The sequence below is a fragment of the Amblyomma americanum genome, chromosome 9 (assembly GCF_052857255.1).
Source record: "Amblyomma americanum isolate KBUSLIRL-KWMA chromosome 9, ASM5285725v1, whole genome shotgun sequence".
Taxonomy (NCBI): domain Eukaryota; kingdom Metazoa; phylum Arthropoda; class Arachnida; order Ixodida; family Ixodidae; genus Amblyomma; species Amblyomma americanum.
Genome location: NC_135505.1, coordinates 93,859,687 through 93,931,775, shown reverse-complemented (window position 1 = coordinate 93,931,775; position 72,089 = coordinate 93,859,687). Strand labels below are relative to the sequence as shown.

The 72,089-nt window shown below is 46.3% G+C and overlaps 1 protein-coding gene across 1 annotated transcript; it reads right to left on the bottom strand.

Annotated features, from left to right (window-relative positions):
- Positions 1-46,644: 46,644 nt before the first annotated feature.
- On the bottom strand, positions 46,645-53,661 carry LOC144105109 (uncharacterized). Its single transcript, XM_077638292.1, has 2 exons — positions 53,349-53,661; positions 46,645-47,869 (listed from the first exon to the last, which is right to left on the bottom strand). The coding sequence occupies exons 1-2, from the start codon at positions 53,634-53,636 to the stop codon at positions 46,760-46,762; spliced, it is 1,398 nt and encodes a 465-aa protein (XP_077494418.1). The 5' UTR covers positions 53,637-53,661; the 3' UTR covers positions 46,645-46,759.
- Positions 53,662-72,089: the final 18,428 nt, after the last annotated feature.

Below are 72,089 nucleotides of genomic sequence, written 5' to 3'. Positions count from 1 at the left end.
GCAAATATTTTATAGTCAAGAGCTGAGCAATTAAATATAAGCAGACGAGAACACAGGCTGAAGCAGATCCCAAATTTTCTTATTAATACACTGCTATCAAGCGACAAATGTTTCCGATAAATTAAACTTGCGTATTTCTATCTCGTAGGTCGCATAAATGTTGGTCTTACATTTGTGGTTCAAATTTCCAGTCGCATAATTTTAGAAGAAGCCTCATGAAAATGACTTTTAGGACTGCTTCGGGAGGGTGAGCCTATTCAACTTTCCAGAATTTTCACTGATAATTTATAATTTCGTTGCTGTGGTCGACTCAGTAATCTGCTATTCTTGCGCGAGTTTGTTGACTTAGGGTTGTACATTTTAGATACATTTATAATCTACAGTACACTTATAACCTTGTTGCTTAGTTGAAAGCCCTCTAGTTGTCGACAGCTGTGCAATGCCCCTGAAGTACAGAAAGCGATAAGCCAAACAGATAACTACGACCGTTTAATCATTTGTAGACAAGCTGACAAAACAGTTAGTTAGATTTTACGTGAAAGGTAAACCAGCACGTCGATTGCTGGGTCACTCTGGGGTAAACCAACAATGCGGTAAACGAGCACGTCGGATGCAAATACTGAAAGCATATATGTCTCGTAGTAGAAGAAAAAAGTTTTTCTCAATTAGCATTTCTTTAAGAAAAGACAACTGCAGACCGACACGAATTTTTCTCTAAACTCGCCTTTTTAGAAAGCGTCATTGTGGACCTTTCAAGAATCACGAGGTCCTTTACACTGACATTTTTCATACTCTTGTTACTATATGCAAGAAACCTTGAGTCCAGTGAACGCATTTGTTTTGTAAAAGGTTGATTAAAATTTTTTTCAAAGGTCTAGAACGACACTTGTATGGTTCCGCCATGCTTTCCGTATAACACATATATGCCATATTTACATCAGCATTTTTCCTTGAGAGGTGGATCCATCACAACAAACGGTCAAATTCCTGATGATACAGGTGGCACGTTTGCACTTGCTGATGCAGCACGCGCCTGCCGTGCCGCCATTGTCAGAGACACGAGTGCATGATTTCATGTGGAAAGCCCTTTTTAAATGATCGTCGCTTTAGTGCAGTGTGAGAAGAGGTGCTTAGGTTCTGATTACCAAGAAAAGAATTTTATTTTCTACATCTCAACATAAAATGTCACGATGTCTTACTTGTCTACTACCAAATTTGGTATTATATATGTACCTACATTGCTGAATCTAAGTGACGTCACGAGGACTGCCGCACCGCGTGTGGGCTGTGATATGCAGCAGCATGTGTCCGCCACTTATAAAAGGATTCTATGAGTGATCGACATTACTGCTGTTTTAAAGAAGCCTTTCTTACTCTTATCTTTACCAATTTCCTACTCCCCCCATTAACATGGTTACCTTTTCTACTGAAAAGAAGTTATCTTAATTATGAACCGCTCGCACTGCCAGACCACTCACGCTACATGCTCAGCCGCAGTCTATATGTAGGTGCGGTTGGAGAAAAATCAAGAAAGCAGTAAAAGAACGCCTGGTAGAGCTGGGGCTTCTAGTATACTTGGTGACCTCTTTTATAACCAGCATCTGATTACGTACTTGGGGCATATTCGTAAACAGCAACTCAACGTCTCTAGGCCACAGAAGAAGAACACGAAAAGAAAATTGGAAAGGGCGAACACAGCGCTATCTCTCAACTGTTTAATCAGGGGCAAAACACACAGGTTTTATAAGCTCTCAGAACAGCGCAGGCTCAAAACCATGCAAGTACACTTACAGGCACTGCAACGTCAGCGCAAATCCCGCGAGAAAAACATTATTTCCGCTTTACACATTGCAATAAAGGTATCGCTAACACAACGTGGCCCATCATTATTGATAGAGTATGCCTTTATTGTCTCTTTAGTGGTATTCAACCTGCTTCTGCTCATTACCTCCACTTCCTGAAAATTCGCTGCACGGCCTAATTGCACGAAATTCAAGATAACATATACTATACAAAATATGGCATGCATTTATTTATGAAAGAGGAAGTAAAAAAAGCCTTAGGAGCAATGCAAAGGCGAAAAGCAGCTGGTGAGGATCGGGTAAGAGCAGATCTGTTGAAGGACGGAGGGGAGATTGTACTAGAAAAACCAACCACACCGTATACGCAGTGCCTTATGGCCTCGACTGTACCAGAAGTTTCGGAGAACGCAAATATAATATTAATTTATAAGAAAGGAGACCCCAAGGACTTGAAAAATTACAGACCTATCAGCTTACTATTCGTTGCCTACAAAGTATTTACTAAGGTAATCGCTAATAGAGTCAGGGCAACGTTAGCCTTTTATCAACGAAATCATCAGGCAGGCTTTCATAAAGGATATTCCACAATAGATCATTTTCACACTATCAATCAGGTCATAGAGAAATGCGCAATTATAACCAACGCCTATATACAGCCTTCATTGGTTACGAGAAAGCATTTGACTCAGTGGAAACCTTAACAGTCATACAGGCATTGCGGAATCATGCTGTAGACACCCTTATGTCGACATATTTGAAGATATATATGAACCGCACAGCAACCGTAGTCCTCCATGAAGTCAGTAATAAAATTCCAATAAGGAGGGGCGTCAGGGAAGGAGACACAATGTCACCAATTTTATTCACCGCCTGCTTACAGGAGGTATTCCGAGGACCGAAATGAGAACAGCTAGAGATAACAGTTAGTGGAGAATAACTAAATAATCTGCGATAGGATGGTGGAATTGCATTGCTGAGTCACGCGGGAGATAAACTGCAAATCATGATCAGTGAGTTAGACATGCAGAGCGGTGGGTCAAAAAATTTACATGCAGAAAACCGAAGTAATGTTCAACACTCAGGCAACGGAAAAGAAATTCACAAGTGGCAGCGAGGTGATGGAAGTGGTAAAGGAATCTACTTAGGGCAGGTAGTGACCGCTGATCAGGATCATGAGAGGGAAATAACTAGAATGATAAGAATGGGGTTGAGCGCATATGGCAGGTTCTCTCAGATCAAGAATAGCAGTTAACCAATATTCCTCAAGAGAAGAGTGTACAACAGCTGTATCTTACCGGTACTCACTTCAGGGGCAGAAACGTGGAGGCTAATGAAAAGGGTTAAACTTACGTTAAGGACAACGAATCGAGCCGTGGAAAGAAATATGATAGGTGTTACGTTTAGAGAACGGAAGCGGGCAGAGTGGGTGAGGAAACAAGCGTGTGTTAATGGCATCCTTGTCGAAATCAATAGGAAGAAATGGGCTTGGGTAAGGCATATAATGCGAAGGCAAGATAACCGCTGGTCCTTAAAGGTAACGGAGTGGATTCCAAGAGAAAGTAAGCGTAGCAGGGGGCGGCAGAAGGTTAGGTTGGCGGATGAGATTAAGAATTTTGCAGGCAAAGGGTGGATGCAGCTGGCAAAGGACCGTTAATTGGAGAGACATGGGAGAGGCCTTCGCGCTGCAGTGGATGTAGTAAAGATGATGATGATGAGGATGTGGTCGGCTGCACGTGCACCGTCGAGCTGCGCGGGACAACAGGGCTACGGCAATTTGGGGTCGTCGCCATGAGACACCCTTCATTGCCGTCGGTGGTCCGAAGCGTTGCGGTCAGCGTGCGGCCCATCATAGTGGCGCCCGTTACCGCCTCGTTGCAAGACTGGTCTGGCCGCAGGAAACCACTGCGGAACGCATCCCCCCAACTAATGCCGTATTAGACGAGGGAAGGCCCACGAGATGTGTCAGGCTTCGGCTCCCACGGGGTAGCTCAAGGTCATAAGTTGTGTCGATAGGAGACGGTGCTTTGAAGAGCAAAACAGCACGGGTTGAAGAACGGCTTTTCCCGTGTCATCCTGCAGACCATTGTGAATGAATGAATGAATGAATGAATGAATGAATGAATGAATGAATGAATGAATGAATGAATGAATGAATGAATGAATGAATGAATGAATGAATGAATGAATGAAACGGCTTTCGACAAGCGGGTTCCAGGGGTTCAAATTTTCGTCTCCTGACCGGCAACCGCGGCGCCTTCACCGACCTCTTCTTTGACAGAGACGACTTCGCTAACAGTGTTCTGCACATAAACATACATTTCCCCGATCACACACCGCTTAATCTCAGGACTAAATGAGCAATTCCAGTGCAGCTCACCTTATAATCTGTGATTTCCCGAGAGATGTAAGCACTACTGAATTTTTTTAGCTTATTGTAGTTCCGCGCAGAATACGTGCCTATCGAAAGTTTCGATATCAGGTTCAGTGCGTTTTCTACTTGTGCTTTATAATGGGAGTCGCAAGGCACCCACCCCTACATGAGCATACAGCCATTTGAACCATGCTGCTGAAAAAGATCTTGAGTCCATAACTCCAAGCAGAAGCATTACCGTGTTCCAAAGAGCTGACCGCCGTCAGTCGCATGAAGCACGCAGAGAGGAAAACTCACATGTGCAGCCACATCGGAATCGGGTCGTCTTCGGCAGTGCTTGGTTTTACGGCGTCTTGATTTACTCTCTCTGCCGCCGTTTTCATCTTAACTAACCAAACCTCTCGTAATAGAACATCAAATGAACAATGATCGAGCAGGAGCCTCAGGCCACCAACCGCAATTGCCTGTTTTCATGGCGCTTGAGAGGATATCATCTCTCTAGGCTCGTTTGCCTTGGCATATCGAGCGCAGCATAATTTAAAAGCTTCTTTGCTTCCTTTATTAAAGTCTATCTCTGTCTCTCTCTCTCTCTCTCTTACTATACTCACATCGGCGCAAGCACTGTAACCTAGGAGAGCAGAAAGTTGGGCTAGTTGGTTGAAATTCATACTGAAGAAGTTGGCGCGGAAAAACGAGGACAAGCGAGACAAACAAAGACGAGCGCTCGTCTTTGTCTCGCTTGTCCTCGTTTTTCCGCGCCGACTTCTTCAGTATGCACTGTAACCTAGCGTCGTCGAACAATGTCAAAAGAAATGAGTGGAGCATGGAGACGAATTTACTATAGCTACCAAATTAAAATGAAATAAACTAAGCTATAAAAGAGTACAAATAATTGATGAGAGCCATCGTGTTGTTGTAGTTGCTGCCTTCAAGGGACAAACCGCGTGCACCCCCTGAGGAGGAGGAGGAGGAGGAGGAGGAGGAAAAAAACTCAGGAAAACTCACCTTCAGCTGTTTTTTAAAAAAAAACCACTTAGAGGATTGTCCATGTAAAGGCTGGCGACTGACAGTTGCTCAGAAACGCTTTCCGCCAAAGAATGCAAAATGGGAGATTCAAAATTTAGAACAAATTGGTTGCTGTGTGATGGGGGTCTCCAAATTGAGAGATGGCTAAAGACGCAAAATTTTGGATGGTGTGACTACGACGGAATTTTATGTATGAGCAGCCTGAAGTTGGAATTCTGAAAGATATCAGTATGGGAGCCATTTCGTTTCTAAAAGAAAGATTTCAATGGCGAAGAACTCATTTCTGTTGCGGTGCCCAAGCATGGGAAAACGAAGTGAAAGAAGTACCCCAGTAGACAAACGCAGACAGAGCCCCTTGTTCTCTGGTAGCGTGAACTACAAGCTGCAGTCATTAGCCTTACTGGAAAGATGTGCCCTACGGCTATGCCTCGGGCTCCCAAAATCAGCTTCCAACGCTGTCCTTTATCTGGAAGCCCGTATCCCCAACCTCTATTCCCGCTTCCAACTTCTAACAGTGCGTACTTTCCTCAAGTCTTTTGACCCGGCCCCAGGCGTTAGTATTCCAATTTTTGTATCCCAACCACACCTTTTTTTGACTAATCACTGGCCACGTTATCAGCTTCCGCAAGTTAGGTTCACACAGAATCTGTTAGCTCCGCTTCAGGTTGATCTGATCTCCTTGCAACGAGTTGCTGACACGCAGGCTGATCCCGTCTACTATTACGACTTTATTTTCCCGTCCCATGCGAAGCATATGCCCGCACATACCCTAAATGGTCTTCTTTCTGAACACCTACAGAATTTTCCACATCATACTGTTCTCTCCACTGATGCCTCCGGCAGCTGTGAGAAGGCGGCGATTGGCATATATTCGCAGGATCTAGCTTGGAGCTACTCCGTTCGTATCCCTGATTATACTCCTATATTCTTCGCAGAGTTTTTGGCCATTGGTTTGGCTCTTCTCAAAACTCCCAGACATGTCGCACGGGTTCTTATTCTTACAGACTGCCTTTCAGTTATTGTCTCTCTCCAAAATTCGGAAAAATCTTTCTTGTCTCGTGCACTTAGGTTTTTTGTTCCGAGCACAGTGCGCGAGATCCGTTTGGTCTGGGTACCTGGGCATTCAGGCGTCTATTTTAACGAGGTGGCTGATTTATTGGCAAGGTCAGCTCTCAGCGCACCTGTAATATATCCCGTCCCTCACCTCATTCTGTTAGCAGCTTCACGTTTCCAGCGGTTCCAACATATTTCAGCCACTTTGAGTGATTCGTTGCTCAATACCGTGGACTTTCAACACCTAAAGTACCCATGGAATATCCGGTGGTGTAAGTCAAGGCTTTGTGAAGTGTCCATGACACTCCTGCGATGTAGAAGCCCTCACTTAAACTTGTACTTATGCAGGTGCGGGTTCGCTGCGACAAACCTTTGTGTATCATGTGGGCAAGTTGAATCAATCGATCATTTTCTCCTCTCTTGCCGGCGGTTCGCGGTTCAGAGAAAGCAATATCTGGAGGTTCCTCTTTCGAGACTAGGACTGCCTCTGTCTCTTACAGTTCTTCTATCGTTCGGTGCGAGTGCCAAGGGATTCCCGTTAAGCAGTGTATGCGGCTACCTTCACGATTACATAAGTGCAACTAATCGATTATCTTGTTAGCTATATACAAAATTCTTTCGCATGTCCAAAAAAGGCTAGATTGATTCTATTCTGGATGACTCATACCTCTTGAATTCATTTTATTTTTCCCAATTTTATTATTTTTTTATCTCGATTCAGTCTTCTGACGTTTCCGTCCCCGCGCAAATGCTTCATTGGCATTCTACTCTATACCTTGGCCAATCCCCCCACGTGGGTATGTGCCATATTACTTGAGGAGAAGAAGAAGAAGACAGAGCTGTTGAAAGCGGTGGTTAAGCCGGCGCCTCCATAAATAGGAGAAGCGGTGGCAGGACAACCAGAAACCATCTATCTCTTAGGTTCAGCCCGCACCGGGCACAAAGGGGAGACGACTAGATCAGACCTATGGAGGGAGAAGTTATCCGACAACGCAGACGTCTGCCAGAAATCTCAAGCTTGCGCGATTGCTACTCCTTACTGTACCAGGAGAAAAGATGGCTCTGGTTGTCGGTAGAGGGAGCAAGCGCTGAGGCTCCAAATTCTTTCAATTACATATGCCTGAAAATTATGGCCGCTGTACTACTGGCGCCGCGAGAGAGAAGAGCGGTTATTTGGCATTGGAAAGGTGTCTTCGCCAGGGTATCTACAACCTCAATTGAATTGATTCCTCGGTGACCAGGCATCCAATCTAGCCCCAATAAACACACGTGTCACGAGTAGCGCCAAACATTGAGTAGGGGTAGTGCCTGCGATTCAGCAGACGGGGTTAGAGGCGAACATATGGATAATGAGTCAGTCATACTTGCTGCATAAGTAGAAGAGTTGTGTAACTTCCGCAAGGCCAGAAAATTTGACCAAATTCCTCTGCCTACTACGGCGTCATCCTTTTTTTTCTGCTTTCTCTTTTTCTTGTGCCAGTGTGTGAAAAACACTTAATGGACAGAATAAATCGAGCTAACTTTGGTGACCCCTCATTCCATCTATTATTTTCATTCGTCTATCAGTTTTTTCTTTGTCTCTTCTTGGTTGGCAGCTGTCACATAAAAAGGCGCAGCCTTCTCCAGCAAGTCATCTTTTTTAAGCATTTGATAATGTTAATTCATTAGTAAAAAATATGGCGGTGCCGGCTGCTGCACAGACCGCGGCCGGGTGCCCGCCGTGTGGTGTGCGCCCCAGCTCGCCGCAACACACTGGCTGCACACACTGATCCAGCCAATCGGCACCCAGTACCTGTCTCACCACTCAGCACCTCTCGAATACGACGCAGATGTTCCAAGGCCTCCACTACGGCGGCAGAGCGGTTATAATATTTGATTTTTGGGCAAAGGAAATGGCGCAGTATCTGTCTCGTATATCGGCGGACACCTGAACTGCCCGCAAGGGAAGGGATAAAGGAGGGACTGAACGAAGAAAGGAAGAGGTGTCGGGAATAATTTCGTAACTTGCGCAAGGTTAGACAATTTGGCCCAATTCCTCTGCCCAAGACGGCGTCATCCCTGTCTTCTGCTTTCTCTCTTCTTCCTGTGCCTGTGTGTGAAAAACACTTCATGGACAGAATAAAGCTAACTTTGGTGAGCCACCATTAAATCTATCAATTTCATTCGTCTATCAGTTTTTTTTGTCTATTCTTGGTTGGCAGCGGTTAGAGTATTCAAAATAATCTATAGTCTGTAATATCTCCCGATTTCTTAGAGATTATTGGATCGATGACAATAAAGATAACCTTTGAGCGTTGGCGACGGTGATAAAGGTGACCTCCGGTGGTTGTCGCTGCAATGTCATACCAGAGCGGCAATCCCTGGGAGCGTGCCGTCCGCTTAAACCATCAGCGTAAATCCACTTCCTGGCACTCGCCGATAAAAAATTCTTGTTCCACCTACAAGCCCAGCACACACAACTGAAACCGTACCTTCAGACACCCGTCCGTAAAACTGAAAATTCACCTCCAGCATTTGAGCCAACCACCTTCACGCCAGCGCCTCCTAAATACGACGCTGATTCCCTCAACACTAGACCATCGCTGCGATGCCATATTAGAGAAACCACTCTAATAAGACATGTTTAATCTGTCTAGAATTCTTCACTATTGCAAGCCAGCTAACACCGGGAATTAATGAGAGCAAAATAACAGAAAAAAATCAGATCAGGCTGGAGCGCATTTGACAGGCTTTGTCAGATAATGAATGTAAGTTAACCAATATCCCTTAAGAAAAGGTAAGTAGCAGGTTTGTCTTACCGGTACTCCCTTAAGGGGGCAGAAACATGGAAGATAACGAAAAAGTTCAATATAAACTAAGGATCATGCAGAGAGCTATGGAAAAAAAGATGATAGCTGTAACGTATATGAGACAGGAAGACGGCATAGTGGGTCAGGGAACAGATGCGGGTTAATGGCATTCGAGTCGAAATCAACAGGAAGAAATATGCGTGAGTAGGGCATGTAAGGCGAAGGCAAGATAACCACTGTTCCTTCAGGGTAACGGTATGGATCGCAAGAGAAGCCAAGCGTAGCAGGGAGTGGCAGAAAATAAGTGGGCGTGTGAGATTGAGAAGTTTCCACGGAAAGGTTGGCCGCAGCTGCCAAATGACAGGGTTAACTAGATAGTTATAGAGGAAGTCTTCTCCTGGCAATGGGCAGAGTCAGGCTGAAGATGATGGTGAATTACTATAAACATTTCATTTTATTATTACGTGCTCTACAACAGCGTTCCTCCATTTTCTTCATTTCTTGTTCTCTTACTCTTTCTTCGTGTACTTCTCTGTTCTTTTCTTCTCTCATTTTCTTCCTCTCTTCGCTTCGCTTTTCGTTTGGCTTGCATTTGCCTGGCGTCGATCCGCTTGGGCGCCGAGACAAGCTAAATCAAGCTAAGCCACGCAGGAGCAGCCACTTTAGCACGAGGCTAAGGGTGTGCTCGGCGAGCACTAACGGGTCTCGTGATAAATGTACTAGCAACATTTTAGTTATCGACTCCGTTTCGTTTACTGAAGAAGGGTAACCCGTGAGTTGAGTAGACGACCAAGCCGACGGTAGTAATGGTCGGTGCAATGATTATGACACAGCCGGCAACATCTCATGAACGTGCTGGCAGCCTCATTCTCCGCAATATGCGATTCCGTTCAAGCAAAGCGGACGACTGCCTCAGTTTGCTGCCTTAAAGTGGAGCACTCTTCTTCCGGATATAAGCATAACATTACTGGCATATTCTCGTCTCTCTCATCCCCATCGTACTAATAGCAAGGAACCCGCAACTCGAGCTTTTTTTTTTTTCAAAAATGTATACTTTAAATTGGTAAAGTCAGGTCAGAGCCGACAGATGCACCGTGCTGTGGTGAAGCCTCGCAGCTCTTATCTAGTTATGCGGCGTCGCATAGAGTGGATATACAAAATTTTATGAATAGGACTGAGCGCAGTGCAGAGAGTAGTTTTTACTGCAAGAAGCTCCCGGCGCCCTAATATCTCCCTTTCAACTTGTCCCTGTTTATTCCAAGGCTTAGCGCTGTTTGGTCATCACGCGTTTTATTGTTTTCAAAAACACACTTCCATTATTCTGAAACTGGCGCTGTCATCGGTACCACTGCTATCGGCCGAAAGCGGTGGCAGATATATGGGATATAGATCACTAGTATTTTTTAATTTAACGCCTACTGATTGCTCTCAGGAATAGGCTTTATGAAACCTATGCACTTGAGTTGACGCCACGCTCAATATAGCCACTGCTAGGCGGGTAAGCAGCCGTCGTGTCCTTGATGTGAGGGTCTGTAGTAGATGACTACGACTGGAGTTGTTTTTAATCGTTGTACCTCGTTCATCAGTGCCATAGCCGGACATTCAATTATTTAGGCTAGGACTTTCTCTTTCTCACCAAAAATTTCCTTTCCCACCGGTAAGCACGTCACAAGGTTCATTCACAGAGATTTGGCCCCACGCTAAGAGTTCATAATGTGCCTATTCAAAGATTTCGTATATTTGCAGCGAATGGATGCATGAACTTTGATTGGATATTTTTTTATTTATTTATTTATTCATACTGTTAACCCTCTGCATGAGGGTCATATCAGGGAGGGAAACATATACAGACACAAGTGCAATTCTCTTCGCTAAAAAAAAAGAAACACTCAAATGCACAGAATTACAGATTTGCACAGCAATCTTCCAGGAATGCGTTCACACCTATCACAAATTTTTCTACATCTGTTTGGTCCACAACGTCACTTGGTAGTTGATTGCAAATTTCTATGGATATGATGCGCAAATATTACATTCGAGATATTTATTTTCACTATACTCTTTAATACTGAGCTCAGCAGAAACATGCAATGCTCGCAATGACCAAAAAACTAGACTATTTTTATTACAAAGCTGTATTTTTTCAGAAGGGTATATGCTTGGGCTTGTTGGTTCATAACTTCAAGGTGAAAAACGTAGCGCAAAAAAACGAGGACACAGGAAGACGGACAACACACGGCGCTTGTTGTGTTGTCCGTCTTCCTGTGTCCTCGTTTCTTTGCGCTACGTTTTTCACCTGTATTTTTTATTTACACATTGCTAAATAATTTGCTCATTGCACCCGCCAAGAAGATAGATATTGCCGTCATGCCCCATCAAAGAGATTAGGCACAAATGTGTGCTCGTATCCTATACCGTACTCGCATCATGGTCTCGGTAAAAAGGTTATTTTTCATCTTACTATAAGAATGGGCTGCCGTGCAACACAATGCAAAAACCCACCGGCGCTAGCCAAAACCGACAGGTATTTCAAGTCAAACTGAGTTGTTACGCAAACACCAACAGAAGAAGCAGAAAACACTCTTATTTTTTGAAAAGGAAAATGAAATGGATGTAGAAGCACACATAGAAACAAGTTGCAGAAGGAGCGCCGACGCAAACTGTTGGGATAAAAGACACAAGGCATATCGAACAAGTCTTGCCTCATAGTAGTCCTGCACCATAATGTCATCATTCCGTCTCTGATTGATGTGCAGATAACGACAGTAGCTCCCAATTAACGAAAAGTTTGTCATTCTCCACGTAACCCGCAGCGAAAAGACCGCCCAGGTAAAGCGACTCTGTACCAAAATAGAAATAGTCGTTGTGCGACTGTCTTGGTCTGTGAAAATCTTCTCCAAAATAGCGAGCCGTCACATCAAACTGCAGTTTCGAACCGTTTCTTTGGTGATTTACGCTTAGCCGGACTTTGTTCTTCAATGGCCATTGAACAATATCGTCCATGTCACCTTTGTACAACGTCATGCCAGCATGAACTTTCACAGATCCTCCTTCCCCTACTAGCCAGACGGCAGGTAACACGCAATACCCGCGCAGGTACACCACCTTGTGTTCATAACGAGCAGAGCCTTCTTTTAGAGCTTTCTTTTTTAGACTTTTAACATGTGGTACCGAAAAATTGCACACTGTCGCCTGCAGTTGACCACATCGCATGACCTCTGTGATCTTTTCCAGTGGCCTCTGAACACTCTCCTTCACTTCAGCTTTGATGTTACTTGCATTCTGCGTCACATGCTCTTTCGTTCCACTCGCCGCGTTACTAATTTCATCTTTCAGTTTTTTTTCTAACCCGCCTATGGTTTCAGGGAGATTATTAATTGTAGCGCTCTGCGCGATCAAAGACTGTTTGACTTCCTCGTTAAGTACGTTCAGGTCTCGCATACCCTTAGTCAAAATGTCATGCATCTTCCGCCTTTCAGCGGCCAGTTGTTCTATCATCGTTTCTTTTAATGTGTTGAACCCTTGAGAAAGATCGTTGAGCCTATCATCATGCATTGCAGTACCAACAGCTATGTGCTCAAGAGATGTACGAATGTCCGCCGCCTGCTTTTCGAATGCTCCACCGAAAGATGTAAATAAGGACTTGTCGTCATTGCTTGTCGCTTGTACATTGTAGCCGGACTGAGGAGAGTTACCTTCTGCATCGCAGTCTGACCGTATGTGCGAGCACATATCACTCCTAAGAACCTGCACTGAGCACCTGAGGCAGCAAACGGAGTGATGTCCACATTCGCGTTGGAAATGGCGGGAGATCTCCGAAGCGGCAATCACCGTCTCGCAGCCACGTTCTTTGTTCCAGCAAGCGACCTGCAATTACAAGGGAATTAGCATTTCGCAGCGGCTACAAGCATACGAAGCTTTGTTGTTTCCCCATCCTAAGCAGTATAAGCTGTGTTACGTCTCCCCACTGGAGATGCAAACTTCGTTGTAATTTTAAAGGCCGGAAAACAACTACCGAAGGAACAAGATATTTAAGCTATTGGAAACATGAGCAAAATACTCGAAGCACTATATCTCAGATATTGCTTTTTTCTGGTGTGTAGTATTTATAGGGGGGGGGGGGGGGGGGGGGGGGGTATGATAGTCTGCATTCACAGCCATTCTGACTTCAATTATGCGCCGTCGGATGAACACTGCTAGGTGCGATTAGCGCTCAACAAGCAATGGCTCATCTTCTTTGCTTTACAAACCGCAGATCTAAGATTTGGTGTCGTTGCAGCTGCTCGAACAGCCAACCTAGTCAGGTTTTATGATACCCAGGTGTATCGAAAGCTGGCAACCAAAAATATAAAATCAGTATACTTCTATAGAAATCTTTCTTCGGCAAACTGCATTATTGTGCCCGAGCCTGTTTGATGAGGCGCTGCCGGAAACAAAATATACTAGTGAAACAGATTTGTCGCTTAGAACCTACAAGAGCCCAAAGCATTCAAGCTTGCAAGGCTCGCATGCATGTCACCATCAAGGCAAACTTACGCAGCTTCCACGTTTCTTTTGCTTCGGGCATAAATGGGATTCTGCGAGTCATAACACGAGAATCCATGCCAAGTGCACTCGGCTGCACTTTTAGTTTCCTCTTGTTGCACCGCGTTTGATTCTAAAGTAGCGTTTGCCGTTTCGGTGTCATCGAGTGTTTCCTTTTTCTTTTTTTATCATTTTTACACCTCGCCCAACAATACACAGTTCGCAATTAATTGTGTGTCGCTGTGCACACAACGCGAGCCCGCGGTAATTGAATCGTGGATGAAATACTGGAAATTTTATTACCGACAGCGCTGATGATGACCGCGTTTTCGATATCAGAACGCTGAATGTCAATTGCTAATGTTTCGCCGCAAATCTAAATGCAACCAGGCTCCGGTCTCTAGCAGATTAAGCTTAAGGATTACAATTCAGTTGAGCATTTTACTAGTTAACGTGATTGATCCTTTTATCTGACGTCCCCCAGCACTGATGCTGCTTCAGTGAAAAAGTGGTGTTTGCACTTCAAAACTACGTTTTAAAAATCGATGTGGTCTTCGCCGAAACCTTCTATTTATTTAATTTCATTGGAAAGACTAAATATTGAATGTCTTTCTTCACAAAAGCTTTTTCTTTATCACTGGTTATTTCTAACACTAGCAACATGCGTGATTTTTAATATCAAATATCACCTAGGCCGTCGGATTTTCAACGGCCATTTTTGTCCCTTACCTTCCATTTAAGGTATAAAAAAGGCCAAACTATTTTGGTAATAAAGAGAAAACTTTTATATACATAATTAGCTAAAGTTCACATATCTAACGCGCATATCAACACCAGGTACAATGTTGAGTGCAAAAGATTATCTCAAGCGACTCAAGATCGGAGCGGCGGATTCATGCCACGTGGCAACACGCTTGGCGATCGAGCAGATAGCTAAAGTGCCGAGCATTTTTCATGTTAACAGTCCGAAGGCCGCAAGGTTTGTCAAGCGTGCCCTTCATAAGCGCCGAAGGTCTACTGTGAGGCGTTGGAAAAGGCTATGCGTCTGCAGAACTTCCTACAAGCGATAAATATAGCGTTCGTAATGCAGGGCCAAAGAAAGTAGATACCACAAGCGCTATGGGAACACAACATATGTGGTGCCGCTTCATTTGGTCCTCTCTTACGAGCACTACATTCATACTCATGAGCAACGAGCTTGTCCAGACAGCTACTCTTGTCCGTTTCAACCGAAAAATGGGAACGGCCCGGCACTCTGTCCCCTTGTTCCTGAACCTCAGTTCTTGGCCATTGTACCGCTCCAATGATTTTCAATTGTGCTAAAGTTCTTGCTCGCTGCAATACTCATTACGAGCAACAAAAACAAACATAATCAGTTAGCTGTGAGCCAGGATAGCTGGAGCGCCGTGCATGTTATCACTGACAAAGGGTCGAGAACAAGGGCACGCTTTTGCTGCTGCGCACTGTATCCTTCCTTCTGACATGCACATATGCCTGCTAGGCCTTGATAAGAGCGCCTCGATATAGGCGGAGAGCGTCAGCCCCATGAAAGCGGTAGCGTACGAAGACAGCTCTTGCAGGTAGAATGAATTTTATGTGCACATGCTAAATTTTATTTCATCCTTATGGTATTGAGACGTCTCTTTTTTTCTGAGGCTAATAATGCACCGAAACGCTTTACTAGGCACAAAACTAAGTAACAAGCTGGATGGTTTATGATCGACAAGATACGAGTAAAGCACGCAAGCTAAGTGTATCGCCTGTGAAGGCAGCCATGGCTGAAAGGTCCGTTTTTTGTTCCCGGAAACTGAGCGCTTTAGGTTCTGATACAGGGCCTTGTGCACTCAATGGGGAACAGGATGGCTGCACTCTAACTTTACTCATAAACCACCAGAGAAACATTACGTGCATCATTGTGCGGCTAAGAGCAAAATCAGTGGGTCGGACAATAGTTAACCAGTTCATTAAAGCTGCTCCAAATTATGCTCCCTTACCTCCCTTCTCAGCATCTCATTGGCTGCCAACAACTTCCAGTCGACGTCTTCGTCTTGGCACACACGGCCGTCGTGTGGACAGAGGCGTGAACCGTCTTGAGCGCACCACTGGTAACAAGAATCGCACAGGACGTGCATGCAGGGTAGCAACGCAGTCTTCCTGAGCACCAGTCCGCAGACGCTGCACACGCTGTTCCGTGGAATAGGCTCAGTGAAGTGCAGGGGCCTCCAGTCAAGCTCAGCAGAAAACCCGACCAGCGTGTACACGAAACATGTGGGAGGCATCGTACACCGCGTCCGCTGGCTCCACCAGTGCTTGCTTAACTACTACGCAGTTCAGGGAATCGTCGGAACTACTTAACATTTCATTTTTCCATCATATTTACTTTTCGTCGTGGAGGCAAGAATCGCCAAGATATCACCCGGCGCCTGCTTCTTTCCTTACTCATTCCGGATTGATATCTTTTCTTTCAGCTTAGTGTCATGCAACGCAGTGTGTGATCCGCGTTTGTGCAGTTTGATTTCTCATGCAACAGTTTAGCACGCATTGTCTGATAGCCTGCAGCCCTGTCCACGAAAACGCTTTCAACATCAAAACTATATGCCTTTGAGGAAGAAAATGGGCAGTGGCGCTTAGGCGGAAACAGCTAGCACCGGTTTAACAATGTTACGCCGTATGGTCGAGCGATAGCTGTTCTTGCTTCGATATGATTTATCTGTTTCTTACATCTTTGATTGACTTCTTGCTTGCGGCTATGTGTGTGTTTTGAATACGATTTAAAAATTGCAGGCTACAATCGTATCGAGGCCATTCAAATTAGCTGGACATCGTGTTTGGCCCAAGTCAAAGAAGGTGAACTTTCTGGGTTAAAGTGGGATAAATTTCCAGAGCATCCTTGGCCAAATTTGGAGACTACCATCGCATCCAGCACGTTGAAATTTGCCTGCATATCCATTCTGGTCCAAATCTAGGAAGGTCAAACTTCGGAGGTGGGATGGGCCAGATTTGGGAGGTGGAATGGGCAACATTATGGAAACGACCCGGGTCTATTTTAGAGCCCCCACCTCATTGACCATAAAAAGCTAAAGTATGCTTCGGCACCTGATGTAGGGCTGTTCCTATGACATCGCTAAATCCGAAGGTAACTTATGTCATAAATGCACACCACACTGAAACTCTAGTTTTTCATTGAGTAGAGCTACCACTCTAAAAATCAAGGGCGATAAATGCGATTGATGCGTAAGAAACTTGTTACCATGTCGCCTGAAATTTCGTCAGCGCTTTGGATTGATCAACCGAATTCGCTCCCATCAATAGCACATGCAGTCCTTTGTTGCCTTCTTTTTACATCAAAAAAGACGAAACAGACAACAGAGATGGAACATAAAAAACCCCTTTCAATATGTTGGCCAGCGACCTTTGAAGTGTGCACACAAATTTTAAGCAAATCGAAACACAAACATAAAGCGAGAAATTGGGTGGAAAGAGTAGGTGAAGCAATAGATAGAAATGAGTAAGAAGTCGCCATATGAAAGAGGATTGTATATGTCAGTGGTGTTACAAGGCAGACTACAGGCTTCGCCGCCTGTTTAAGCCTACTGAACAAGCGTCAGGGCTACCGGACTCCGTTAATACCGGTTCTGACGTCCATGCCTTGCCCCAATTGCCACGTAGCCACCTCGATGTCCTCTGGAGACCTTCTAGCTAGAGGCCATGTTCCTCGCTGGGAATATTCCTAGGGCCTACGCGGATTTCCTGCTAACGTGGTGTGAAGCTGCCGCCAGCCTCCCAAATTAGTGTTGTTCCTCCAAAGATGCGACGCAGAGTGAAAAATCTCGCACATCTGCCCGCACTAACAAGTGCTTCTGGAATTTTCGAGCTTCGCATATTAAACATTTTCTGCATTTCTTTTAACTGGCTGTGTCCTTGTCTGCGTGTTGAATATTTTCGCTGAAATATTTCATGTCGCGTATAGCTTTCAATGTTGTCTCTTGAGATGCTAGCAAAACCACGCGCAGTAAGCCCACCAACTTCTTGACACTGATGCACGTTAAGCGGTGTACTGCAGACAACTCTGCCTCGAATTCTTTGAGTCGAAAGCGCTCCTTCAGAAGCAAAGCTGAAAAATCAAACACAAGTTAGAAGCCTCAACCTGTGGCCTTTGACGAAGCGCCAGCAGCGGAGGCCTTGCGCAGCTGCTCCGTCAACGCACGGAACTGGCACCGCCCCACCGCAGCACACGGCTGCCGATCCCCCTTCCCGGGATGAGGAGTGTGGGGGAGGCCCGTGCCGCCTTTGGTATACCGGCCGCTGAGGTGCCTCTTGCCACATGCTCCCTCTCGATGTCTGCCCGTCGCTGTTCACCCGAAAACGCACTCCGCTTTGCTTCGCCGGCGCGCTCCGACACTCCGCTCCCGACGAGCGAGAGCCATCGGCTATGAAATCACGCCGCGCCCTCATGACAAACAACCAACCTCTTCAGGTGCCGCGCGAAAACGAGATGCACAAATAGCAAGCAAAAAAAAAACAGAAAGAAACCAAGAGGAAACGTCCAGAGCTAATGATGCGCTTTCGCAGGTTTCGGTTTAACTACGTTAAAAAGCTACCATTCTTTTCATTCAGAAGACTGCACGTTGGAAAAAGAGTGTTAGCAGACACTGTTACATTAAATAAGCCTATTCACTTCGCTCAAGTGGTCGCAAGTTTTCCAAACATGACGCGTCATTTCTTTACAGGTTGTTTAGAGCTGCACAGCTCCCCTTGATTTTCTAACGAGTTGTGTGGCCAGGCTCAAACTTTGTTCTATAGCCGGGCCTAGCAATCTCTTCAGTAGTTTGTAACCACGAGCCGTTGGATGGCAGCTATGCTCTCGCGTTGCCCATCTGACTCCATGCGCTGATTGTACAGCTGCCTCTCTGTAGTGAGTATATCAACTCTGTTCCTCCACTATGGTGTCGAGCTGAGGACAACAGTTATCTGGCGCTCAATCGCGGCAGTACTGATGCTGCAGTGGTGCGGATCATGTGGGTGTTGCTGATGAAAGCGTGTTCGTAATTAAGTTCATAAAGTTCCGTGCGTAAAAGGCATTGCGAGGAACCAGCGCAACCGCCGTATAAAGATCAAGAAGCGAGCGTTAAACTTTCAGGAGTCAGAGCTGCGAATGCCAAACAAAATGCTTCTGCTCGTTTTACAATGGCCCCCCACAAGAAAATCGTAGCAAGCGCGGAAAGTGTAAATGTGAGAGCAATCTGTAATTTCTCACCAAACCCGGGATCAAAACGGGAATCGAAAAGCGATGCCTAGATTTTACTGCAGCCCGCTTTTCAATGTATCCCTATCGATTGATCGATCGATCCATCGATTTGTTTGTTTGTTTATTGATTGATTGATTGATTGATTGATTGATTGATTGATTGATTGATTGATTGATTGATTGATTGATTGATTGATTGACTGATTGATTGATTGATTGATTGATTGATTGATTGATTGATTGATTGATTGATTGATTGATTGATTCGCCTATTGACTAACTGAAGGACCGACCGACACACCCACCGACCAACTGACTGACTGACTGACTGAAAACGTTTACCGAGCGGAATAGACGCCTTTGTCGCGATGAGAACTCAGGCCACGGTCCTGTACTTCATATAATTTTGCGTGTTCTTGTGGCTAGCGATGTTTAACAGTCGTAAGCGAAAGGGCTAACTGCAGGAAAAAGCACGCACTGTAGGATCTGCGTTGTCACTTTGCAGCACTATCGCCTCTATAGACTTTCTTTCCGCTCATCTTTGCAAAGATGCGTTTCAGATGTTACCAGTAGGTGCCTGTTAGCATGCCTTCACGATTCGGGTTATTGGAATTAGTGTCTGCCGCAGAGATGTCGATCAGCCTACTGTGCAGGGATGGAACGAGCGATACGCAAACCACCACAACTTTTATTACAGTAACATCAAGAGGGTCTTATTTAGAGAAAACAAAAGCTATCAATGACACATAACAAGGTTCCTAGCGTTGTCTTAAAACGCAGTGCAGATCGTGTAGCCTGACAACTCGCACGACATCGCAGCAGTATGGGTGCTCGGTCACCAGGGGGTTGAGGGGAACGAGGCCGCTCAAGCGGCTTCCCGAGCGTTCCTTCCCCCGGGTTCCACTCAATCCCCCGGGTCTTCCGCGGCAATCATACCAATCCCGCTATTCTATTGCGAGGATATTACAAACCATCTACGCCTCTGCAGGAGGGTACTCCCGGGAGCCGCCAAGGATATCGACAGAACCGAGGAGTGCTACCTCAGACGGCTCCAAACCGGGTCCTTCTTAAATCCATTCATACTAAAGCACGTGAACCCTACATTCACAGGCAGGTACAGTTTCTGCAGGCAGTATGCTGAACTGCACCACATGGTGTGGGCCTGCCAGTACAATACACATATAGCAATTATAAATCACCCAACTATGTAGGGCTGGGAGGATGCCTTGTCCAGCTCGGACATGGAGATCCAGCAGGCCCTTGTCTAGAGAGCACGGGCAGCAGCGGCGGCCAAAGGCGTCGCAGAATAGGGACTGCCACCCAGCGCCTCGACCATCCCCACCTCCCGTTCCCAATTTAATACAGGGCAACAATAAATTTTTCTCCTCTTCCTCCTCCAGTAGCAGCTTCAAACTGCCAAAGGATACTTGCAGACCGTGGTGCTTGTCTCCCTTCCTCCATTATGTCTAGATTTCGGAACCGAAAAAAAATGAGCTCAGCCTTTCAAACCTGGCTAACTTGCAGTATAAAGGCGCTCGGCTACTGATCCGGAGTACCGGGGTTCGAACAAGACGGAGGCGGCGGTGTTTCGATGGAGGGGAAACGCAAAAGGCGACCGTGTGCTGTGCGATGTCAGTGCACGTTAAAGGCCCCAGGTGGTCGAAATTATTCCGGAGCTGTCCAATACGCCACCTCTTCTCTTTTTCTCTCAGTCTCTCCTTCATCCCTTCTATTAGGGTGCGGTTCAGGTATCCACCGAGATATGTGAGACAGTTACTGCGTCATTTCCTTTCCTCAAGATCAATTTTCATTTTTTACACCTTGTAGTACGTGTAGCTTCTCAAAATATTTCTGCTGGCGACGCTTATTGGAGCCATACTTATACGATGGGGAGCGCACAGCCTCTTGTTCTACAGTTAGTACGCGAAAACTTCCGCGTGGGACAAGGCGGTGGGGGCTGCACAGAGTAAAAACATGCGTTGACTGTTTTGAAGTGCGAAATAAAGGAATCCAATTAATCCATCACCCACCCCCTGCGTCCCTTAAAGCAAGTGCGACAGGTAGGATAACATTCGATATCCGCTATGTTTTACTGCAAAGCAAAGTACATGCATATAGGCTATTAAATACCATCGTACCTGTCTCCAATAATGCACTAGGTGATTTTCAGCACAAGAAAAATAAAATAAAATATGCAAAGCCTTGCAACGCCAACAGGGAAACTACAAGGGCAGACTAGGTCCGTACAAGTAACGGCAAGTGCTGTTTGGCGTGTCCACACAATTTCACTACAACAAGAATCTTTTAACGCGACCGCATTATGAGAGCCATGAAGGCGAAAAGTGTTCGGTAAAAAGAGGGAGGCCGGAGTAAGAATCAGTGAGCAAAAATAAAGGGAAGCGATTACGAATACAAATGCATTAAGGGTAAAATTGATTAAGCCTTTGATCAGAACCGGAATAGATTGGTGAATGATAGACTATGGAACCAGAATTGAAATAGACTGTCCAGTAAAAGAAAATGTTGCCCATTTCCTCCACATCAATCCAATAGGTCGCCTCTAAATTTTGTTTGCCTACCAGACGCGAAATCGGTGAGATTAATAAGGGATGGATACAATTAAATCTCATTTTTATGAGCACGAACTTTTCCTTACTTGTACGGCTGTACTTTTTTTTCTAGAGAGCGAGCATTTTTCTCGCCTTTTAAGGCAATGCGTAGCTGGTTGGTGCAGCTAAACAGAAATGATCCTGCCGGCGTGTTTGTACTCGATTATCGGCCAATAAAGTTAGAGGCTCGCTACCTTTGTAAGCGCTCTGAATTCAACTTTATTTTTAAATTGGTCGCCACAAGCGTTATTAAACTTCAACGTAGCCAAAATACCGGCTGTTTAAATGTCGGTTCAGCAGCCGGTGTTTTTCTCTACGTTGCGTGTTTTAACCCAAAGTATCCTAAACAAGATTTCCAAGCTGTTTTTTCTATTTTATTGATGGAGAAAATTCCTTATGTCAGCCGCTGTCTTTTCAAAATGTTGAAGGCAGAAGTGGGCGACGACATTAGCAATCACGAAAAACAAGTTTTTCATTGCATGAGGCGTGGACATTATATAAGTGCAATAAACGCCATTTGTTTTTGCTTTGGGCGCACATTACTTCTGTCATCTAACACGTGTCATTATAAGAGTGGGAGGAAGCAGCTTTCCAGCGCGCGCGATAATGTATATTTATGTCGCCGAGTTCTGCCACAGCATGAAAAATAAATCTGTTTAAAGGCTTAATCCTTCGCAAACAATAGGTTCTCTTCTTTACATGGAAGCGCAAGCATTTGCTTCAAGGAACTTTGAGTACACAGTGAAGTTCCCAATCTGTTGTTTGCCTAACTGAGCTAAAGAATTGTTCTTTTTATGTAGAAACATTTGAAGAACGCTTGTAATGAGCATTACATCAATGAATCCTTCCTTCACCAGAGCAATGCAAACAAAATATATGCATTGAAATATCCTAAACGTAACATTCCTCAAACTAACGTTGCCAGAAACCAGTCGTTGCCCTCTGAATGTGTATCCATCATCAGCTGACTATGCCTACTGCAGAACAAACGCATTTCCCATATCTCTCCAATTAACCCTGTCATGTCGCGGGTGTTGCCACCGTATCCCCGCAACTTCTTTATCTTATCCGCTCACTTACCTTTCTGCCGCCTTCTGCTATGTTTGTCTTTTCTTGGTATCCAGAACGTTATCCTTAACGATCATCGGTTATCTTGCCTGCGCATTACATGCCCCGCCCAAGCCCAGTTCTTCCTCTTGATTTCGATTATGATATCATTAACCCGAGATTGTTGTCTGATGAACTCTGCTCTCTCTCTGTACATAACGCTGCACATATTATATTCTTTTCCGAAGTTCGCTGCATTTTCCTCAATTTAAGTTGAGCCCTTTTTCTTAGCCTCCACGTTTCAGCCCCACGATCAGTACCGGTAAGCTATAGCTGTTATATACTTTTCATTGAGAGCCATTGGTAATTCTGTCATTGATGATCTGAGAGAACCGGCCAAATGCTCTCCACTCTAATTCTTCTAGTCACTTCCCTCTCGTTATCTATATTTGCGGTCCTGGTCTAATTAGACTTATCTCCTAACCACTTCCAGAGCCTCGCTGCTGTAAACATCTGTTCCAGCAGCCGTGGTTGCTCAGTGGTTATGGCGCTCGACTACTGGCCCGAAATACGCGGGTTCGATCCCGGCCGTTGCGGTCGAATTTCGATGGAGGCGAAATTCTAGAGGCACATGTACTGCGAGATGTCAGTGCCCGTTAAAAAACCCCAGGTGGTCGAAATTTCCGGTGCCCTTCACTACGGCGTCTCTCATAGCCTCTGTCGCTTTGAGACGTTAAACCCTCATAAATCATTAAACTTCTGTTCCCTTGGGAGACGTGAACAATCCTTTGGTTTTCTGCATAATAATTCTAGGCCCACTATTCTGATCTGCATGTCAAATTCAATGATCATGCTTTGCAATTCATGTATTGAGCAAGGGTATCTGTCATCAGTAAATACCATATTACTAAGGTACTACTTTTAAAGAGGCAGCGAATAGCATAGGCGAGATTGTGTTTGCCTGCCTGAAACCCTTCCTTAATGGGATTTTATTCCTGACTTTATGGAGGAACATGGTAGCTCTGCTGCGGTTATAGATATCTTCCAGTATATTTGTATAAGGCACTTCTACACCTCAATTCCCCAATGACTGCATTATCGCTACGGTTTCGACTGAGTCGATTGCTTCGTCGTAATCTGTGAGGGGTATGTATACGGGTTGTTTATATTCTGCGCATTACTCTATTATCACATTGATAGCGTGAATATGATCTGTTGTCGAGTACCCATTACAAAAGCCTGCCTCACCATTTAGTTGATTGAAGTCTGAGGTTACCCTGGCTCTATTAGCGATTACCTTTGTAAGTACCTCTGAGGCAACGGAAACTAAGCCGATAGACCTGTAATTTTTCAAGTCGATTCCATTGCCTTTCTTTCAGATTAAGATAATGTGAGCGTTCTTCCAAGCTTCCAGTACGCTAGAGTTCATAAGGCATTCCGTATAGAGCGTAACTAGGTTTTCTAGAAGGATCCCTCCACCATCCTTTAACGGGTCTGCTGTTACTTGATACACACCAGCTGCTCCTCACCTTTGCATTGCTCCTGAGGCTTCGTTTGCTTCCACTTTCTTTACTCGCGGAATGTCTCATTCCTCTGCACTACCGGTTTTCTCATTAACATCCGATTGATTTGGCTATTGCATACATTTATCTAGAACTCTTCCACTTTTTTAACTATCTTTCCATATTGCTAAGGAAATTGCCCTCTTTGTTTCCTAAGGCACACACCCGATTTTTTCCTATGCCTAGTTTCCTCTTCACTGCTTTTAGGCTATCACTGATCTTTAAAGCAGGCTTGATATTCTTCATTCGTTTGCCTTGCGCTTCTTAATTAGATTTTATAGCTCTACCAGTTCTATTCTGTCCATGGGGTAAAGGGTTTTCATACGTTATTGTTGAACAATTAGATTTCTAGTCTCCTTTTTGCCGTTATCCTGCCTAGCCATCCTACCCACTACTTCTACTTCTCACTCCGTACTGACAGCTGTAAGGCTATCGTTCATTGTTTGAACTCTGAGATCGTCTTCTTCAGTTTGAGCGGAATATCTGTTCTGCAGAAAGTTAGGTGGGCGGATTAGATTAAGAAGTTTGCGGGCATACAGTGGGCGCAGCTGGCAAACGATAGTTAATTGTAGAGACATGCGAGAGGCCTTTGCCCTGCAGTGAGTGTTGTCAAGCTGGCGGTGATGGTAATGATGATCATGATGATGGTGGTGAAACCGAATTTCTCTAATTTCTTTGTTACCGTGAACTCGTTAACGGACTACCACTTCACTAGCTTCTTCCGTTCCCTCTTCAAGTCTCGGCTAATTCGAGATCATAGCATCCTGTGGTAGCTACAACGCAGCTTTCCGAGGACCTACGCTTCCTGCACAATGCCAGCAGGAGCGCACAGTATGAACTCTTCCATTTTTAGTCACAAGATTGGGGCTTTTTTACGTCTACTTCCTGTTTTCACGTTTACAAAAGAAGGTGTTTGTGATCCATAAATTATTTCTTTCTGCAAACTGGTTTATGGTTCACGCGGTTTTAACGTCCCAAAGCGACTCACGCTATTAGGCACGCCACAGCGCAGGGCTCCGGAAATTTCGGCCACGTGGGGTTCTTTGATACGCACTGACATCGCACATACATCGGCCTCTAGAATTTCGCCACCATCTAAAGTCGATCGTCGCGGCCAGGATAGAACCCGCGTCTTTCAGGTAAGCAGCCGAGCGACATAAGGACTGAGCCACCGTGGCAACCCTGTCTTCAAACTATTCTAATAAATCTCCCTGCTATATATAGGCCCTATACCACTGTCGCCCACTGTATGGTTTCCAGCCTGCTTCTTGCCTACCTTGGCATTAGAGTCACCCAACACTACAATACTGTAAAATACAGTAAATACAGTGCTCTATTTCCACTTTGCTTATCGCTGATTCCACGTCTGCATGGAAGCTTTTGACGATCTGGCCAGAATGGCTGGATTTAGACACGTTGGCTTCTACCGGTTTCAGTTTTTTTCTCTTTTTAAGCTCAGTAACGATAATTGCAGTCCTATCGTTAAAACTTTGGATTTACTTTACGTTTACAGATATATCCTTATCAGTAAGAAATGGCACACGGTTATTGCCTGTCGGCCAATCCCAGCCTTTGGTAACGTCGAAGAATAATTTTTACCATCCGAATAAAGACGAGCGACAAGAGGAAAACCTACACAGGACAAGCCTGGACTAACAACTGACATCTTTAAGGCGCAAATTCCTTCGAGTAACCTCACGCATGCGCCAAGCCGAAACAGACAACCTACGTTTAATCGCTAAAGAAGTCAATCTCTTTCGTTGTCAGGCCAATCGACGGGGAACTGACACAAGCGTCACCATGTTTATCAGATAGGCCTCAAGAATTTCACGTGCCTTTCTTGTATTTCTATGGCCTAAAATGGTTACATGATCGAAACGAGGGGAACACTTCCCGATGCATCTGCTAAATATGCAAGGCAAGATTGCCATCTTCATTACTACCAATTTTAGTTCGGTGCTTGCATAGCCTTTCATTAATACAATCACCAGTCTGTCCTATATAACACTTTTCACACGTCAGCAGGATCTTATATGTGATTTCTGTTTTCCACCTGGCAAACGATGTTCTATGCTTGGTGTAGCAGTGTTTCTTCTTATCGTCGGTCATTATTCGTGCGCAGAGACCTGAAAGCTTAACATGTGCAGAAAAAACCACGTTAACGCCTTGGTGCTCGGCGACTTTTTTTTTACTCTGTGCGCAACTTTGTGCAGATACGGCACCACTTGAGCTATCTTCCTTTCTTCTGCAGTAGCCTTCTTTTCTTTATTGACCCTAACATTCAATTCCTTCAACACAGACTCGGTCACTCCTCTCATCATTTCTGTTGGGAAGCCCGCACCAGAAAGGCGATTGGCCTGCGTCATGACACTAGTTGAGACATTTTGGCAGCAACACGATGCGTCTCGGACTTAGCTCCTGCCCACGAAAAAGAGAGATGTTTGTCCGAGGGAATCGACTGCCTTCGGATTAAAGGGAACGAAGTAGGGTCAGGAAAGGAGCAAGGCCTCCGCAATGTGGTAGTTTTTCTGTGACTCTGAGTTGGCTCTACTACAGTCTGACAAGGAAGGCCGGTTAATTGTGCTGCCTATGGGGCGGTTTAACGAAAAGGCCGCTGAAGCCATTGAAAAGCATTTTACGCGCACACGAATAAAGCCGACAAAAGTGAAATTCGCTGCAGAAAAGCTCCTTGAAGAATTGAATTCGAACCATGTGCGCAAATCAGTCCAAAAATGCGTCGATAATACCCAGAAAGTGTTCTTCTAAGCCAAGACACGGTGGCTCAGTGGTTAGGGCGCTCGGCTACTGATCCGGAGTTCCCGGGTTCGAACCCGACCGCGGCGGCTGCGTTTTTATGGGGGCAAAACGCTAAGGCGCCCATGTGCTGTGCGATGTCAGTGCACGTCAAAGGTTCCCAGGTGGTCGAACTTATTCCGGAACCCTCCACTACGGCACCTCCTTCTTCCTTTCTTCTTTCACTCCCTCCATTATTCCTTCCCTTACGGAGCTGTTCAGGTGTGCACCGATATATGAGACAGATACTGCGCCATTTCCTTTCCCCAAAAACAAATTATTATTATTATTATTATTATTATTATTTTTATTATTATTATTATTATTATTATTATTATTATTATTATTATTATTATTATTATTATTATTATTATTATTATTATTATTATTATTATTATTATTATTATTATTATTATTAATATTATTATTATTATTATTATTATTATTATTATTATTATTATTATTATTAAGCCATGACACATAAGCCGCCGGTACCGTTGAGTGCCGTGAGTACAGAAGAGGGTTCGTGGCAAAAGGTGGTTGATGGTTACCTCTAACGCCCTCTGAACAGCCTGATACCTGACGACCCTTTCGGGATGAAGAACTCTAAAGCACTCAGTGAGGAACTTCAGCAAGAAGTTTTAAGAGCTAACTCTGCATTTTCATTGGACATCGAAGACTTCTTCTATTCTATCCCTCACGACGGTCTGTTCCATGCGGTGAGACAACTTATTGACGACTCTGGTGATTTGGCCTTTCACAGACGTTGCGGGATTCAAAGCGAGACTTCTATGGCGCTCCTTGAGTTTTAACTGTCCTCGACTCTTGTGAAGTTTAATAACTGTTTTTATATCCAAAAGAATAAGATTTGTATAGGAGCTAGTGTAGCCTTAGTGCTTTGAATCATTTTCCTCGCTACGTTTGAGCGCTCGCTTTTAAGAGATTTGTCGACGCGCGTTGTGTGCGAATTGTAAGTTATGTAGATTATTTTCTACTCCTTTTAAACTGCGGACCTAACTACTCCTACCAACTGCTAGCAGAACACATCATGAGTGCCTTTATGCAATGCTCACCCGATTTAAAATTCACTCACGAACTAGCCGTACACAACTCCATTCGTTTTTAAGACTTGCTACTATCCTTCTCAGGCGAAAGTCATGTGTGTTGGATGTACTCACATAGAACTCAAAAAGGACTCTTGCCGTACGACTCTAACTACTCAAAATTAGTGAAACAAAGTATTGCTAAGACTTGTTTTGCTAACGCTGTAACAGGAAGTTACTGCCACACTGTCTCAGCTAGTGTCATGACTAAGGCCAATCGCATTTCTGGTGCGGGCTTCCCACATAAATGGTGAGAGGAGTGGGCGAGTCTGTGTTGAAGGAATTGAATGCCACGGACAAGAAAGAAAAGAAGGCTACTGCAGAAGATAGGAAGAGAGTTCAAGTTGTGCCGTATCTGCACAAAGTAAAAGAAGTCGCCGATCGCAGAGGCGTTAACGTTGTTTTTTTTTCTGCCCCTGTTAAGCTTTCAGGTCCCTGCGCACGAATAATGTCTGACGATAAGAAGAAACACTGCAACACCAAGCATAGAACAATGTTTGTCAGATGCAAAACAGAAGTCAAATATAAGATCCCGCTGACGTGTGCAAATTGTTATATAGGACAGACTGGTGACTGTATTAATGAAAGGCTGCGCAAGCACCGAACTAAAATTGGTAGTAGTGAAGATGGCAATCTTGTCTTGCATATTTAGTAGATTCACCGGGAAGTGTTCCCCTCCTTTCAATCATGTAATCATTTTAGGCCACGGAAAACATGAATGGCACGTGAAATTCTTGAGGCCTATCTGATAGATAAACATAGTGATGCTTGCGTCGGTTTCCCGTCGGCTGGGCTGGCAACGAAAGAGATTGACTTCTTGAGCTATTAAAGGTAGGTTGTCTGTTTTGTTTTGGCGCATGCTTGATGGTTACTCTAAAGAACCTGCACAACAAAGATTTTGCACATTCAGTTGTTAGTCCAGCCTTGTCCTGTGTAGGTTCTCATCTTGTCCCTCGTCTTTTTTCGGCTGGTAAAAATTATTTTTCGACATCTCATACCAATTGGCCCACCATTCAGCCTTGCTTTGGTACTGTATGCGCCTCACCTGTCCTCCTAACCTCAATATTTCCTATTACATCCCAAGAAAGAACCGCAAGTGCCTCGAACAGCACTGCTGAACTTCTAACTGCTTTCACTGGATGACGTTCTAGCGAAAAATGTTGTCGAGGTCCGTTTTAAATAGCTGCCGGTCCGTTGCCAGGGATTCTCAACACCCTACTTACTAATGACTAATTCCTAATTTCTAGTTCCTAATTACTGCCAAGTTACTAGCTATCGATTTGTCGCTGCAAATTCTTGTTATATTCTACATACAAGTTCTTTTTTTCTTCGGGAAGTGTATTCTTCAGTCATTTTTATGCCTTTGGCCCAAACAACCCCCATGCAACACTTGCTTCTTGCAAATGAATATTGGCAAGTGGTCCTATCTCACTGAACTTATTTCAGTCGCCTGTACAAATTAAAGATAAGGAAGTACACCTGAGCCAGGCAGCTTTACCTTGCTACTTTATGTTGACCGATGGATGAGTGTGAAGACTCAGCTTGATTGCCTTCTATATATAGAGAGACATATAGAGATATGGGTGACTGTGGCGCACAATTGCGCTGCACAATGACTTTTTCCAGATTGGTTAAGTGCCCGCACGGTGCGCAAAATGTCAGGTCGCATTCACTACAATGCTTTTAATATTTTTGGTAACAATTAGTTCGACCGCAGCGGTGGCCAAGTGGTTGAGCATCAGCCTCGTATGCGGGAGGTGCGGGGTTCGATCCCCACTGCCGCCGGGTACCCACCGGTGATACAATGGGTACCAGCTTTCCCCTGGTCTGGTGCTCGGCTTATTTAGGGTGAAATGCTTGGGAAATGGGTCTTTGACCCCACCTTGAGAAAAAGAAAAAATACATTGTGACATGGCGCTCTTTGGCCATAGCTGCCCTTGCGCCATAAAAATCCATCATCATCATCAACAATTAGTTCGCAGTCTCTCTGTTGGATACAAAAAATAATAATCTTTTTATGTGGTCGCGGCGCCAATTATGCATACGCTCGCCACTGCGGTTCCATCCCTGTTTCTTTTTCTTCCAGGCATTAGACTGCAGGCCCACTTTCCTGCGAAGGTGGCCAAAACTCAATGCAAGAGAGACTGAGCGATAGCTAAACAGAGAATGAAGAGCGTTATTGCAGTTTTTCACAATGACGCTCGCTTCAATATCATGCTCTGAACGAGAGGTAGAGCCTAGTATATAATTGCATTATGTGTGAGGCTTAGAGAATGAAATATACTGAAAACGAGAATAGATCAAAAATAAACACGAAGCAGGTCGACTTATCTTTGAATGACGTTAATTGGAGTCGTACGTGAGGCTCTATTCTAGATTTTAGAAGAGGATGTCTCTAAAGCTACTCTGCAAAAACTTTCATCGCAGGGAATGGCTTCAGATAAGTATATTTTAGTATTCTCTATAAAATAATTTCTAATCATGATGAAAGCAAGTATAAAAAAATTTTAGTTTGCAATGTTGGTGCTCATCACGAGGCGTGCTTGGTTACGACTCCTGGCTATTTTCTCGCTAAGCTACGTAAGCTTACATACTGCCCACCGAGCAGAGTTCATATTTCCAACCCTAGCCGCATGCAAACATCCAAATGCAAGAAGACGAAAAGAAATACTATGGGTCTCTAATCAATTCATTCCTCAGAAATTTATTTACAATTTTTCTTCAACCGCTCCAACTCTTTCGCAGTGAGTCAGAGTCAAATGAGGGATGGTGATAGTGTACATTAACAAAACTTTTATCTACACACCATACACATCCATGCTTCATACCGTTTTTTTTTCTTAAACCGGTGAATACATGGCTAACCTGCCACGTGCAAGGCGATAAAAGCACGAAAGGATATCTATAGTCTTCCTCATCTTTGTTAACTGCTGAAGGGTTTCAAGGAAAGCATCCTTCCTGCAGTCGAATTACGAAGGGTTCTTCAGGTTTTCAACGGTTTAAATTCCTATACGTCCGTACTACAGTAAACACTTTGGGCTTTGTCATTTAGTAGACGTTACAGCACATCAGTGAAGTACTTTAGCCGTAATATGTGCCCCTAAAGTGAGAGCGTGCTGGAATAAATAGCACAACATTTTCAAGCAGTAATTTTTTTTTCAGGAAGAAAATGTTACAAATCAGCATTATTTGTCGTTTCTCTGTAGGAAAACAGCACCAAAAACGCAGGACAAGAAAGACAGACCGACTCGAGCCAGCAAACCTTCTATTTCATTATCAGGCCACGAGCTGGACTATCTTAGCACAGACTGACGAGCTTGGTGCCCATGCCTTGGCGTTGTTGGTTTTCCTTTTCCGCACCTGCGCACCAGTCATTTTTTTCGTGTATTTATTTCGCTCTCGCACTAAATACACTCATTTGTTAGTCAGCGCTCGAGTCTGTCTGTCTTTCTTGTCCTGCGTTTTTTGCGCTGTTTTCCTGCAGAATGTTTCACCAACTTGCCCAACAATACACCTTGATGTCGTTTCTCTTTTTATGGAAAAGATTCTTTTAAATGTTATCAACTCAGAGACACCAGCGGGTCCCGTAACTTTCTTTTGTTTTGTTTGGCTCCTTCAAAATAATTGTATCGGCGAAAAACATCCAGCGCATGAAGCTAAAACATGTCGTCTACGCTTATTGTTCAAAATTTATTGGAATTCACAAGAAAGATATTTGCGTAACAGCTCTGTGAAGTCTAGGGGTCGTTCCGAGGTCACGAGCACAGCTGGCTGCAAACCTGTTTTCAAACACTTCTTGCTATGTGTCCGACAGTCGCGGCAAGGAGCAGGCAGGTTCCCGGCAGAACAATGTTTACCGTCCCAAGCTTATGGGCCCGTGGCTCGGACGGAATGGCGACCGCTCGCCGGGGGTGCCCGGCAATTGACCGTTCGGCGGCACATGTGCACTTCGCAGACTGCCTTATCAACGGCGCGCACAAGGCACCATACTACTCGCGCTTAAGTCAGTCCTTGTCGCCTCTCGTCGCATTTCGCTTGACCGTTCTCACTTCCGGCGCAGGCATTCCACCTTTTTGACACATGGACTCACTGATCTTAGCTACTTGTGTGTAATTTTCATAGCACTGGTATTGCGCAATAGCGAACCGAGAAAAAGCGTGTTTCTGATCGAGCATATCTTGAATCCAGGTAAATATGTACGCGAGCGCTCTAAATACCGGCGCTAAGAGTAGAAGGAAACCGCTACAACACTGCTGGCGGCTTGTTCAATAGGAACGCGAATAGCTTAGGCATCAGTAAATAATGTCTGTCCAGAAGTGCATTCCGCACGCCTCTGATTACGTCAGCGTTATCTCAATGAATGCAGATAGCATAGAATTGAAATTTTATATTCCAAGGTTTTAGAAATTAGCACTTATCGTTACTGTAGAAGATCGTCCCGTTTTTACTTACTATATAGCACTGCGCATACGGTCATCTTCACCTGGTTTTACACAATATGCATTATGAACATATGTGGCTGTCACAATGCTGAGCTGCCTTCACGGTGTGGTTTCAGGACGAATTTCCAAGCCCGTAATAATCTTCCCTTTCTTCAAGCGCAACGTCCTATGAGACAAATTTGCGAATATCTTCCCGGAGCCTCGCCCGAAATAAACCTAAATCTGAACAGATGTCTTTAAAATGCCCGGGGCCGATCATGCAAGGGTGCGGGATTTCCAAGTGTAATAAATAGCATATGAGTGTTCACGCTTTGTCGTCCCTTCCCTTTGTTCCCTCGAGCACTAACCCCTCCGCAGTTAGCGAGCGGTAACGCTACATCCGCGGAGTGTGAGTGCGGGGGTGCGGAAGGCGGTCCCTCCATATTTCCACAATATATAGACAGCTATGTCTGCTTTTAGTTCGGTTCTGCGTACGTAACGTTCCTGCAAGCTCAACAAGACAGCCGTCAACTTCCAGCGGTCAACTCCTGGCTGTCAGGGCCTTGGGGAAGACGAAGCAGAGTGCGATTTTGTTAGAATGGCATGGGATCCTATGAAATTTCTGGTCAAGCTTAAAATTTCTTTTCATAAATCTCAGTCTGAAGAACTGACAGCATAAAGTTTAGCTGCAATCGCTGGTGTTCAAAATGCTTATGATAACATGAATAAAAATACAGGAGTTGACAACCGCGGTCCATATCTTGAGGCAAGTGTTCAGCGAAATAATTTTCATTTCCATTTGTAGTCGTTGGTATTTGTAGACGTTTATTCCTATGTACTTAGGAATAATTGTGCTGGGTCTTCTGTGCCATAATTGTCGCATGTTTCCTCGACATGTCAAACAAAAGTGTTGAAAATAAATGAATAATTCCAAGGACTATTCTGGTACTCTCTAATCCGAAATTTGAGCACGGGTCAGCAGGTGCTGTGTATCTTCGATATATCGAGGCAAGAAATTCGAGATAGACGTGTATGTGCAGTTACAAAGCAGTCTTTATTTTCCAAGGACACTCTTTTTCAAGTAACACTTCTCTCGCAGTAATTTAGTGCCGTCATGGTGGCTTTGTGGTCGCAGAAATGGATCGAGATATGTTCAATCTGCTGCTTTATTGCATGATTCGTAAGCAGAAGGTTCATGCTAAGACGTCAAATGTTGCGAGTGGCGTTACCGACGCGGACAATCTATCGCGTGCAGCACATTTCACAGCACCGCCCTCCAACAGAGCGTGGTGGGTGCGCTTACCGTCGCCGACAAACCTCCCCTGCCCTAGCCATCTATCTCCGCATATCCAGTGGGGATGGACGACGGCGCGCATCGCGCAGCACTCTGGCGTCACCTATGAGCCAGCGGCGGTACTTTTGTTCGCTCGGCACGGCCGGTCTCGAGGGGAGCGCGTCCCTGCTCTCACTTTCCTCCTCTCCCTCCGCTCCCGTCGTGCGCGGTTACACCGACGGTACGACGACGGCGCGGCTCAGCGCACGAACGGGCACATCACAGCTGCGCTGTAAACTGGCACTTTACACCGGATACCTCTCCGCTCAAATTTGTGTATTTCTATATTTATGCATGTTTACACAAATTGCGCCCTCCTCTCATTTACAAATGTACAATACGGCTCTCTGGCCGAAATGTTGGGAGACGGCTGACGAGGCTATTAAACAATGACTTGGCTAAGGTTTTCATTTCATACGTTTCGCCTACTTTGAAACAATATTCAGAGTAGTTGTGTCAGCAACCATAAATTTTTACCGAAGGCAAAGATTGAAGAATTTTGTTTTTATAGAATAATCTAGCGGCTGTAAACATATTAGCTTGAAAATTACTGGGAAATAAAACTTCTAGCCTTTTTGGTTTTTTCTACGCCCCATACATTTTCACAAATCACTTCTTTGTAACACAAACTAGCGTAACAATGACAAAGCTCTAAGCGGAAAAATTAGGGCTGAGCGCACTTCGCAACGGTATGTAGTACAGTTTTTTACCGTTACACACTCAGAGCGCAGTTCTTTGGCGCCCGCTCCTTGGTAGAGGTGTGTACCTCGGCCTCGGCGTAACCCAGCGCATAGCGGAGCGGAGTAGAATGATGAGGACAGCGAAGAGAGCGATAGGAGGCAAGGAGAGAAGGATGGAACAGCTGCTGCGTATAGAGTACACAAGAGTAGCGCGCCGTTGTCTGCTCACCGATGACGTGATTGATAAGGTACGGATCGCTCCACGGAGATCACTCCTCACTAGCGCGCTATATAAGCGCTCTAGCCGCTTGGCAGAGGCGAGGCTCCTCGGCAGCAGAACGCTTTTGCAGGTTACCGAAGTTAAAGCCCAGAACCGCCTCCATTCGACACCGCGTTTTCACGTACCGCCTACACTTCAAATACCGCAGTAGCTACGCTCTATAATCGCATTACCTAGAAAAGTAATAGTCAGCTAATATTTTTTTTCACAAGCGTGTTCCCTAGCTTTTCCATTAGACAACTACCTGCTGGCATGTCTGTTTATACCTGTCTATTACTTACACATTTTTTTTTAATTTTAAAATAAAACGAACAAACAGACAGTATAGGTTTTCAGCTATTCATTTTCGGATGAAAATTGCAGCGCCGAATCGGAGGGTGGCCTAGTAGAGTCTAATTCATCAGTTTTTATTTCGATCTGTGTATCGATAATTTTTTTCACGTTTAAATGAAAAAAACGTGAAATATCAAAAGAAACCACAAGTTAATGAAGTCATTTCACTAAGTGCCTCACAAGCACTTCCTACTAAAGCATTCCTGAATAAACATTAATCCTAACGTTCTGCAGTATATAGATAAGCGAATTTCTCGCAGACCTTTACAAGTTCGTTAACGCTAATCAAATGGTCTGTAATTTCTTCCAGTAGTTGCATGTCCGGCAAACCATCATTCCTAGGTGTCATTTCAATTTCGATTTTTGACACAACAGCCTAGTCACGTTCTCCTTCCTAACCCGCGCTATTCTAAGAACGTCTGCTACAGTGCCCACCCAGATAGCACAATCCATCCGTCTAACGTCAGAGGCGTCGGAGGTGGAAAGCGTTGTTTGTGGCCCCTATGGTGCTGCATGGACGTGGAGATAGCCTCCTTTTCTCGAAATGTTTCTCCAAGAGATAGATAGCTCGAAAACAAACATAAGAAACCACTTTTTTACAGTTCTAAGCAGTTGCATGGGTATTTAGTCCTCATTTTTCCTTTCAAGCCACATCGGCTTTCTGTTACTAATACCACATCGCAATAAAATTTTGTATATATATTCTTTATGAATGCAGAGCGCCTCTATGCTGGTTCTCAAGCAATATATGTCCTCAGTAGGAATTTTCACTTGTAACCTAGTAGTTCCATATAAAACAAGCCTTCAAAGAGTCATATTTTTTTTATTCCAGGATTGTTATAGAAGTGCACAATTGCAAACTGCACGAGTATGATCGGCAACTAACAACGAGAAGTTTCGGCAACTTCTTGACGCCTCGCTTGTGAACGTGCAACCGACAGCGTCGAAAATGATCGCATTTTCAAAATATAAAACTTGAATAGCAATTTTAATGCCCCGCAGGAAATCTAAATGCAACCAGGGATCGTTCTTTACCAGGTCAAGACTAAGTATTGCAATTTAGTTAGCTTTCTTACTGGTTAACATGATTCCTCTGTTTCTCTGACATCCTCCAACACTGATACTGCTACAGTGAAAAAGCGGTATTCCTGCTTCAAAATGAAGTTTATATCTGAGGCGGTCTTCGCAGACACCTTGGGTTTATTATATTTCATTGCAAAGGCTAAATCTTGATTTTTTTAAATAGAAGCCTTTTCCATATCACTCATTCTTTCTAATAATTGGAGATTGGAGGGCAAGGTCTTACTTTCCAGGCGAGCAACATCCGCGGTTTCCCTGTCAGTAATACAAAATATCACCTACGCTGTTGGACTTAAACCTGCCATTTCTGTCACTTAGCGCCCATTTTGGGTATCAAAAGGACATAAAATTTTCTGGAAAATAACGAAAATTTATTTTGCACGCGTGCTTAGCCACAGTTCGCAGATCTAACGCGCTTTACAACACCAGATATATTTTTGATTAAAAACGGTTATCGCAATATTTGGACCAGCACGTGGACCAGCACGCGCCATGTGGCGCTGCGCGAGTGAGCGGATAGCGAAAGTTCCGAGCGTTCGTAATGCTAGAATCACGCACGCCGCCAAGAAGCAAGTTTTGTCAAGCGCGCCGTTCCTAAGCGCTCAAGTACTACTGTAACACGTTGAAAAGATCTGCGTCTGTATTACTTCCTGTAGACAATAATTGTAGCGCTCGTAATGCAGGACATTTACAGTGCTACTTTGCCACGTCCTGATAATCACTAAAACATCCCTGGGAATAAATGACGGGCAAGTTTATTTGAAAGCTTATTTTTTCTATTGTCATTCATTTAACTACAAAAACAAAAAAACCTGCTGGAATCGTTGAATGCGCCACTGAACGTAGGTTACGCGCATTCATATCGGATGTGTGACGTGGCGCGCAGGTGTTCTCTTCTGTCTGTGCGCTTTAATACGTTAGAAGTAAAAGTGCCATTCAACAAAAACGGTTTGTACTGCGTATATATATTGAAGCCGGTATCGCCCCACGCTAACTCCACTCTTCCTTCCCTTATACGTATCCACTTTCCTCCCATCGCTCCACCTCCCGATTCGTCACCTATCCAATGCACCCTCCACTGAATACGCCCACAATCACCCACCAGAAGTTCCCCCCACCCCACCCATATCAACCCTCGAAAAGCCTGCGCCCATCTCCACGGTTCATTCAATAGCTGTCACCTATCCGAAGAAGGTCTCGAGGCTCCACAAAACCACCACCCTCCACCCACCTGCACCCGCCAGTAGCTCCATCCTCCAGAAACCCACCGAGCAGGGGCGCTAAAAAAGGAAGGGGAAATAGAATTCACAAAGGCAATGGGTGTGCAATAAATTTAAAAGCGAAATGTACAACACTGCTAACGTAGGTTTCCCGCATCACACGCTGTCATCGTCTGTTTACATATTTTGTTTTTGTGCCAGTGTATTTTTTCTGGCTCCGTCACAAGAAATTAAAAACCAGCGCTTCTAGTTCTTTTGGTTGCCACCACGTGGCGCATCGCTATGAACAATCCACTACCGCACTGACGTCATCTGTCACATAAGAAAGAGGCAAAATGGCAGAGCGGCTGCAGAACAGAGCGTGAAAGGCAGCTCTGCAAAATGCCATCTGTTGCTGCAAGATAGTGTAAAAATAAATATTACTTCAGTTTAATTGTTGTCGCCAGGCTATAGCATCAATCCATCTCTGAATCAGTCAACCATCTCTGCAATCGTGCACTTAAGAGTTTTACCACATCCGTGATCTTACGCCAACCAGCAATATGGCATAACGACAAATGCACACTTCAGGTTGTTCTTCGTGATCAGCAAACTGTAGAAGGTCGGCAAGCCCCTTTAAAAGTCACTAACTTTGTCTTTCCCAGACATGCGCCTATTCTTTACGTAGCAAAGCTTCAAACTTAATCAGTGTAGGCCGTGCAGACTTCTTCTTGTAACGGCAGTCTTTGACCAATGGTCGGCTCCGTTTAGTTTTCTTCTTCTTTTTTTTCGGAATGGAATCACCGAAGCACTTCTTGAAAACATTTACGAACTTATTCTGTGGGTACAAACTGTGCGCCAGCGAGCGTGAACTGCATGTTTACGAGCTGCATGGTTTGCGAAAGACTATTCTTTCGTGAAATAAGGAAATTACGTAAATACAACCTTGTTTCCAACATTTCATACCGCTGTTTTACAAGGCGTTGTGCTGTTACAGCAATGACACTATTTTTTACGCCCTGTTTTTAAAGTCGGCGAAATACTTTTTACAAAACGATTACTTTTCAGAACAAAACATTACACCTTTCTAGGCCATGCAACTCTCAAAATAACAGAGCTAGTTTCACTCGCGTAGAAAGCTCAGACTTTTCTGCAAATATTGGTCGCTCTTGTAGTCAAGAGTTCGATGGAAATCCGTCTGGTCAGGCATGGTGATGGGGGTACCTCCACGAAGTGTTCAGCCCTTTATCCGGAAAGACTAGGACGTACATCGGGAACTCTTCAAATTTTGTTCAGAAACTGCATGACTTGGAATTGGACGCAGAGGACGCAATGGTCTCCTTCGACGTCACGGCACTCTGCACCAGTGTCCCGGTTGACCTAGCCGTTTCCACGTGCGAGGAAGCGTTGGAGAAGGACCGCAATCTGGCAAGTCGTACGCCCTTCGACGTTCCAGAGCTGAGCAAACTGCTACGGTCCTGCCTAAGCAATACGTATTTTTCCTTTAATTCAAAGTTCTACACACAGACCCCAGGCACTGCGATGGGCGCTTCCATATCGGTCACCACAGCAAACCTCGTCATGGAAGCACTAGAGGACAAGGTATTGAATGCTTTCACTCCAGCACCCAAGGTCTTCTACCGGTATGTCGACGACTGTTTTTGCATATTAAGGAAAGAGGACGCGTCGCGTTTTCTACATGAACTAAACGGAAAAAATAAGGAAAGAAACCTGACGACGCGCCTTCTGCTGGAATCGCTATTCATCCAAACAACACAAGCAACATTAAACAAGAACGCTGGCCCCATGCCAGGCATCTACGCGCGATCTTTACGTCACATTCTCCGGATATAAATTCGCCACCGCTATTGTCCTGCTCACTGTGAACAAGAAGCCCGTACGGGTTTCGAAACGTCTTTATTTTTTCGACTATGGTCAGTGACTGCTACTTCACTTCATTGGTCGCTCTTTGTTCTCGCACCCCAGATACACCTCATTCACAGAATTCCACAACACTAGAACACTTACCAAATTTATGCATGATAAAGGGGGACTGTAGATGAAGCTGGCTGCATAAGGCGTCTGAATAAGTTCTAGCAAGAATTCTGTGCCATATGTGCACCAAACTCTCTGCGCACGGAAGCATACTTGCCGCAGTTACCTGCTAGCCAATCTCGGCATTGCCACCCTAGTTCACAAACCCCTCTCTTCATTAAGTCAGGCCAAATTTATCACATTTTCCACGCAAAATAACATACTCGAATTCAATTTCTCAATCCCTGCCCCTTTAGGTGTCATCAACTAGTGCTAGTGAGTAAAACTAGTGCTATTTGTGCGCTTTTTAAAATTTTGGTTTGGTTTAGTTTATAGAGGTTTATTGTCCCAAAGCGACTCGAGCTATGAGGGACGGCGTAGTGGAGGGCTCCGGAAATTTTGACCACTCGGGGCTCTTTAACGTGCACTGACATCGCACAGTACACGGGCCTCGAATTTCGCCTCCATCGAAATTGGACCGCCGCGGCCGGGATCGCACTGTTACGTTTCGCCTACGACGCGCGGTATAGCCGGCGCGGATGCAACGGACGCCGGGGCTTCGTTCAAAGTGGCGGTCATTTTGGCCCGTTCAGTGCTGCCGCAACGCCTCCCGCCAAGCGCGTCCAGGCAGGTTTCAATGCCACGTGTCTTCGTGTGTGCGTGTGTGTGTGTGCATGTTGTTGCCCACGCTTGTCAAAGCGCGGCAGCCGGGGAGAGGAGCTCCCCAACTGGGAGGCGAGGAGGTCTGAACGACGCCGGCCCGGCGGACGCGACACGTCACGTCTCAACATGTCCGTGCGTCGCCGTCTCGTGCGCTTCATCCCGAGCCGTTCCTTCTTGCCCTCGACTCCGAGGGTATAAAGGCAGCTGCCCCGGACGCCAAAGAGAGACTTCGATTTCTTCCTTCGAGTAACGTGGTCGCCCTGACCGGCTGCTCTTTTGCGATGCTAGAATAAACAAGTTGTTCTGTTGGCAGTCGACTCATCCTTTGCCAGGACATTCGGATGTTTCCAGCTGTGCCCCAGGCCGCCAGGCCAACGCTACCCTTGGGGCTTGCGACCCATTTGCAACAACTGGTTGCCAGCGGTGAGATCGCGACAACGGAGGCCAGCAGCGAAGATATGCGGTCAACTGTATGCTGAGCAGCACAACGACCATCCGGGAGCAGTGCAACGAGCCCTGTGTGATGACTGGTTGCCTGCAGCGGAACGACTGCGCTGAATTCTTGGCTGCGAGGTTTGGTGAGTGCGGGACTTTCTTCTTCTGAGTTTTGCCAGGCTTTTGTTAGTGTCAGAAACAGAGCTGGTAATTGTGTTGTCGACGCTGCCGGGTTAGTTTGCGGCAAGACAAAAGTAGGCAGTAGAGAAAGCAGCATTCGGAGCAGCCATGGATTTGAAGTCGTTGCGCAAACCGAAATTGCTGGAGCTTGCAAGAGAGTTGGGTCTGGATGTCTCAGACAAACTCAGAAAACCAGAACTGCTAAGGGCTATTCTTGAGTTGGAGGCTGAGGATGACGAGCTGTCGGAATGCCTTGAGACCATTGAGGAGAGGGAGCAAAAAGAGAAGGACGAGCGCGAACGTGAAGAGCAAAAAGAGGAGCGCGAACGTAAAGAGCAAAAAGAGAAAGACGAGCACGAACGTAAAGAGCAAAAAGAGAAAGACGAGCGCGAACGTAAAGAGCAAAAAGAGAGACGAGCGCGAACGTAAAGAACAAAAAGATAAAGAGAAAGAAGAGCGCGACCGTCAACACGCTTTGGAAATGAAGCGTCTCGAGGTAGAGATGGAACGCGCTCGTAATGGAAGTCAGGCACACGGTGCAGGAGAACAAGTATCGTTCAAAATGACTGACCTGATGCGGCCGTTTAAGCTTGGAGAGGACATTGGTTTGTTCCTGGTTAACTTTGAGCGAACGTGCGAGAAGCAGGGGTTCTCTCGGGAAACGTGGCCACAGCGCTTGCTCACTTTGTTACCCGGCGAGGCGGCCGACGTAGTCGCACGCTTGTAGAGAGAGGAGGCAGAGGATTTCGACCAAGTGAAATCGAGTCTGCTAAAAAAGTACACGCTGTCAGCGGAGGCGTTCCGTCCGAAGTTTCGGGAAAATGAAAAAGGCAGAAGTGAGTCATATACAGAGTTTGCCTACAGGCTTATGTCAAACATGCCGGAGTGGCTCAAAGAAGAGAAAGCGTTTGGTGACCACGAGAAAATTCTGCAGTGTTTCGGGCTAGAACAGTTTTATAGTCGGTTACCTGAGAACGTGCGGTACTGGGTCTTGGATAGGCCAGACGTTAGTACAGTGGCTAAAGCCGCCGAGCTAGCCGAGGAGTTTGTGACGCGTCGGGCTCGCGGAGCTAAGGACGGTCAAAAGGGTGAATTTGGCTCCAAGTCTGAGAGGCCGAAGTTCACACCCATGAGAGCAAGGGGGGACACACGTAGTGCGGATGCGAGTGAAAGCAGTCCGACCGAACGTAAAGAGACGGCGGCAGCCGAAGCCGAACGCAGAAAGCGGTTCGAGACGAGGCAAGCGCGCGTGTGTTATACGTGCCAGAAGCCGGGTCACTTTTCGGCGCAGTGTCCAGAAACAAAAACAAAATTCGTGTTTTTGTCATCATGCAGCACTGACGAGAACATGAAGCTTCTCGAGCCTTACATGCGAGACTTCCTCGTGAACGGGAAAGAGTGCCGAGTGCTTCGTGATTCCGCAGCTACAATGGATGTAGTTCACCCCTCTTACGTAGAACCCGATATGTTCACGGGCGAGTGCGCATGGATCAAGCAAGCCGTGGAAGCTCATAGCGTGTGTCTGCCCGTAGCAAAAGTGCTAGTGAAGGACCTTTCGGAGCAATTGAGACGGAGGCCGCAGTGTCATCTATGCTGCCCCCCCCCCCCCCCCCCCAGTACCCGTACCTATTTTCGAACAGGTCCGATCACCTCCTGCGCGAGAAGGGGCTTTTGTTTGGTGAGGCTTGCGTTCAGGCCTTAACCAGATCGAGAGTTCGGGAGCTCGCTGCAAAGACGGTAGTTGCGGGGCCGATGTTGTCGAACAATGAGAAAGGGTCGGAGGCGCAGCAAGCTGATATTCAGAGCACGTCCGAACTGAACAAAATTGAGCCTGTAGTGTTGAAGGCACCATGTACTGGAGAGGAAATGCCCGACATGGGAAAGTTAGAAGAGCTATCTGCAGATTTGCTCATCGCGCCTACGTCAGATGGACTTAATAGGTTGCTAAAAGTCAGCCGGTCAGCTTTGATAGCCGAGCAAAAAAAGGATGGCAGCCTAGAAAACATGCGCTGCAATCACAAGGAAGGTATCGCCAAGAAAAATGCTCGTTTTGTGGAAAGAGGTGGGGTCCTGTACCGGAAGTATCTAGACCGCAGAGGAGTGGAGTTCGATCAGCTGATCGTGCCTCAGTGCTACCGTCAGGATCTGTTGCGCTTGTCGCATGGCGGTTCGTGGTCCGGACACCTAGGAGTTAAGAAGACTAAGGACCGTCTCTTGCAAGAGTACTATTGGCCAGGGTGTTTTCGTGACGCAGAACACTTTGTGAGGACATGTGACACCTGTCAGCGGGTTGGCAAACCAGGGGACAAATCGAGGGCGCCGTTGAAGTTGGTACCTATCATTACGGAGCCTTTTAGACGGCTCGTTATGGATACAGTGGGACCTCTGCCGGTAACAGCCACGGGGTACAGACACATTTTGACTGTGATCTGCCCAGCGACAAAGTTCCCTGAAGCAGTGCCGCTTAAAGAACTCAGCTCAGTTGAGATAGTCAATGCACTACTGTCCATATTTGCGCGAGTTGGTTTTCCTGCGGAAATCCAGTCAGATCAGGGCACAGTGTTTACTAGCGCTTTGACGACAGCCTTTCTCGAAAGGTGTGGGGTAAAGCTGTTACACAGCTCAGTGTACCATCCACAGTCGAATTCCGTTGAGAAGCTCCACTCCGTCATGAAGCACGTGTTGAGAGCATTGTGTTTTGAACAACAAAGTGATTGGGAGCTGTGTCTGCCTGGGGTGATGTTTGCATTAAGGACTGCGCCGCATGCGGCTACGGGGTTTTCGCCAGCTGAGCTGGTGTACGGTCGCTCGCTGCGGTCTCCGCTTCGCATGCTTCGAGACTCGTGGGAAGGCAGGGGCGACGACCCAGTCGTGGTCGAGTACGTGCTTAGGCTCCTCGAACGCTTAAGAAGGGCACAGGAGTTGTCAGATGAAGCAATGGCAAAGGCCCAGCAGAGGGCCAAGGTTTATTATGATCGGACAGCCAGGGCCCGTCGTTTTGAGGTGGGCGATGAGGTAATGATATTGCGCACATCGCTAAAAAACAAACTCGACGTGCAGTGGGAAGGCCCAGCACGGATTGTTCAAAAACTGTCGGACGTTAACTACGTGGTGAGTCTGCCAGGAAAACGGAAAGCACAGCAAGTTTACCACTGTAATCTGCTCAAACCCTATAGACAACGGGAAGCAGTGGTGTGTATGATGATAAACGTTCCCGAAGAGCTTCCGGTCGAGCTTCCGGGACTAGGCTCAGTGACGAACAGGGAACACACTGATCAGGTCATTAGTGACTTATTCATTAAAGCACCGCTGTCGCCTGAGCAGAAAACCGAACTACACCAACTCTTACAAGAGTTTCAAGGTCAGTTCTCTGAGAGGCCTGGTAGGACTTCTGTCCTTACTCATGAAATAGAACTTACCTCCAAGGCGTACCGGGTGTCACCCCACCAGCGCGATATTATGGAGGCTGAGGTAAAGAAAATGCTACAGCTCGGTGTTATTCAGGCGGGTGAGAGTGATTATACCTCCTCTTTGATTTTAGTTGAGGTACCGGGCAAGGAACCTCGTCCTTGCGTCGACTACCGCAGGCTTAATTCCATCACTAAGGATCAAATTTATCCGATCCCTAACATTGAGGAGCGCCTTGAGAAAGTTAGTAGCGCTCAGTTTATTTCCACCCTAGATCTTGTCAGGGGTTATTGGCAGGTTCCACTTACAGAAGAGGCTAGTAGGTATGCGGCGTTCATTTCACCAATGGGAACATTCCGTCCTAAAGTTTTGAGTTTTGGTTTGAAGAACGCGCCATACTGCTTTTCAAGCCTCATGGACAAAGTGTTGCGGGGACAGGAAGAATTCGCTTTACCGTATTTAGACGACGTAGCGATATTCTCCGCATCCTGGTCTGAGCATATGGCACACTTGCGGGCAGTGCTAACCCGCCTGCGCGAAGCGGGCTTGACAGTCAAGGCTCCCAAGTGCCAATTAGCACAGGCCGAGGTTGTCTACCTCGGTCACGTAATTGGACAGGGTCGTCGCCGCCCCTCTGAAATAAAGGTGGCCGCTGTGCGAGACTTCCCGCAACCGCGCACGAAGACCGATATTCGGTCGTTCTTAGGTGTCGCCGGCTACTATCAGAGGTACATCCCCAGGTACTCCGATATCGCGGCTCCCCTGACGGATGCTCTAAGAAAAACAGAGCCCCAAACAGTCGTCTGGGGCGAGACAAAGGAAAGAGCTTTCAGCGCCCTAAAGAGCGCCCTAACAAGCCAGCCTGTGCTACGATCGCCAGACTACACAAAAGGGTTCGTTGTTCAGTGCGATGCTAGTGAGCGAGGCATGGGCGTTTTACTGTGCCAACGGGAAAAGGGAGAAGTGGAACACCCCGTCCTGTATGCTAGTCGTAAGCTGACCTGTCGTGAGCAGGCGTAAAGCGCCACCGAGAAAGAGTGTGCGTGTCTCGTGTGGGCCGATCAGAAATTGTCATGCTACCTAGCCGGCTCGAGGTTTATCATTGAGACGGATCACTGCCCTCTCCAATGGCTGCAGACCATCTCTCCCAAAAATGGCCGCCTCCTGCGCTGGAGCCTCGCTTTGCAACAATATTACTTTGAGGTGCGTTACAAAAAGGGGAGTCTCAACGGTAACGCCGATGGCTTAAGTCGAGGCCCCTAACGTAGGAATCCGCCTCAAAGTTGTTTGTTACTGATGTTTTCTTCCTGAGGCAGGATTTTTAACATATTGCTTTTGTTTAGTGTTTCAAAGTGATGACGTGCTTTCTAGTGCAATTTTCCCATTTGTGGACGCGTTCTGAGTGCTCCTTGACTACTGTAAGGAACTAGGCAGTAGTATAAAAGGGGAAGGAGCCTGGCAGAGCTTAGTGAGGGTTCTCTCGTGCTTGCTGACTGAGCGGTTGCGTTTCGGCGTAGTTCTAACGCTTGCTGGGAACGAGAACAAAAATGGAAACTCTTCCGAAGTCACTTTGCAGTGTCCTGTGTGAACCTGAACCTGAGAACGAGGCCTTCTCTGTGCGCTGCGCTCAAGCAACGCCGAGGGACGACCGATTTCGATTACGAGCATCATCGAGCGACATCCCTCCGGACAGCGGATGCAGTCCCCTGACCATCGGGATCTCCTTCTCCCGGCGGGGCGGTCTGTTACGTTTCGCCTACGACGCGCGGTATAGCCGGCGCGGATGCAACGGACGCCGGGGCTTCGTTCAAAGTGGCGGTCATTTTGCCCCGTTCAGTGCTGCCGCAACGCCTCCCGCCAAGCGCGTCCAGGCAGGTTTCAATGCCACGTGTCTTCGTGTGTGCGTGTGTGCATGTTGGTGCCCACGCTTGTCAAAGCGCGGCAGCCGGGGAGAGGAGCTCCCCAACTGGGAGGCGAGGAGGTCTGACCGGCGCCGGCCCGGCGGACGCGACACCTCACGTCTCAACATGTCCGTGCGTCGCCGTCTCGTGCGCTTCATCCCGAGCCGTTCCTTCTTGCCCTCGACTCCGAGGGTATAAAGGCAGCTTCCCCGGACGCCATAGAGAGACTTCGATTTCTTCCGTAGAGTAACGTGGTCGCCCTGACCGGCTGCTCTTTTGCGATGCTAGAATAAACAAGTTGTTCTGTTGGCAGTTGACTCATCCTTTGCCAGGACCTTCGGATGTTTCCAGCTGTGCCCCAGGCCGCCAGGCCAACGCTACCCTTGGGGCTTGCGACCCATTTGCAACAGCACCCACGTCTTTCGGGCCAGCAACCCTGCGCAATAACCACAGGGCAGCCGCGGCGGCTTTTTGAAACTTTGCTTCTTAGTCATTTTCCTTATTTTTAAACGCACTCGGTTGTAATTTGTAACTGAACAAAAAATATCAATCTTTTTCCAACCTCCTCCAGAGTGGGGCTGCCAGTGTCTCCTATCAGACTCGCCACCTTGGGGGCAATCTCAAAATAAGCACTCCATTGAACGTCATACGTTTTTCAAAATAAATGCCAGTTATCATGAAGATACTCACAAACAGCAAGTGAAGACTTTATTTCATGCATTTGAAACTTAAACGAGAATGACATTGAAAGAATATAAAGGAAGCCGCAACGGAGAAACTGCTACAATAATTTTGGGTAGCACTTAGAATATCTCACCACCAGTTTCGGTCAAACAGCAGTCCTGTTTGTAAAAACTCTTTCACGCCCTATCATTAAACTGAAACTTAAAGCAGCAATTCCCACTCAATAAAAAGTGTGTCATCGTGCACATAACCATCGTTCACAAGATCATGGAGGTTAAGGTACTGCTTCGGAAAAAAAATAGGCAAGTTGCATTCATCTATTGGCTTTTGACATTGTTGTTCTGAACCACTTCCTGAAATTTGGAACTCACGCTTCGCACAGTCCTTCGGGCGAATCACGCTTAACCGGATTGTAATTGCCAATGGCCACTCTACAGAATCGTCCATCTTCCCCTTGCACACTTTTACTCCCGCATGCAATCTGAAGAACTCGCCGTGCTTTTCAAAAAATATCAAAGGTGACAGCAAGTACCCGCGCAGGTACAACGGCTGCTGGCAATAAGCAGCATGGCCTTGCTTTAGCGCTCTTTTTCGGAGAGCATTGACGCATCGAATGCACAAGTTAGCCACGGTCACCTGCCGTTCAGCACGCCGAATAACCTCCGTCATCTTCTCAAGTGCTCTCTCATTATGTTCCTTGCCTTCACTTTTGATGTCAGTCGCAGTCTGCGTGACATGGTCCACGGTTCGGCACGTCGCGTTACTAATTTCATCTCCGATTTTCTTTTCCAATCCACCTATGGTATCGGACAGATTAATACCGGCAACACTCTGTGCGGTCATACACTTTTTCACTTCCAGGTTGTGCACATTCAGGTCATGCATGCTTCTAGTCAAACTATCACAAATTTTCATTGTTTCAGCAGCCATTTGAACTCTCATCGTTTCTTTTAATTCGTTTAACCCTTGAGAGATATTGTTGAGCCTGTCATCATATGTGGTGTTAGCAGCTGCTATTCGCTGAAGGAAACCACGGATTTCGGCCGCCTGCTTTATAAAGTCTGCTCCGAAAGAAGTAGAAAGGGATGCCTCGTCTTGGCTGGTGGCTTCTACTTTGTCTTCGGATTCAGGAGACTTTCCTTCTACATCGCAGACTGTTGTCAAATGCAAGTACACGTCACTGCTAAGAACCCTGACTGAGCACTTCGGGCAGGAAATGTAGTGATGTCCACACTCGAGCCGGAAGTGACGGGAGATCTCCGAAGCGGTCATCACCACCTCACAGCCACAATCTTTGTTCCAGCAAGTGACCTGCAAGAATAAGGCAAGCAGTATTCTGACAGCAGCTGTGAGCAGTCATTTTTTACCCAAGATTTGACGTTTCGTCGTCCAGAGCCGTAAGATCTAAAGTTATATCCCCTATTAGAGAGACTTCCTTTCTCTAATGATCTCTGTCCTGCTCCTGATCCTATCGAAATATTTCAGCAAGGTTCCTATAATCTTCACAGCTAATTATCTGGCGTTGAAGTTACGTTTGCCATCTCTTGAAGTCACTACAGAACTCCTATGACACATGCGGATATATGTTCTCACTTTATGACGTGCCAATGTGTTTTTCTTCCTTTAGATTTCGTCTACAATATTGTCAATCAATCAATTAATCAAGAATTTATTTTTCGCAAGAAAAAGAAGGTGGCAGGAGAAAAAAGCTGCTTTGTTTACAGCTTGACGAGGCTCCAGCGACCTGTACAGCAGTCACATGTACAGCGCAGGCAGTTCATTGTAAACAGGTAAGCAGTCTGTTCATGTAAACCTCTTAAAAAGCATTGGTATTAAAATACGAGTAAACAAAACAACTAAAGCGAACCAAGTTTGCAAAATCAACTCGAAAAACTACAATAGTACAGTTCATAAAACATTTTCGACAATTCTGTATTGCATTGCAAGGATGTCTGTTTAGCGTCTAAGGAGTTTACTGTATACGGTAGCTTGTGTTTTACTGTCTTTTGTCTTTACATTGTACGGCGAAGGGAAGACGCCATGGTGTTTGACACCTGAACGGATATGTATGCGTAGTTTTCACCAGGTTTGCAATGATTAGGAACGTATCAGATATTCCTTCTACTGCAGCCTTTCAAATTCCTAAAAGATTGTATTCATGCATGTATTGCACCTCTAGTATATTATGCTTGAGGAAAAGCGGAACTGTATGTTACAGAACATTTGTCCGTAAAGTTTAGAGACTGACTTATTATCTTCTCTAGAAATGGTTCCCCAAAACAAGTGTTGATGCTTATGTGTAGCGCCATCTTTTCGAGCTAACGTGAGTTATTGAAGTTAATTGCTGTGATAGCCCCTAGATAGCGCTACATGTAGAAAAATACGTTGTCACTAGTCGTCTGGCATTCTACTGAGAGTGAATGTGGAGGACCACTTCGAACAGCGTGTAAGCATAAAATTCTGTGTGAAGCTCGGCAAGGGAACCACACAGACGCATGAGCTCCTTCGTGATGCTTACGGCAACGAGACATTATCGCGGGCGCCAGTTTTCGAGTGGCACAAGAGGTTCGTTTCGGAGAGAACGTCGGTGGAAGACGACACAAGATAGGGGTGCCCTTCAACCTCACGGAATGAAAACAACATGGCTCGGATCAGGGAAATCATACAGCAAGACCGCACCATTAGAGTCCGCATGCTATCAGATGCTCTGGACATTAGTAGGGCAACATGCCACCAGATTTTGCGCGATAGCTCGGGGAAACGAAAGCTGAATTTCAGACTTGTGCCGCACTGCCTCACATAGAGCCAGAAGGACACGCGATCATGAATGAGCGCTGATTTACGCTCTGAGGCAGAGAGGGAAGCTGAATTCGTCGACAGCATCATTGCTTAAGACAAAACATGGTGTTTTGAATACGATCCTCAAAAAGGCAGAGCGCCGAATGGCGGTTCACAAGCTCTCCGGCGTGTAGAAAGGCAGTGACAGAAGGCCAAAAAAAGACGATGCTGATGGCTTCTTTTTCGACGCCAAAGGTGTTGTACACTACGAGTTCGTCCCACAAGGGCAGACAGTGAATCAGGAGTTTTATATCCGCGTGCTCCAACACATGCGTGATGCACTGCGACGCCGTCACCCTGACTTTTGTGCATCTGGACAATGGAGCCTTCTCCACGATAACGCAAAGCCGCACACTGCTGTCAGCGGGACAACATTTCTCGCCAAGCACAGCATTACTGTACTTCCGCATCCGCTATACTCGCCTGACCTCCCCCATGCGATTTTTTCCTGTTTCCTCTTGTGAGGAGAGCCCTAAAGGTTGGTCAATGGGAAGCGTGGATGTCATTCAAGACGCCACGACAAAGGAGCTGACAGCCCTGCCAAAAGAAGCGGTTTCCAACTGTTTCCAAGACCTCAAGAAGCATTGGAAGCAGTGTATAGACTACAAGGGAGACTATTTCGAAGGGATGCTCCACAAATGATTTCAATCTTAAAAGCATTTTTAATAGACTGTCTCGAAACTTTACGGACAAAGGTCGTAAGAATGGTGCGTTTTCAATAATGCGGACAGCCCGCATTTGGATCAAGGTTGGATTACTTACATGCGACTTCGTATTTCCCAAGAATCATGCGCTGTACCGTAATTGAGAGTTGAAAAGTGCGTTATACATGAGTTTTTCATGAAATGTGGCAGATTATAGCGGTTTCTCCTGAACATTCCTACAATCTACCTTCACTTGTTCGATAAATGATTAACGTGTTCGGTCCAGGACATATTCAGAAAATAATACACCAAGAATTTACACATGTTTCTTATCCAAATGTGCACAGGCCGACAGGGATATTCGTTGGTATAAAAGGCTAAGATTCTAGGTGTGCGAAAATTATATTTTGTTTTAGATTCATTCAGCATCAAAGTATTTTTTCAGCTCCATTCTTGTATGTTACAAAATAAGCTGACATCTGTTATCAGCTTTTTTTTTCAAATTTCTTCTTGCAATAAATACTGTAGAGTCATCAGCATAAATTACAATGTTTCAGTCGTTGCAAAGTTCTACAATGTCATTGATGTAAAAAGAAAAAGAATGGCTCCTAAAATGCTTCTTTGTGGAACACCTGATTGAATTACTTTTAGGCGTGATTTATTTTCATTTACCTCAACATACTGACGCCGACCATCTAGGTAAGACAGAAGTAGTTTCTCGTTAATAACCCGGATACCATAGTGCTCTAATTTTTCTAACAATATTGAGTGATTAACACCGTCAAATTCCTTACTAAAATTTCTGTATGTTATTAGAGTCATGTTTTTTCTCGAAATTCGTCTAGTATTATCTTCGGCATTATAGGTGCCTTTTCAGTTGAGTGATGTTTGCGGCAACCAAACTGGTGATCTGTTATCAAGTTGCGTTTTCTTGAAAACTTTCAATGCGACCGTTCATAATCTTTTCTAGTCCCTTTGAAAATACCGGACACCACTCGATAGTTGCCAAGTTATGCCTATCCCTACTATTCCCTATAATAAACATTACTTCTTCATTTCTGTCTCCATTATTCGTTTCGATGTGCTAAGGTTTATTCTAAGCAGTTTGTATAGTCTAAATTTTGTTTTGTAGGGGAGCGTTGGTCAGCTACACTGTTCCAAATTTCCGCTGCTCGCAAATATTAAACGCACAAAACGGAGACTATGACCCAATTAGCACGCTGAAGACTAGTTTTTGTCCTCACGTCTGTCATTTTGCGGAGCAAGTTTCCAGCATTGCCTGCCAACTATACGAAACTTCAGCGCTTTTTTTCAATTTGGAGCAGCAGGGAGATAGGTTTTCAAAACGTTCAAATTATTATTATTCATTATTGTCGTCTAGTTGTAGTGCATTACATTCTGGTGTAGTCTAAAACTGTTCCGGAGTTAGAGGAGGCAGTGCGGGTTTTCTTTCTCGCTTCAAACGGCCGCCAAAAATGCAGAGCAAGGCCCACTCGTGGAATTCACGTAGTGGCACATCCCTCGCTAAGTAGCCTGCATGGGCGGGGGGGAGGCGTCGCTGCGCGCCCAACCTAAAACCGCGTTCGTGAACATCTGAAGCGCGCCGTAAGGGAAGGAATAACGAAGGGAGTGAAAGAAGAAAGCAAGAGATAGGTGCCGTAGTGGAGGGCTCCGGCATAATTTCGGCCACCTGGGGGTCTTTAACGATGTCAGTGCACGTTAAAGATCCCCAGGTGGTCGAAATTTTTCCGGAGCCCTCCACTACGGCACCTATCTCTTCCTTTCTTCTTTCAATCCCTCCTTTATCCCTTCCCCTACGGCGCGGTACAGGTGTCCAACGATATATAAGACAGATACTGCGCCATTTCCTTTCCATAAAAGCCAATAATTATTATTATTTGATCGTCAGTGAAACTAGCGATATTTCATTACCAACAGAGCCGATGGTTGCAGGCTTGAAAATTTTATCACTTTATATCGGTTTACCTCATAACCACCTACAAATCAACGCAGTTACTTTTTTATCAGTAACAGGTACAAAGTCATATTTTAGATTTCAGTTCCTCTTATTCGACAACACACCTTTTATTACTGACGGCTGTCAGCACTGACACAGGTGATGTGAGCAAACAGTTTTTGCTTAAAAAGATACTTAAATTCTTTTGTTGGTGGCAAGCTTCTTTGAAATATCCCGTTTATTTCAACATTACTGCAAAATCTACATCTTGGATGATATTCAAAACCAATGTTTCTAAGATATTAGTGGCTCTAACTCTACTTCGATCACGGGGGCCTTGTGTTGATGCAGAATGCCATGAATGCATCCGCTCTCATTTCTATCCAATAATACATGCTGCGGCAATATTTAAAGCGCATTTTTTTTTACTGCTTGGACTCGGCTTAGTGTCAAAAAAGTTTTAGAAATGTTTCTTCGAAATAAAAGGATCGCGGTTTTATTCACATGCCTAACTCTCGTTCACAGATGAAACACTTTTGCAAACCCTATAGGCACCCGTGCTCAGCAAGAAAAAAAATAGTGGCCAGTTTTACTTCGCTTCGAGATAACTACGGCCTCTTGGATGTTATCACCCATTAAAGGTAAGCAGCACAGGAACGATTTGGCCGTCAAGTACTGATTCCAACGCACGTGGTCATACGCCTGCTAGTCTTTGATAACAGCTCCGTCATAACGGCGCTCAGCGTCATGCGCAACACGAGCGGTAGAATAACAAGAGGCGAAAAACATGCCCTTTGCAAGTGAATCAAAAGTCACGTTTTCTAAACCGTAAAACATTTTACGAAACAGATTGGCACAGCAGAACGAAACGGGGACGAGAATAAAGAACACGAAACACAGCACGGGCGTTTCGTTTTCCTTCTTGTCCTCGTTCCGTTGCGCTGTGCTAATTCGTTTCGTAGAAAATATGAAGCAACTAGACCACACCGGAATCTTCTAAGAAAGTAAACATCTTCCTTTGCTGCTTATAGATTAGACCCTTTTTCGTAAGCGCAATTAAGGCGCCTGTCCTGAGCGCAAAAATCAGTTTCACGCTTCGCGATCTACTGAGAAAACGCAAGCAATACATATCTTCTCTGAAGGCTCCCGTGGCTGCTGCGCCCATTTTTTAAATGGCAAATTCCACGAATTTTGTACTTACCTGGCCTCAGTGTTCGCAGGAGTGAATGCCAAAGTGCAAAGTTTACACCTAATGCATCAGGAAGCAAAACGTGCCACGCTTGCAGGCCTCAAAGCCCTGTTAAGCGCTTTTTTATGTTCAATAAAGATCGTTCAACTTTAGCTCGCTTACCTCTGCTCTTAGCATCTCATAAACAACCGACTCCTTCCAGTCGACGTCTTCTTCCTGGCACTGACGACCATCGTGTGGACAGAAATGGGAGCCGTCTTGCGCGCACTGCATGAAACACGACTCACAAAGGACGTGCATGCAGGGGAGCAACGCAATCCTTTTGCGCACGAGCCCACAGGCGCTACATATCTTGATCGGGGGAATAGGCTTAACGAACTGCAGGGGCCTCCAGTCAAGGTCTGGAGCAAACCCTACCAGCGTGTACTGCAAGCCTGTGGGAAGCATCATTCACCGCGTCTGCTACCTAGGGTGGTGCTTGCCAAACTTTTCTGCCGCTTGGGGAACCGGCTGTCTTTAACTGCTCATTTCCCCCGTTTTTAGCTCCTGTCGTCTAGGCAACAATCAGCATGATAGCAGCTGGCGCCAGTTAGTTTCCTTTACGAAGGTTGGGCGTTTTCTTCCTTCAGCTTCAAGCCACGTCACACTGTCAAAGCCACGCTTCCGCAAGTGCATTTACCCTGCAACTGTTTCGCACGCGTCGCGGTAGTTTGCAGTCCTGTTCATAAAAACACCCTAAAGCACCCAAATTATATGTCTTATCGGGATAAGCAAAATAAAAGCTTTATTTTTGAGGTTGACTATGACAGTGTATGTAACGTTAGAGTGAGAATATATGAGAGTGCGTGTATGTTATGTTTGAATGGTAATTGTAATCTGCATGTTTCTATGACGGTGTAAGTAGTCTTTTCATTTATAACAGTCTTCTATTTCTTTATTCATTTTCTGTAGTTCAAATTGTGTATTACAGAAATGTATTTTTGGAGCTGAACCGCTCTCTGTTATATCTGCCACCGATGTAGTTTAGGAGAAGGGCGCAGTGTCAAGCCACTACACTGCGGCTTTTCTTTTTCCTTCTTCCATGCCATGTGATATACATTTCTGAAATGAAAAACCTTGAACCCTGAAGTGTGCATCAGAGTTTAGGTAGAAAAAGAGAAACCTAGCTTGGGGGGGGGAGTGTTTGCCATGGCCTTGCTGGGCCTTTGAGGGAGATACAAAACTGGATCGAGTGTGTAGTTCACAGAGATATAATCATACCTCTCGCCACTTATTCAGTATTGCCACGATAGGCTTGACGGCTGCAGGAAATACCCGATAAAAGATTTATCCTCTATTCAGACGGCATTGGTGGGTTTAAATCTAAAGGATGCCTTGCACAGCATGGAAGAAGCCCTGCCGAAAGCGGCATCGATCGTCGAATCATTCGCCTCCAGTAGTGTCTTCCAGTAGTGGAAGTAATCAGTGCGCGGAGTCCAAATCACAGAATCAACGAATTGGTAGACCTCTTTGTAGAGGGCCAAGTACTCCCAGAGGTCTGCGTCAGTCGAACCTTCGTGCTATGGAAACAAAGGAACCTGTGTGGTGGATATACCTTGAATACGCTCAAAACAACCCACTAAATAACACGTATGACCCGTCGTATAACACGGCAAGTGAAGACATGCGAAAGGAAGATGCACTTTGTCTTCAGCAGTCGTTGGACATCTGCCGAATATCGAACTTTGTCCCATATCATCAGCTCAAAAGGACAACCTAAACAGATCGGCACCATCATTCCCTAAGACGTTGATTGAGGCCGGTGTTTCCATGAAAACAGCCAGCGCAAGATACGGGACGAGGAGGACACACCACGAGCGCTGTTCTCGCGTAAAACCAACAAGCCCAAAATCAAGCCTTAAGGAAATTTATTCCTTCAACCCCGGGCTCTATTCAACCATCATTCACAGCGCTCGCAGAATAGCTCTCGACCTTTCTTCCAACACATCAATCTAACGGCTAAAGGAATGTGGAGTCCACAACACCTACGATGAAATCAGAGGCGCGGTGTTAGAATCTCAGAATGCTCTACTCCAACGAACCAGCACGAGAAGAGTTGTTCTGCACCTGATCGGTGCGCCAGGAGTTTTTCAAGAGCTCCGACGAAACACTTTTCATTCTTGCAAACATATGAGGACTGACCATGGTGAATATGCTCTCCAATTCGATCATTCAAAAACGCTACACCGCTGCGGTCCCACTAGACCAGAACTACGAACTACAGAGGAGTGTTTCACTCCTGGCTGAAAATCCAGCCACGGTGGAAGCCTCCAGCATCGCCCTCACGGTCAGGCATTGTGATCTGGCGGAACAGTCAGCCCATACAATTATTGATTTGAAGCGAACCTGTCAATATTTTATGATAGAAAGTTCAGAAAGGATAGCGGCCCATTCTCATACCGTCTGGCCTTTCACGCACTCGTATAATGTTTTACCTTATTCACACTTTTCTCCTTTCACGTTTTTTCCACACTCTTTGGTCCTCTTTTTTTTCTCACCTTTTTCCACGCTCTTTGATCACTTTCACGCTATCACTACTAAATCACCGTTGCGATGGCTGCAACTCCGAATACTGAACTGTTAACCTTCAGATATCACGTCAGTAGTCATTATCTAACAGCCGTGCTTTGAGCACCTGCTGGTCACAGATGCGGTGAGCCTTAGATGAAATTAGCATATGAAAAATATTCAAAATAATGCAATAAGGAATCTTCGCTATCTCAGAAAAGTCATGTGAAAGTTCCCGCCCAGAAATTAATCTGTTGCGCAAAACATACATGAAACTAGTATTAGTATACGCCGCCATTGCATGTTATCCGTTTCTACGCTAAGAAATTTACGAAAACTAGAAAACATTCAACTCAAATCCGCCAGGTTCAGTTACAACTGTTAAAGCTGGCGTGCGTCCTGCGCTTGTCTTTCTCAGTCTGCTAAATTCGAAAAATTGGAGCGACATAGAATGCGCGAGGTAATTATTTGAATTTTTTGCGCTAAAATAAAGATAGGCCAAAATTTATACATTCACCTTGCAAGCGCGCGTAGAACACAATCACTGCAGAGCGAAACTGTTTGATATTTCACATGTAAAGCCAAAGTACTTAACGCGCAGATTTTGAACCGTAAGTCCAGTAACTCGAATGCACCGTCTGCTCGAACTTTTCAATGCTCGACAATGGATGCGTTCACGCCCGTACTTTAAAGCAATCTTTAAATGTTTTGTAATCTGCTCTGTACCCGCTTTTGGGATTTGTAATCACCTTTTTCAAAGGTTTTATTACGATGTCAGCGTGAGCACTTTTACACTTCAGTTGCAGCTATATTACAGCCTTGTGTATTATAACGCACTCGTTGTTCAAGGCCGATTCCTTTTTCTGACAGCTCGGCTGTCTTCAGATACCTATTCCTTTAAACCTTTCCTTCTAAAAAGTTTAGTACTTTCAAAACTATGCTCAATTCTCTAGTTTTGCTGTGAGTGCTCCCGTTCAAGAGCGTGCGTTGTTGGGCTAGTCGGTCAGTCATGGTAAATAAAAGTGTGTGTGTGTGTGGGGGGGGGGGGGGTGTACTGCGCACAAAAAGACACGAGAAGGGAGGACGCCTCGCGACTCTGTTCTTGTTGCGTTCCTTTCTCTCCCGTGTCTTTTCGTGCACAGTACCCCCCCCCCCCCCCTTTTATTTGCTTTCGTTCAGCTACTATATATTTAACTCTTGCGTAATCGAGCTGTTCGTTTATTTTAAAGTCTTGTTTATCGTGTGTATGTTCTTCCAAGTGCACAATTGTTTGAAGGAAAGGTATCGGAAAGCGTTTTGCGCGAGCAAGTGGCCAGATAACAGAATCGGCTTGCACATTCTCTACGCTTCCGCCTCTCTTGGCCAATCGCGACTTGCGTGTCAGCTAAACGTTGCGAGAGCAGGTACAAAATGGATGCTATGTTAGCTTGTGCCGCGCCGCCAGATGACCAGTGTCATGCATTTAACCCAGTAAAGCAGCTCAGTTCGGCTGCGGTGTCGTGTTAAATGGAGGACATCTACTGAGAGGACTGCACTGTCGCTACAGAATTAAAAGGTGTGTTGGAACACGCTTAAGCAGTATGTACAGGGCGTCCCAGCTAACTTTACCAAGTGTTTAAATATACGCCGATGCACCTAAGACGACGTTATCAAATGCATGCTACTGGCTATTCTCTGGAGCAAGTCAGGCTTTTTATTGTATTGTGCTTACTTATATAATCGGTCGACGTTAATTAACCAACTTCGCAAACAACAAATAAAGGTGAAAACTTCCAATGAGAGAATTGTAGAACGGTACAGAAAACGTCTGACTGAACAGTTTTAAATTTCCACCTATTACGCATCAGCACTATTTCGCTCACTACAGATGCGCGCGAAATACAAAATAATATGTGACACGCCCGCTTGCGCGCCGCGATTGCAGTGCTCTGAAACGCGCCGTGAAGGAGCGAACAGATCATTTAGCCCGGCATGCTGCTGCCGCGTAAAAGGTGGCAGGGCAGCAACTTGGCAGCTGGCTGTGCGATTTACGCCAGCGGTATGCTTGCCTTGTGGCGCTTGATGATAACGACAAGCATACGCAGTTCGTATCGCTTGCGATGGCGTAAATCGCACAGTCAGCGCCGGCGTCACAGCCCTATCTCCTTTTGAGCAGCGGCACAACCGGCTAAATGAACTGTTGGTTTGTTGGGCGAAACGTTTCAGACCACTGAAATCGTGGCACGCAAGCAGAGGTCACCCGCCGAGGTGGCTCAGTGGTTAGGCGCTCGGCTACTGATCCGGAGTTCCCCGGTTCGAACCCGACCCCGGCGGCTGCGTTTTTATGCAGGCAAAACGCTGAGGCGCCCGTGTGCTGTGCGATGTCAGTGCACGTTGAAGATCCCCAGGTGGTCGAAATTTTTCCGGAGCCCTCCACTAACCCATACAAAAATGTCCTATGGCCAGCTATCGAATTTTTGCCCACATAGATATAGACCTTTGCTATCTCTGTCTATAGCTGTCTATACAGGCCAATATATTTTTCTATAGAGAGCTTAAGACAGTTGTATGGTTCCAAAGCTATAGCTTTAGTGGCATAGATTTTTCAATAGCTGGCAATAAGCGCCTCTATGGGTGCTTATAGACGTTCATAAAAGGCCATAGACGGACACAGCTTTTTCCATAGACGCCCATAGGGAAGGCACCTCTCTCTTCCTTTCTTCTTTAACTCCATTCTTTATCCCTTCCCTTACGGCGTGGTGCAGGTGTCCAACGATATATGAGACAGATACTGCGCTATTTCCTTTCCCCAAAAAACCAATTATTATTATTATTATTATTAGGCAGAGGTCACGTGGTATTTTTGGTATTTCGCGGGCGTCTGCAGTGAGCGAAAAAAAGCCGATACTGAAGAGGTGGAAGTTATAAACTGTTCAGTGGAAAGTTCAGCGGACCTTTCTAAAACATACCCATTGGACTTTTTGCCTATTTTCGTTGCTTGCGAAGTTGGTTAATTAATCTCGATTAACTATGCAGTTAAGCCCAATACAAAAAATAGTGTGAGTTGCTCCATACAACAGCCACAGATATGCATTCGATCGCGGCGTCTTAGAGTGCCGCTGCGAATATTTTTAAACCCGGTCTGAATTTAGCTGGTACACCATGTACACTGCATTCAGATTGCTTGTCAGCGTTCCCCTCACGTGCCGGATATTGGTTGGTTGTTTTCGGAGTTTCAGCTTGCTGCAAAACGACCGCTTCCGCTGTCTTCCAAGTTAATCTAAATGCCGTTGAAACTCCTTTTGTGCGTGGTGTGAAGTCCGGAGGCCCGGACCACAACTCCTTTCTTTGCACACTTCGTCGGATGATGAGGGAGTTGCCTGGATAGCACGTGAACAAGCGCCTTCTAACTGGATACCAAAAGCTGCATGTTCCTTCCCTTATGACCCTATTAATACGCTCTTCGCCATCTGTCTCAGTAGTGAGGCACTTTGAAACTCTCCGAAAAGGAAACCCATAAACGCGATATAATTTTTCTTATGGCAGACCGGATCTCACGCACTCGCTTTGTCTGGCATTCGAGAACGAGCGTCATCCAGCCCTGGCCGGAGCGAAGATTTGGGCGCCATTTTAGCCTGAGGAGTCGGATGTGCTTGGCCATCTAATGCTGTCTTTCCGAAGGGCGTCTCATCTGTATCTAATCGGCGCTTTTAAGCAGCGAGAAATGTCACTTGTGTCAGCTGGTCATCACGCTCATTTGTTCCGTGGTCAGCTTGCATGTTGTATTTGAGATCGCGGGGCTGTGCAACGTCTAGACTCTGAACCTAGTACGAGTGAATACCAGGTGTTTCAGGGAAGACTAAAAAATTTTCCAAAATAGGCATTTTAATGTAAAAATATATCTTTTTCGGCATAGTATTAGCAGTGTTGGCGGCTACTGGAAAGCCGGTGGATCGCCTTCAGCAGTACGCTGGATAACTAATTTTAAATAATTAGTTTTTAACTAGAAGATTTGGGTTCCTAGTTGCAATTAGAGGTTCGCAGCCGGTCGTTATTAACAGCCATATCAGTTTTTAGAACTTCGAAAACGAGATCACCCATGGCGCTGTGACTGACTACTGCGTAAGATACATTTCACTCATTCTGGTGTAGTTTGTCGGCAATTAATATGCAACACAAAACTTCGAAATTAATTTAGTGGTAAATTTTGTATTTTACAGTTGTCCCTCAGCTAACATGATGTCCAGCTAAACGTTCATTTCTGCGGCGTCTTTATGTACGCAGAACGCCAACGCGCAGCATTCTTGCTTTTATTATTAAGCTGGAAAGCTGACTACTCCTCCCCACAAAAGGACGCTGCTTTAATTGAGGACTAGGAGGGCCTCCCGACAGCAAGAATCAACTTTCCACGAAAAAACGTCACAGGGTGCGATAGGTACTAAGCTCCCATTTTGTAAAACGCAATCCAAAAAGTAAAAAGACAATCGATAATTGTAAAAGCGAAATATACAACCAAGCAAGCATTTCTGCTCAGGAGCGGCGTCTGCCTAACAGCGTAAGTATCCTTATCAGTGTCCCTTTATCAGTGTCGCCGTCCCTTTAGGCACAGATGGTGCCGCGTCCCGCATATTCGAATGTGCACGTAAAGGCGATGCAGGTTTACTAAGTGTGTTTTAAAAATTCTCATTTACCTACCCAAACCACCAAGCGACAGTTTTTCAAGCCGGTAAATACCTTAATCATTGACAGTTTATTCCCGATACGAAAATCTCAAAAGTTTGTCAAACCGTTTTTCCATATGCTTCCGTATTGAAAACAAAACGAAATACTGCTGTCTATGGCATGTGATGCTCAAAAGCACTCAATTGGTTTCACTCGCCGTAGAAAAATGGTATTATTTTTTTCCAACGTTAGGTCAGTTGTATACAGAATACCCAGTGCATTTCATTTACACAATTCTCACTTGCTAGAACATTTACTCAATTTGTGCGTGATAGAGTGGGACACTATGAATTTATTTCGAGGCAGAGAGCTAGTGGATAATTTTGAGCAAGCACTCCGTGCGGTGCGCGCAACAATCTCGGTACACTAAAGCATTTCCATTCCATCTTCATAGGAGCGGGGCTCCTGGTGGCTGGAATCAAGCGCACCACTTCGGGCTCTGCCTCAAAGTGCCGCAGCTAGTGAGTCAGCACGAAAGGTGTTTCAGAATAGAGTCCAATGTTTCGTGCGAACACACACAAAAGTGAAAGCAGTCTTTATTTCTTTCATTCAAAGCTGAAACGAAACTCAGTCTTAAAGACAACATGGATTTGGAAGCAGCTTAGCCGTCTGTAGACGCTTTTCGGTTTTCAAACAAAAGAACTCCAGAACAGTTTTCCTCAGTGAACAGCGACCTTTGAACAGTGTCCTTTCATGTCCTGTCTTTAAAGTGCGACTCACTGCAGCAACTCCCACTCAACGAGAAGTTTGTCCTTTTCCTTATATCCACCGTTCACAAGATCGCTGAGGTTAAGCGCATGCTTGCCAACGAAACAAGGTGTGTTGTTTCGATGTGTTGGCTTGTGAAAACATTTCCAAGAAATGTTTGTCCTCGCTTGCAACTCTTTTAGTGCCATCTCTAGGGTGAATTACACTTAGCCGGATAGTATTCTCTAATGGCCACCCAACAAGGTCATCCATGTCTTCTTTGAACACAGTAATCCCTGCATAAACTTTCACAGACCCGACGTCCCTTTCAAAATTAATTCCAGGTGACAAGCAATACCCGCGCATGTACAATACTTTGTGATCATAATCAGCCCAGCCATCCTTTAGCGCTTTTTCTTGGAGCGCTTTGACACTTGGTACAGAGAAATTACACACTGTCACTTGCAGCTGAGCATGTCGCATGACTCCTTTGAACTTCTTGAGTGACGTTTGGTTGTTTTCCTTCAGCTGAGCTGCGATGTCTGCAGCAGTCTGCGTCACACACTCTCTAATCCCACTCGCAGCACTGCTAATTTCCTCTCTTAGCTTTCCTTACAATGCGCTTATGCTACTGGGAAGATTACTAATTTCGACGCACACTTCAGGATTTCGTCGTTATATTTTGCGAGGTCACGTATGACTTTAGTCAAAATTCATGAATTTTTAGCGTTTCATCAGTGATTTGTTCTTTCAGGGTTTCTTTTAATGTATTCAACACTTGAGACATATCGTTCAGGCTGTCAGCATGCCTAACATTACCAACAATTATTTGCTCAAAAAATCCTCGGATTTCAGCAGCCTGCTTTTCGAGTGCTTCTCCGAAAGAAGCAATAAGGAGTGCGTCGCCTTTGCTGCTGGCATGTAATTGGTCTTCGGATTCAGCAGACGTCTCTTCAGCAACACACTCCGACTTCAAATGCGAGGGCACGTTACAGCAAAGAACCCTGACTGAGCACTTGGGGCAAGAAATGGAGTGATGCCCACACTCGTGCTGGAATTGACGGGCGATATCCGAAGCGGCCATCACAGCCCCGCAGCCGCTTTCTTTGTTCCAGCAAGTGACCTGCGAAAAAAGGAAAAGTAGCATTTCGACAGAGGCTGCGAGCATAGCATGAGTCCGCGCACACACCTTTGGTGTTTCATCATCCTGTGAAATACCAGAAGTGTTACGTCCCCCACCCCATTGGGCAGACGCTTCTACATGTTATCTTCAATCGGCACAGCCACAGTCTGGCCATGACTGCGTTATTTTAGCAAGTTTTCTACTCTGATCTCCTCGCCAAACATTACTTGGTCATCCAAGTACGGTTCCTTTCTCAGAATCCACTGTGCAGCCCTAAAACACTTCCAGATATGCCTGTAAAGCAACGCTTGCCAGCTACCGCTGTTATATGGTTTGCCGACTAGAAACTTCAGACATGAAACGGGGACGAGGAGAACACAGCACACCTGACCATCCACTCCTCTTCGCGTGCCCGTCATTTCGTGCACAAAGTTTTCCAGCATGGGCCGCCACCTATCCGGGGCTTCGGCATACCTCCTTTCTTTTTGGGAAAAAAAGAAAACAGCTCCTCACAACTTTACACTGCCAGTCAATTGCCCTTTATTACTCCTTTGGTTTCCTCTGGTTGCAGCAGATTTTATTCTCATCTAGTGTAGGCACATTGCTGTGTGCTTTTTGTCGTTTCGCTCTGCAGGCATCAACGCAGCTAGCGTCACTCGTTGGCGTAAATTCTTGGCACATGCGTCGCTAAGCTGCACCCCGAATGGTCTTCGCTGGGCGCACAACTTCGGTGCGCTTTTATTGAATCGCGAGTAAAAATCCCGCAATTGTTTGTTGGCTTTATGCGATTTAAGATCCCAAGGCGACTCATGTTATGGGCACTCCGTAGTGGAGGGCTCCGGATAGTTTAGACCACCTGGCGTTCTCTTACGTGAACTTACATCGCACAATGCAAAGGAACTCATCATGGAAACAGGACCGCTGGAGACGAGGTCGAACTCCCGTCTTTCTGATGAGCAGCCGATCTCCGCAAGCACTGAGCCTTCGCGGCGGCTTCTTCCTGCAATTTATTATCCATACCTGTGGTGATGACCCGCAGTCTTTTACCCTGCTAATTACACATATCCAGCTGCAAATCTGATTGGAACCAGGAGCCTTTACCAGAAAGATAAAGTGGTAAGTCTAAATATTCAGTTAAGCATTTTTAACAATGAATATATAAACTTTTCCCGACGTCCGTCAACACTGGGACTGCAATGTCAAAAAGCATCTTGCCCCACTGCTGACATTCTGCTGGCGCCGCCAGGCGGCCGATCGACAGGACATGGCTCGCGATAGAGCAAAGAAAACGATGCTTCCGCTCGGGTGCGCGTTCCTGGTCTGCTTGGCCATTCGATTAAAAGCACCTTTCTAAGCCGCGCTACGTTTCTCGGTGACATTTTGGCGGACGTGCTGAGTATCGTCCCAGGTACGCTCACCCCGAACACAATTTTGACGTTGGTCCCTTAATCTTGAAAACAACACCCGTCCACAAGCCCAACCGCCACCTGCGAGGCATGGAACTTGAGTTTCATCCGCTGACGACGCCGGTGCGTACTGTGACGCCCACTACTGGCAGTCAGACAGTTGAGCCTTCTGGCACTGCTGCGCAAGGTTGTACTCCTTGCACCTTACTCGCCGCCATGCTTACATGGCGATAGGTTCGAGGATGTCGAGGATTGGTTAACAAGCTTTCACCGTGTGGCCACTTTCAACCAATGGGACGACGATCGCAAGCTACAAAATGTGTATTTCGCGTTCCAAGACATCGCAAAGACATGGTTTGAGAACAACGAGGCGTCCCTAACCAACTGGGAAGTGTTCCGCCGTGATTTGCTGACCACTTTCAGCACAAACTAACGAAAATAAAACGCTGAATTCACCCTTCACTCCAGGTCACTGCAGTCGAACGAAAGCGTCACCATTTTTATAGAAGATATCACACGTATCTTAAATCGGGCTGATCCTGCCATGCCTGAGGCTACGAAGGTGCGTCATCTCATGTGAGGTGTGAATGAGCAGCTCCTGGCTGGCCTCATACGCGACCCTCCAAGGACCGTCGCTGATTTCGCCAAAAGAGCCACGGGTGTACAACGTACGTAGCTTGCCGGAACGCTGTGCGCAGTACTGTCATCAGGAAGGTATTGCGGCCACCAGCTACTGTGCGTCAGTGCCGGTAGCCGCGACGAAGCCCTTCGGGAGCTTGTGTGGAGTGTTGTCTGCGAAGAACTGCGCCATTTCTGCTTAGATACTCAACCTGAAAGGGTGGCAGCTATAGCCGATGCCCTCCGTGACGAAATTCGGCGAGCGGTGCACCCACCACCGGCACCAACGCCGAAGCCGTACATCATGAGCTACAGTGAAGCCCTACGAACACCACAGGCGGAACAGGTCACACATGCATTCCGTCCTGCTTCTGAACAAACCAAGGGGTACATTCCTCCCATCGAGCTGCGTCACACGCGCCTTGCTCTACGAAAAGCGGACGTGTGGCGCACACCCTACAACCGGCCGCTATGCTACCAATGCGGGGAGCCAGGTCATCACTTTCGTGCCTGCCAATAGCGGAGGATGGGCTTTAGAGGATTTCCACCAGGCGCATCTCTACCGCGATATGGTGAGAGACTGCGGGATATTTAAGAGTAACTGGCCCATCACGTGCTGCCCTCGACGCCGCCGCGACGTCAGTATAGGTCACCGTCTCTAAGACGGGTTGATTCGCCCAGTCGCGCATCATCCTCTGTCCAATTCAGAGGCACTTTTCCTCGCCAGAAAAACTGAAAATGCTGTCCTCCGGGGGAAAGACCGCCGCTGCCGCAGAGAGTGAACAATCTCCATCCGACGACTTTATCCGAAGCCCCGAACATCGACAACCTCACCCGCCGACCTCAAAGACGATCTCATCGCCGACCCCACCGACTACATCGACGATATCATCGGCGACCCCACCGACGATGCCACCGAAGACCGCACTCAGAAGTTGTAAAACAATGGTTTCCGCCACCGAAATCCTAGTCGCCACCGACAGATATGACGTGACAGCACTCGCGGATACCGCAGCCAACTTTTCTGTCATGAACAGCCAGCTAACCACGACCCTCACAAAGGTTCTAACACCTTGGTGTAGGCCGCAGATACGCACAGAGGTTCGCCATGTAGAAACGCCGATTGGCGTCTGTAACTGCCGCATACAGGTCGGTGGTGCAACTTTCATTGGTTCATTTGCCCTGTTACGAGAGTGTTCCAACGAACTGATTCCCGGCATGGACCTCATTAAAGAGTAGGGGGCGGTCATCAATTTGCATGAGCAATTGGTATCGTTTTCGATACAGCGAGCCGTTGCTACAGACACCGAGCCGCACAGAGCAGCACTACCCGTCTCTGACGACTGCATAACGATACCGCCGAGAGCAAGCAAGTTTGCCACGGTGCAGTGTGATACCAGCTTCGGCACTCGGGCATTGCCGAAGCGAACATGTCACTGCTACTAAGTTTGCCAGACGCCAATAAATAAGCACCGCATTATAGTCAATAGTGAGCAAAGACCACAATGTCTGCCTCCTTATCCTGTTTCGTCGAAGGAACATGATGCCATCAGCCGCCAAGTTGCCGAAATTCTCCACGGCTACGACATACAACCATCGACGAGCCCCTGGGAATCGTCTGTTATTCTCGTCGCAAAGACAGCAGCCTGCGGTTCTGCGTAGATTACAGACGCCTCAACAGCGTTACCAAAAAGGATGTCTATCCACTGCCACGCATGGATTAATTTTTAGACCACCTCCGCAATGCCACCAACTTTTCGCCCCACGGCTTGCGTAGCGGTTATTGGCAAATCGAGGTCGACGAACGTGACCGAGAAATGACTACCTTCGTTACTTCTGAAGGATTGTACAAATTTAATGTGCTTCCTTTCGGCTTGTCCTAAGCCCCTTCAACGTTCCAAAGTATGAAGGACACTGTGCTATCGGACCTAAAGTGGCAGTCCTGCCTTGTGTACATCGACGACTTCGCGATTTTCTCCGACACGTTCGAGCAGCACCTGAAGCGTTTGCGAGCTGCTTTCGAGACAATTTGCTCCGCAGGTCTGTCTCTCAACCATGAAAAGTGCCACTTTGCATTTAGGAAGCTCAAGTTTCTTGGCCACATCGTGGGCGCTCAGGGCGTTAGCCCCGATCTAGAAAAGACAGGCGCCATTGCTGCATTCCCCAAGCCAGCAGATAACGAAGCTTGCGTCGTTTTCTGTGGCTCTACGCCTATCATCGGAGATTTGTTCATGACTTCTCCAAGCTCGCAGAGCCGCTAACTTGGCTGACTAAAGACAGCGAATCCTTCTTCTGGGGCTAGGATCAAGAAAAAGCTTTCAGAGAACTTAAGGCCCGCCTCCAATCCACGCCTATCCTTGGCCACTTCGACGAGGATGCCGACACGGAGCCGCTCACAGATACCAGCAATGCTGGCCTTGTTGCGGTGATTGTGCAGTGGGAAGACGATGTAGAACGCGTGATCGCATACTCAAGTCGCGCCTTGTCCCGTTCCGAATTGAATTATTACCACAGAAAAGGAGTGTGTAACTGTTGTGTGCGCCGTTACGAAATTTCTTCGTACCTGTACGGCCGCCCGCTTCGAGTCGTGAGCGATCATCACTCCTTGTGTTGACTTGCTAACCTGAAAGATCCATCGGGGCGGCTTGCTCTCTGGAGGCTTCGGTTCCAAGAGTTCGACGTCACAATCATGTATAACTCAGGTCAGAAACAACGAATCTCATCTAATTCTGTCATGTATACCACTGCCTACATTAGCTGCTACTGTGAGATCAAGGATCTATCCCGTGGCACCGCGCCTGAAATTGCACAGTTCTTTGTTCAGAACATTATCATTGCAACGGCGCCCCCACGGTCGTACTAACTGACCGGGGAACCTCGTTTACGTCGGCTCTTACACATGAGGTGCTGCGTCTCAGTAGCACCAGCCGTAGAGAGACGACTGCTTACCATTCTCAAGCGAATGGACTGACTGTGAGACAGAACAAGACCATTGCAGATATGATGTTTATGTATTTTGACGCTGACCATCGCAACTGGGACGAAATGCTCTCTTACATCACGTTTCCGCATAACACCACCCTCCAAAAAACAACCTACGCGCTTCAATCATTCCGTTTAGGGAATGGCCGTGACACTCTGACCATGCTGGACGCATGCTGCTCCCCGGATGTGTCCCCTCGTCCGTCACGGGCGCTGACCAATTCATTCGTGACGCAGAAGCCGCTCACCTTCTTGCTAGATATCAAAATCGACACCAGCACGAAACCAACGCCCGGCGCTACAGCCTCCGCCACAGGGAGGTGATTTACAAGCCCGGCGAGCACTTCTGGGTATGGAGCCCAATACGTCAGCGCGGGCGCTCAGAAAAGCTTCTGCGCCGCTACTTCGGCCCCTACGAGTGCTACGTCAACTCAGCGTGGTGAACTATGAAATGTTCTCGCAGGGAACTGTCCGCTCTTCTCGACCGCCCAAGTCGGAAGTCGTCCACGTGTCGCGCATGAAAGCGTTCTACGTCCGTTAGCCCCTTGCCAGGGTTCTCATTAAGTGCTGACGCCACACGCGGCTTTGAAATTTTGGGGGCCTTTATACTGTTTCCCCCCTTGCCGGTAGCATCGAGGCGATGCCTCTTCAAAAGCAGCGTGTCAACGCCACACTGCTCTAATTCTTCCGGCGCCGCCATGCGGCCGTGCGGCATGACTTGGCCCGTGACGCGGCGAGGAGGACGATGGTGCCGTCCGGGTGCGCGCTGCTGGTTTGTTTAGCCGTTCGGTTAAAAGCCCCCTTTTTAGCCACGCTACCTTCGTCAGCGACAATACATTTTCAGAATTATTTCAGTTGAGACCAGAAGCTTCTTTGATATCAATATGTCTATTTCGATAATGTCTGGCTTGGAACACGAGTACCCACACAAAATGAATGTCAGTATTGGTTTAAGTGTCCGTAATATCAATAACAACTACCACACTGAACTTCAACCTGACATTTAGTTTCGCTTACAGGCCAGTTTATGTCTCAAAGGGGAATTACAAACTTTATAATTCAGTGATTTCGCTTTTACCTACATGTTTAGCCGGCGGTGAAAGATGAAACGCGCCGGCCAATGCCAGATGCCCGTTCACAGCCAGAAAAACGCAGCTGACGGTTATTTTGTGCCTGTGGATATCTACAGCCTCATGCATGTTATTAATGACGAGGACCAAGAAGCAAGGGCGCGTTTTGGATATCCTGATTTGTGTACTAGAAACCAACGTCCACATAAACCAGCAAAACCCTGAAAACCCTGCCATTATAACGGCGCTCAGTGCCACGCCCCAGCAGGCTAAGCAGTAGCCTAAGAAAAAGAAAAAAAAAATCTCTTCTGAGTTATTTCTTTTCAATGCTGCACTAAGCAGAAAAACTTTGGTGTGCTACTTATAGAATTATAACTCCTGCGAGTCACAGGCACTTACGTTGAACACTCCGCCCGTGATTATCGAGAAGGCTCGAGCAAAACTCGCTAGCGAAATGTAATTTTACCGAAGGCTGCGTCGATTATAGCGTCCCCACTTGTGCTCCGGATGACTGCTCTCATATTCTACCGAACAGGGTCCTAGGTCCCCTGGAACGAACACGAAGTTACTATTGAAATTTACAGTTAAAGCATCAAAGAAGCATTACGTAGTCTATCAAAGATATACAGCCCATGGTGTTTCCTTCCGAGCCGTGTAGCAGGGCTCATTGGCAGATCTCAGAGTTCTAAGCTTGGGAGGGTTGAGGACTTATGTTCCTGCCGCCTTCGTGAGATTAGGGTCCTTGACTGCGCAAGAGAGGCTGCGCTGCAGGGCTCAGAAGCAGACTCCTTGGGCTATATACTTCTGACAAAGACTGTACACCACAGCTTGGCTGAAAGCAAAAGGTTTCGTCCGGGCAATTTTTAAGCAGTTGAGTAAAGCTTCCTAAATTTTTGCTCGCTTACCTCTCTCCTGAGCATCTCATCGGCTGCCGACTCCTTCCAGTCGACGTCTTCGTCCTGGCAGTGACGGCCGTCATGCGGACAGGCCCGCGAGCCGTCGTGCGCGCACCCCTGGTAACACGAATCGCACAGGAGGTGCATGCAGGGGAGCAAAGCAATCCTCCAGCGCACTGGGCCGCAGGCGTTGCATATCCTCTTCTTGGGAATAGGCTTAGCAAACTGCAGGGGCCTCCAGTCGACCTCTATGGAGAACCCGACCAGCGTGTACTGCAGATTTGTGGGAGCCATCGTTCACCGCGTCCGCTAGCTTCGCTGGTGCTTGCTAAACTTGCTTGCATCTAAGGAAATCGGTGCTCTTTATCTTTTTGTTTTCCCCTCTTTTTTTACTTATAGTCGTCTTCGCAACAATCGGCTAAAGAGCAGGTGGTGCCGGCTGGTTTTCTTGCTGATGGGAGGTGGTTATCTCTTCGGGTTCATGTCGCGCGATGCTATATCAGAGCTTCGCTTGTTGAAATCGATTTGTCATGGAACAATTCCGCACGGGTTGGATACCTTGAGGCCATGTTCACAAAAATGCATTAGAACATCACAACGCATGCTTTTCAGGGCAAGTGCGCAGTAGTGGTTTGGCAGTGAAGAAGGATTTACCAGTTGGGCGTTTTCTTTGGCTTGTATGCTTATTGTGTATCTTCGGAGACCTTCACGTTAGAGGTCACATACTTTCTTCGATTTCGCATGGATTCTTAAACAGACTCTTGCTTGCTGGTTTGCGTGAGTGCTCCTTGCTAACCACTTGTAGCGCGATTTTCCAGCGTCTGCTCAGATAACTGAGCCACTTAATATTATTACACCACTGGTTTCCCGTTAAAGAGGACATTGTCTCATGCCATACTGTGAGGACAAGTGGTCGGTCACATGATGCGGAGCAACTGCCGGCGCCGTGGCTGGTGACGTGACCAGTCACGTGGTTGGTCACGTGGTGCGCGTTCCAGAGGATGCGCAGACCGGCGAGGCGCGCGCGGTGGCTGCTATGGCACGCCAGCTGTGCGCCGTTTGACGTCACTGCTCCTCGCGCATGCGCAGCACGGCTCTTTAGGAGCCACGCGAAACTGCTCAACCTCGACCAGTGTAGCTTACGCTACAAAAAAAATCCCTCCATTTATTTCTTCATTTAGCCCAACACATCTCGGTCTCTTCCGTTCATAGGGCTATGTGCCACCGCAGCTCTGACAAATGCGAAAAAATGGTCCCCATTTTGATCACAGGCAGCTTTTTTTTTTGCTAGGTATGCCAATTTTAAAGAGTATCGTTTGTAATACTGTAAGAAAAACCAGCACTAAAATCAGAATCTGCATACGGCTGAGCACGCTTCCACATTATATCGCATTTCCGCAGGTGTTTAGAAAAATTTCGGCCGCTTTAAAAATAACTTCAAGCTTGAACGCACTGCTGCAGCACACATTGTAGCATCATCGCTAAGCCCTTCCGCACCGAAAGTAAGAACAACTGCAAGCTTTTATTGCTAGGTCGCTCGTTCGTATGGCGACGCATTTTCCATGTCTGAATAAGCATAAAGCGCCTGCCGCTTTACTGGTGTGCGTCAAATTCTGATTTATTTTCAGTGTCACTAAAAAATCCCCCAAGTATGTCAAAGTCCGCAGAACTAGCCCTTCTTTATAAGGTATTTGTTAAATAACCACTCAAAGCAGGCTGCCTGGACGCAGCTGGTAATAAACATCAATTGTGTGTCAATTTGCGGGATAGTTACAAAAGAAGATCTGATTATAATTTGAGTAATATTCGAGCAATGTCGAAAAATTGTCCACTCTTAGCCTGATTGAGTTCTGAAAGGAGCAACTTGATTGGTTTCAAAGCTCATACTTAAAGATTTAAACGCATCTGCAGGCGGCACAGAATGGAGTAATTTCTCTCCATCCAAAGACAACAAAGAGCCCAAAGTTAAGTTTTCTTTTTTTAAAAGGCAGTTACTTGCATTGAATTTCTGGTGGCGTAAGGATCATTCCCTTCACTTTTTTTGAAGTGATGAAATAATGAAGTAGGAAGCGCCTGACCTCTGGCTCCCAAGAATCGCTCTAGCTTACCGTTGTTGTGATCGGATGCCCCGACAGCGGGAACAGACGAGCCCGGCAGGCGCCATCGAACTATGTTTGACCAAAGGTGCTGTCGTCCTGAGAGGAGGATTAGGAACGGCTCTTGGCGACGGCGAGCTGTGACGAAAGGCCTCTAATCCCTTCGTCCGGAGTATGGAATGCGGCATTTCTCCCGAAATGCGCCCTCACGTGGACCGGCAGAAAGACCCGAACAAAGGCGCCGGACCCTCCTCGCTCGCTTGCACCTGCGCAGCCAGACAAAGCGGGGGCGGACACGGCTGATTCATGTTACCCTCTGTAATTCACGGGGCCGTCAGGATGCATCTTTCCCACGGAGGGGATCACCGCCTGCAAAGCCAACGACCTTATGCACCTGGTCAACCCGTGGGAAACAGCATTCCAGGACCTCAAGGCACCAGGATTCCTTATCGCCTGTGCGCGTGTTTGTGAGGGCGGAGCGGTCACGGGGTTAGGGAGGAGACTATGAAGAGTGTGTCTGCCCATTGGACGCTTGATCAGCCACCGGTTTCCCTAGCTAGGTGCCTAGGGAATATCCACTGTATTTAAGCCGCAATTTGGCTCGTCTCACAAACACTTTATCTCTGACTTTTGGTCTCCCTGCTTCTGTTGTAAATATGTAAATAAACCTTCAAGTTTACCAACCCTCCTGAAGGCTTCCCTCCGTCGTCTGTCGAGTTCATCGCCATGCGGTGAAGACCTCGCTCCCGATACCCAAGCATATCAACTGGTCGGCAG

Bases quoted from the DNA above. Each gene is read 5' to 3' on its own strand.
- LOC144105109 (XM_077638292.1), bottom strand. From the start codon at position 53,636: ATGATGCTTCCCACAGGCTTGCAGTACACGCTGGTAGGGTTTGCTCCA. The intron at 47,870-53,348 runs GTAAGCGAGCTA...TTATTCTTGCAG, and splicing joins ATGAGATGCTAAGAGCAGAG to GTCACTTGCTGGAACAAAGA.